The sequence below is a fragment of the Dermacentor silvarum genome, chromosome 6 (genome assembly GCF_013339745.2).
Source record: "Dermacentor silvarum isolate Dsil-2018 chromosome 6, BIME_Dsil_1.4, whole genome shotgun sequence".
Lineage (NCBI taxonomy): Eukaryota > Metazoa > Arthropoda > Arachnida > Ixodida > Ixodidae > Dermacentor > Dermacentor silvarum.
This window is the reverse complement of record NC_051159.1, coordinates 52,134,091-52,206,179: the sequence shown is the minus strand read 5'-3', so window position 1 is coordinate 52,206,179 and position 72,089 is coordinate 52,134,091.

Genomic DNA, 72,089 nt, shown 5'->3' with positions numbered 1-72,089 from the left:
GTTGCAGCACTACCGAAAGTATGAGGCGTACACAGGCAATATCCTTGCGCATCGGTATATGGTTCCGGGCGTAACTGGTCGATTATTGGGTTCACGAGGGAGTTTTATTTTTTCTCGCTACATGATACGTTACAGCGGTACGTGAGATGTTAGGACCTTCACGAATGCACGTCGTGTACCGAGAGTTACTGTAGCAGGTACCGCCGGCAACCGTATTAGCCACCCTAAGCGTGGCAACATGGCAGCTCCTATACAGGGCCTATCACCGCTGTTCGCATGAGCTTTGTGAGCACGCACACTATTAGGCACGCCAGCGTTCCTCCTGGGCTGTTTTGTGTATGACTTGGTCTCGTCGGTAAACCTCAAGCTAGCGTTATCTAATAACTATCTGGGCGCTGCAGGCTAACGCCGATAGTTTCCCGTTGGTCTCACTTTGTGCAAAATAAATCTCTGGCCTAATAGCTGCATTCAAATAAAATTTATTCTATCTCTCTGTTTCTCTCTGTCTCTCTTTCACTATTGAGGTGCAAAGCCTACAACGCCGCAGGCTGCGTTGTAAGCCTGGTAGCTGTGAGGGCGTCGTTCGTTTCGTCCAGCAGCAATTGCTCTATACTTACTGCATCGCGCCGACATGTTCCACGAAGAAAGTCCTATCAGTTCAAGCGCTATGCAAATCCTTGCTATCGCTCTCAGTGCTTCACCTTTCGGGAAAAACTGCCATTTCTTTCTCGTTCCGAAGGACAATCGTACATTGCTAATGACCAAAATGATAATTCTAAAAGCGGAGAAAATATGCTACACGGTGATTTGCATTTTCATTGTAATTGTAATGATTATTGATTTATTATTATTATGTACTGTTCGATGCAACGTATAGGATCCATAATACTATTTTTGTCGGGTCTTTAGTGTGTTTAAACATTTGGAACGAAGGTAGCACCGCGTGCTAACTTGTGATCAGAAAGACATTAAGAAAGAAGTCGGAGATATTCCTGTTATGTTTTCCCTGCGGCTGCAGCAATGCGTAAACTCGGGGACAATTCGGTTCTTGCAGAGGATCTGAGTTATGAGCGATCGAATTTCGCACTCGCATCAGTGAATACAGCTCCCTTCGCCAGGGTGTTATTCTTTTGTTTTCGTTGTGTTGTTCACACAGCACTGAACGTTCGCGTGAGAACGAAGCCACGAGGAACGACAACGCGTAGCAGTCTCCGTTTGCAGCCACACACTGCCCCGGGCATTCCAGGCTGTCAGCCTCAACACGATTACTGGCGGTCTGTATTAATTAACGGGTCGTGCAGCGAAGCGAGCAGCCGGACTCGAGAACTTCGTTCGTCTAGTGTAATTGGCCTCGTTGCGTACTTCGAATACCGGATTAAATTTTCATCAGTGGTGGCACTGACGCATGTTCGCGCGGCCAACGCGATAAAATATTTAAATGTCGTTACCGAAGAGCTTACCTCCAGTCGGATCACGAAGCTATATTAGGCGCTGGCGCGTCGACAGCACTGCAGTGCACCTCTCCCTGAACAAGGCTTCATTTTGAGATCCGCTGTTAGCGACGTCAAATTAAAAGCTCCTTGTGATGGTAATAGGCTAGCGTGTTTTAGTAATATTGGTCGGCGAAGTTGACGCTTAGTGTCTATCATGTTTTCTCTACGGTCCTCCTTCTCCGCTTCAATACTGAACGCTTGAAAGCAGACTGATGGTTCAGGCAGCCATGAAGGCCCAAAATCACTGAAAACTACGACTGGATATCAAATCGGTCGCAGTAAAGTGGATATTACTTATCAGTACGCAACCACGAAACAGGCAACAGGAAGAACATTCCACCAGAAAGGTGCCATGGCTATACACATTATATAAAATCAGCTATTCGCCTCAACTAGTGCAGGAAAAGCAAATCGTAGAACTCCTTTGTGTGAGCGACAACATACACCAAGCCGTGTAAACACCACGTGTGCGCAAGTTCGAGGTGACGGTTTTAGTGGTTTTGTAACTCGGAGCTGTGGATCAGTCGCCACGTGCCTCCAATTTTCCCACATGGTGGAGCCTCTGGAGCGACTAGTCAGTGTTCCTGTGCTGTCAGGCTGGCCAAGGCTTTAAGTAAGCACCCAGCACAGTGTCTTTAATGCGTGGCAAGGGCAGTCAAGTCAACCGGCATCTTGCCAGCTGGAAGGAGACGAGAGGCAGAAGTAGAGGCAGGAACGTTATTAAAAGTTCGAAACAGTCCTGGGCAAATATTGACGCATGATTTACAAATGAAGAAGGCGAACCGAGAGGTCAGTATTATTCGAGAAGTTTACATTTGCGGGATCGCCGATATTCTAGTTGACATTAAGAGAAATAAATGCAGCTGGGCAGGCCATGTAATGTGTAGATTAGACAGCCCGTGGTCCAATAGAGTTACAGACTAGGTGCCAAGGGAAGAGACGCGCAGTCGAGGACGGCAGAAAATTAGGTGTCGTGATGAAACAAGGAAAGTTGCAGGCGTAAGTTGGTATAAGTGAGCGCAAGATACGAGCAACAGCTGGGAGAGGCCTTCATCCTAGAGTGGGCCTAAGGATAGGTTGATGATGATGACATGTGCGCTAACGTAAACAGTGATGACGGAGAATTTCCTTCACAGAAATCCACCGGTAGGTGGCCGTATCGAAGCAGAACTAAAGAAATTAGTGGGTGCAGAAAGCTTGGGAGCTTTAATGAACGGCATTAAACGGGAAATATGGGCCCATATTCGCAAGAAACTCTTACGGTAAAATTATTCGTAAATGTAAATTCTGGCTATTCCTGACATTGGGGATATTATAACAAAGATGGCCAGCCAAGATCAGATGGCACTTTCGAACGAAAAGGTTGGTGAATTCGGCTCCTGGCACCTATTCAAAAGAAGCTATTGCGCTAGAATTGTTCGTAAAAGCAAATCCCAGCGAATCCTAATATTGTACATATTATTACCAAACGTGGCCAGCCAATTCCAAAAAGCCCTAAAGAGCAACTTTTTTTTTCTGCATTCAGCCCCTAATATTTAACTATTGAGTTCATCTCGCATCTTTCATACTTCCTGCATCTAATGTTCTTGATGATCACACGTGTACTTGTATGAAAACCCGTAGATTCCTATATGAAGCCCATACGGCTATATAAACTTATGGTACAGTGAACATAGACCTTTATTCGTTACCTTCAGTTTGTGAAGACTAGCTTGAGGGGCTAGTTGGTTCATGATAATTGTTGCGAATTAGTGCTTTAATGCAAAGACAAAACACGTCATGCAAGACTAAACAGGGCAAACAAGAACTCGATACGCTTTGGTGCTGGACGTCGTGCTGGTCACAGTTTCAATTCAGCCAGCCATTCCAAGTAATTGCTGTAGCAAATCACGCGTATGCAGTTATAGAGCTAGTGGATTTGCCTCCATATTTCTGGGCCCACATCTACAAAAAAAGTTATTACGCTAGGAATGATTGTAAGGCACATTCAAGGCAATCGTGGTGCTACGTATATTGTTAGCGAAGTAATGTTGCAGGCTATTGGCCAATGAAATGACAAAATGCCCTTCCCAACGAAAAGCTTTGTCACTTCTGTTTCTGATATCTACCATTCCAACACACGCCTCTTGGGCCAAGTCGAACGTCGAGAGCCTACCAAACGATGTCCACACCATTATCGGGATAAGGCCTTTTGTGACGCAGGAAGCCACATATCTTCCCTTGCAAAATGCCACGACGATATTGGTTTTGCAAAGTGTTGCAGCGCCTACTGTCTATGAAGTATACATGAAAATAACCACTGCAGGGGATAATTGATTCGGGCTAATCGAACGTAATTACTGTTTGTATGTGTCTTCTTGCGTGGGGTTACTTTCCATGCGTTCGTACAGCGATACCAATGACTTAATTTATACGTACCTCGACAGAAACTTTCACTGGTATATAAAATATAAAGCACTGATATACTTTTGACGCCAGGTACAGATTCCTGCCTTTCAGCAGGCTAAAGCGTTAGAAGTACTGCAACACACTGTTGCTCTATTAAACACCGCATAGTCTGATGTCACTATAAAGTCATTGAGAGGCGAGTCTGCAACTTGCACATCATGTTTACTGGGCATAGCAGGCTTGGTTACTACAAATGTAGAATGTATACACATGTTCTGGAAATGTCGACATGGCTGCTTCTACTTTATCATGTTCTGGAAAACAATTTGTATTCTCTAACCTAGCAAGACCTAACTATCACACATGTTCTACGATGGGTCCCACATTTCGTTTTCCTTTGTTCTTTTATAATGCTTCGCTCTGCACGCAGCCATATGCAGCTTAATATTTTTTTGTCACGCTTAGCGGACAACTCTAATATTCGGCACTTGACCAAGAGATAGTAACTGGCTGTTCAATGCGGAAAGTGCTTCCGGGGTAAGCAGTTGTAGCAAAGAGTTTGCACCAGTCTGGAAGGCAGACAACCGCCTTGGGAACGTAGCGGCAATAAACTCTCTGGCGGCCATCGGATGGAAGAACGAGCGCCAGGACAAAAGTACACAAATAACAGTCGAGTAAGTAAACAAGCAATTTTTTTTCGGCTATGTACGACCTTATTAAGTCTGAGGCCTCTTACTATGGCCTCAGACTCAGTCTTACTGAGGCCTAAAGCGCGCAAAGTAGTTCCGCAGGCATGACATCATTGTGTGTGCGTGTTTTTGGGCAGTGAGCTTCAGCGACACTGTTTATGATCGTGAGTTAAACAGCTAAAAAGAAAACAGCGACACAAGCTCAAATATAGACCACGGTTCTAGCGCCAATATTATGAATGCCTGCTATCAGGACTGCCTTCTATAGAGCGGGAATATCGTTAAAAACGCAATGCAGTCAAAATTAGGCAACCGGTTTTTCACATTCAAGGTTTCAGAAGTCTCGGTACGTAAATACATCTCGGAGTCAGATGTTGAATGCCGGTGACTGGTGACTGAGGCGGCATCAGCAATTCTGCAAACTTGAACGTGTGGCGGCATTCTGTTATTTATTCGAAATTACATCATGAGCCTACGTAGTTTTCTTGTGCAAATGGAGGGACATTGCGCATACGAAAACAAAAAATGGCGGTAATGCATTTACAATTGATGCGTTCAGTATGGCCAAGAATCTTGAACCGAATTTGCAGAGCTGTTTGTTCCGAAGTACCCTTTGTGACTGGCTGTCTGCCTACGTTGTAACTGCTCGTTGCCAACGCAACGCCTTTTTCTGCATTAGAGCTCGAAAATAACTGGAACACAAATGCATTTTGTCGCTAACTTTGGGAATTTATATCTCGAAACTACTGCCATCCACGGAATTCGTTCAAGTTCTTATGTTTTTAGAAGTCACCGGCTACAATTCGGAAACTACAATATTTGTCGCAATATAAGTGGCCTTCGAAAGCTTTCTTTGCGCTACATTATCACCATACATGACGTTTATCTTGTCGGCGGTGATTTCCAGTCCACAATCGCTCTCCTCAAGATGGTCCTGTACTTGACTCTGTAAATCCATTATGCCCTCATGCTTAAGACTGTCACGGCTTTTTACAATTCGCTGATGCGCTCACTTGTACTTAAATATCGATATTTCTCATGTTCATGCATAATTCAGCATGCGCAGTGGCAAACATCAAGGCAAAACGAATCAATTTTCTCAAGCATTAGTATTATCTTCAGTAAAAGATATCAATAATTACGCAAAAATTCTGATTCTAAAGTCTAATTGAAACTGCCGAACACAGAGCATGGCTGGCACAGAGCTCTGTCTGGCAAAATGCAGAAATAATAGTGGCATCACAAAGCTGCATCGGCCCAGATGCGCACAGGTTGGAAAAAAAGAATTTTTTTAACAGAATCAGCAATACATTATGCCTTCTCCTGCGCAGGGAAGCACCGCAGGCACGCGCCTCTACGAGCGCAGAGGCACGCACCGCAAAGAAACACAAACTGCAGTTCATTCGGCAACAGCATCGTTGCTAAGACTACCTATTCTGCACTCCGTTCGCAAACAAAGCAGACGCGTACATTACAGGTTGCGGCATTGGGAGACAGCGCGCCTCCTGTTTGCAGGCTCTTAACATCGTTTTTCTTTTTTTTATCTCTCTTTCGGACTGCGAGCAGAGAACGATCTTAGACCAGGCGCAGTGAGAACCATTAAGAACACAGACCGCCCTTCTAGTGCTCAGTCCAGCTACTTTTCGAAAACGAAAGAAACAAGAATATAGAGCAGTGGGAATTATCGAGGAGCGCAGAGGTGATCTGGTTCGGGGCTTCCTGTGCGGTTCTGCGTAAATGAATGGGAGCAAAAAAAAAGGAAACAAGAAATGATAAATCATTGAAATAGTACTTTTTTGATTGTATAGTCGCTCACAGAGAGATATAGTGTGATGTTTCCAAGCGCAGCAAGATAAAAAAAAATCGGCTTCTTAGGACATCAAGGCTGGGTTCTGGTTGTTCGCCTGGCAAAAACTGCGTGTAACAGTCATTCCTAAATGCGAAGTGATAGTTGAAGTTAGCAAAACAACGACATTTTTGTGTTGACTCTTTTGATGCTAAAGCATGATCCAGAATTCGTTCAAGTGCATATCGTTTTGTAAGTCAGCGACTACAATTTGGAAATTGCAACATATGTCGCAACATATTAGTTTGAAAGTTCATTAACGAAGCTATGATAACTTTTCATATAATTATAATTTCTCTTACAAATAATGTCTGCCTTTTAGAGTAATCAATTTCAAGAAGAATTAGGCTGCATGCCGCGGGTAATTTTTTTTAATTTCTGTTAACGATAAAAAGAGGCACCCCGTATGTCTCTTCCAATCTCAATACGATACCCAATATTCTGGTTATCACGTTATGACTCTAGCGAAGTCAGCCAAATATCACACCAACTTTACGCGTTGCCGCTTTGACAGAAATGACTACGAGGAAGGAGGCTTCGCCGCATAAAGACACTATGAACGACAGAGTATCCTTTACAGGCCTTGAATATGCCAAATGCGGAAAAGCTTTATGCTTCCAGGCAAGGTAAACTGGTATTAACGCGATAGCGTTGAGGGCCCCGTGTCACAGAAAATCCGGCGTCGGCGTCGGCGTGGAAGTCGGCGTCCGTAGCGGTGAAATTCATCCCCAACCACCCCCACCACGCAGGCCCTCTGCGTGGCGCAAAGTGTTAGTGCAGGAGCAAATCATCCCGAACCATCCCGACCGCGCAGGCCCTCCACGTGGCACAAGGTGTTAGTGAACAAAAATTGAACTTCTCACATGTGAAATCCGTCAGAAAAATGGTAAAGTAGGACTTAACCACAACCTACAGACACGGTGACGTCGGACTGTAATTTGAATGTACGATGAAACCAAACACAAACCCCTTTTCCAGCATTTCTACCATAACAACCGCGATGCGCTTGGGTAGGCTACTTGCGAAAATCTTATCCAGATGGCGCTAGCATCCTCGCCAGGTCAAGTTGGGACTTGGGCTGCCTAATGTGTTTGGACACACGCGTGCTTCGGGGCAATAGCAAACAATTAATGAGATATTAAAAGGGGCCCTGGGGCCTTCAAATTTTAATATAAGACTACTTATATTGCCCCTGGAGAAACGTCTTCTCAGCAATGCAGCTCTGTTCAAAAGTGAAGCCGACATTAAGGGGATCTGCGTAAGCTGGGTCTTTGTAAGCTGGCTTTCCCACGTTCTCTATTACAGTGAAGCCGACTCAAAGGAAAATGCGATGCGAACGAGGCCCGACAACGCTATCGCGTTCCTTAAAGGCGAAGCTTAAAGCTCTTCAAGGCGAAGCTTAAGCGTCCTCCAATTTTTTAGTGGGTTCGACACACCGAGTCTAAACAAAATGACAACTAAGAAAACAAGCAGTTCCAGTGCAAACTTGAAAGCGTGTAGTAGTTACCAATAAGAAAAAAAGCGAACATTACTTTTCTGTGCCAAGTGACGAGCATAATGTTCAGCCTGCCATGTGCAACGATGCCGCAACTGTTGTTCCAAATGAACTTGATCGCCAAGTTGGTATTTGGTTTCCCTGCACATTATTCCGCTTGGAGCAGCGTAAGCAATGTTCAATATAGAAAGAGTAGAGACAGTCAGGAGATTGTAAGAAGTGATTACTTGTCCCTACTTTTTGCATATGGTTTTTTTTTGCTTACATTCCTTAAAGCGGATTCATGTATAGCAAGTGGCTCCTGTCCTTGTCTTTTTTTGTCGCCACTGAGCTCTTCAAAAGTCTGCGCTTATCTTTCTACAACAACTTGATATTAGCGGCTTATACAGACTTAACGACGCCAATGCTAGAATCCTCAAGCAAAATAGACTGCTAAAAGGCATTATGGGTAAAAAGTACTTCCACAGAAACGTTTTACATAATCAACAACGAAGTCGCACAATATCTAGTAATCTGATCGCTTGCCTATTGCAGCAAGAATGCCTCAGGAAAAAAAATTCGGACAACTCTAGGAAGGCATTATAATTTACTTTCTTCGCTACAGACGAAGACAGATAAGTTTGGTTCATGTATGCGTTCGCATTATTCTGTCAGACTCCTATCAACCTTCACAAACATAATGTAGCACCAGTAGGAGAGAGACAAGAATTGCATGGAGTACGAGGACAAGTGTAGCTGCCAGCCACAGAAACTTCCCGAACATACTGTTCGGTGTAATTCAGGCGTGTCTCTCGGAAGTGTTTGTGCAAGGAAGAAAAAGAAAGCAGCATCAAATAAATTTGAAGAAAAAAGCGACACCAAGAGAACCAGTGAACACAAGAACGGCGGCCGACTGTGAAATACAGAAACAAATGGACGCCTATACTCCACGTGACAAACTTCGGCAAGAACCTGTGCTGCTGAGCAGTCGCACTTGGCCACCACTTTGGCAACGTGGGCAGGCGTGCAAACAATGTGGAACCCACAAGAGCGCCAACAGATTTTGAAGCAGTGGGAGAATTGCATGGTTGCCCTCGAGGTAAACTTTTCTTCTCTGTTGTTTTCTTTTCTTTTTTGATTGCTTTTCCCTTTAACCTTCTCGTGACACGTACTCCTGTGTTTTGGCAGCTTCCCTTGGGCGAAAAGTATAGTAATAGGAGCTGAAAATAGGCTCTCCCGTGGCGAACACGGTGATTGAGCTCAGCGCTGCTTTTGTCACCAAACAACTTAAACAGACAGGCCTTAGAGGTTAGGAAGCGTACGCATGGCACGTCTTTCAAAAAGAAAGATATTAGAACATTCTACCCCAAGCGAATCTCCACGTGGTTCAACTGAGATAAATCAATGGGCGCTTGCTTACTTGAGCCAAAACACGAGCGTTTTCGCGAACCATAGCTCCTTCAGTCACTGAATAATAATGGACTGCTAGTAAATGTGTCAAAGTTACATGGGTTTTTCCCAAGGTAAGCTTGAGTTCGTTCAAACAAAGTCGAGGTGGAAGGACGACGATCGTTTGTGCATTTAAAACGCACGCTCGCAATTGTGGAGTCAACAAATTTTGATTCACTGTACGGATTCTCATGTAGACTTCGCTCACAAAAAGAATTCGATCACCTGGCTCGAAGCACATGCACAAGTTATTTTTTAGCTCCAGGCATTGCGACGAAAGAAAGCTTATTCCGTCATTGTTAGTGACGGAATTCTGCAGGTCTTGCATCCCGTCCAGCATGCTAGTAGTCTTTCCAGCAAACTGGTTGTGTTTAGCAGCACACGGGCAAGCTAAAATGAAATGCACCCACGTTTCTAACCAGAGTGCTTACTTTACCCACAGTGTTTTCTGTAGGCCATTTTTATATGGTTTTTAGGAGATGTTGGCGCCTTTAATTGGCGCCGGCTACTCCTTTTCACATAGAGGTGTGAAAAAAAAGAAAGAAACAATGAACCTACGCGCATTAAAATTAAATGTCAACTCCAAATCACAACAACACAAAGTCCAGTCACATAAGAGCACTAATACCATACTAATACTGAAAGTCAACTCAGAAACACAGCAACACAAAGTTCAGTCACGAAGGCGCATAAACTTAAACACAAAATCCAGTCACATAAGTACACTAATGTCACACTAAAACTGAAAGTCCACTCAGAAAAAGGGCGCACAAAGTTCAGTCACATAGCTGCACTAAAGTAAACACAAGGTCCAGTCACGTAATTATACTAAAATCACGGCACATAAGATAGCATAGATTCGATATAAAGGAAACTACATGAACCCAGGTGTCGAATTGACCATAGAGTGAGTTTATCACAGATAAACACTCTTTTCAATAGTTTCCGAGAATATTGCTCGCTTCTAGAAATCTTTGGAGGGCCATTAACGCTCGTCTTTGCAACGAATATGTTGGCCAAGGACCTAATATCTTCCTGAGGCTGAAGGGCCTGCGGTCTAATGTCTCTAAATAACGTGCTAAACGTTGTCTGTGTGTATCGTGTCGCGGACATTCTAACAGAAGATGCTGCACATCCTCATCCGCGTGGCCACAAGTACATTCCGGACTATCAGCTCTCGAAATTTTTTGGAGAAAATGTTTTGTGTACGCGGTACCGAACCGCAGACGGTGAATGAGTTTTTCAAAGTCTCTGGTTGTATTTAATGTGGATGGGATTTTGAATTGAAGTGCAGGGTCAATGTGAAATAAATCTGAAGATTTCGAGTTCTGATCAAACCATGTCGCTTTGCAACCACGGACTGAGATCTGTCTTAGTATGTGCCGCAAGTCTCCTTGCGTTAGAGGGAGACTGTGTGTGTCGGTATTAATATGCGCTTGTCTAGCAGCCATGTCTGCTGCAACATTCCCAGGGATATTGCAGTGCCCAGGTATCTATTGGAACAGTACTGTGCGAGATTTTTCACTTGCCTTTGTGAGCTCCTTTAGTGTCTCATAAACTAACGCCATGTTTTGGGAATTGCTGATGCCACCACGAAGTGACGACAAAGCTGCTTGTGAGTCACAAAGGATGACCCATTGGTTCCCTCTTTGCGTTGAGTTTATGTATTGTAACACAGACAATATAGCAAAAAGCTCTGCTGTAGTTGATGATGTCGTGTGATAAAGTTTAAACGTCTGTATTTGGTTCCATTCTGGAATGACAAAGGCAGCTGTAGAAGAATTTGGTTGACAATAACCGTCTGTATACGCTTGAATATATCCAGGGTAGCGAAAGTATATCTGGTACAGCGCCAGTTGTTGGGCTGCTAGCATAAACATGTCTCGTTTGCGAATAATTCCGTCAACCAAAAGTTCAATTTTTGGGGCGACAAATCGCCATGGAGGGTAGGAAATATGTGAGATCCAAAATTCGTTGTGTGGTAGTAGATTTTTTTGAACCTGAATCACAGTATTGATGTTCGCCCTGTCTCTCTCAATAAGTGTAATTGCTAGTGGGTGCCTTTTGTGCTGCACTGAAACGCGAAAGTAGTGTCCTCATAATTGGGAATGGAGGATGACGTGCCTCTGCAATTACTAAGGAACTTGAGGTTGCTCAGGGAACACCTAAGCATACTCTAAGGCTCCTAGCTATAACCGTTGAAGTCGCTCTTCAGATGAACGGGAGATTCCATGCAGAACAGGTGAAGAATAAGCTATTTTTTGCTTTATAAGTGCATTATGCACTTTCAGTAGAGAAGAAACCGACCCTCCCCATGTCGTGCCTGCTACGCGGCGAAGAATATTTATTGTTGAGTTTATTTGTTCTTCGAGTGCTTTAATGTGAGCATTCCAAGAAAGTTGTCTGTCTAGTATAACCCCCAGAAATTTGTGTTGTTTTACTATGTCTAAACGTTGCCCCTTAATGCACAGCTGAAAGTCCTTTAGGCATCCTCTGGTAAATGGTAGCACAGCCGTCTTACTGTAAGACAGCTCCATTCCTCTTTTAAGAAATTGTCCACAATGTTTAGGCCTTCCTGCAAAGTTGATTGAAGAAGGCTAGCGCATGAACCAGAGGCCCAAATACAAACATCATCGGCATATATAGAATAGTGTAATGCAGGTGGAAGTCTCCGTGGTAAATCCGCCATTACACAATTAAAGAGAAACGGGCTTAAGACACTGCCTTGTGGGACTCTTTGAATAAGATTATGAGAGGAACTTTTTCCTTCGCTTTTGAATAAATATTGATCTGCCATTCAAGAAGTTGGATATCCACCGTAGCGTCCTTCCAGAGACTCCCAGTTCAAGCAGACCACACAGTATATGAGCATGACTGACTGTGTCGAATGCTCGCTTAATGTCTAAAAAAACCGCTATTGTGATATTTCCCTTAGCTCGTTCATGTTCAGGTGACGATATCCAAAATTGCATCCATGGTGCATCGCCGCCTTCGAAATTCTGTCATGTGATCTGGAAGTACTTCTGTTTGCTCACACCACCATTGCAGCCTAGTGTCAATCATTTTCTCCATGACCTTGCACAGACAGCTCGTCTGGCTCACAGGACGAAAAGACTCAAGAGATAGAGGAGTTTTACCAGGCTTCAATATAGGTATCACACGTGCTGTTTTCCAAGAGTCAGGGACATACTCCTTTTTCCACAAGTCATTCAATAACTCCAAAAGTGCCAATCGACCATTAGGTCCCATGTTTTGCAACATACTGTATGTAATGGAATCTGGACCTGCAGCAGTCTTTGTCTTACAAGACGCAAGTGCACATTTTAGCTCAATCATAAAGAATTCATAGTCTAATTGCACATGCTGTGACTGAAAACACGCAAACATTTTTTGTTTTGCCATTTTAACTGAATTTTGAAACTCAGGAAAAGTAACAGAAATGCTTGTTCTAGTTATAATCTTGCAGAATTCTTCAGCAATCTCTAATTCTGAAGTATCCCTGGCTATTGAGAGAGCACGAAATGGTTGTGTTTGAACAACAGGGCCGCTTAATACACGAATGGTCATCCACATTCGAGGAACTGGCGTCAGGGGAGACAACGTATTGCATATTCACGCCATCTTTTTTTCCCCTAATTTTTGTAGTCGTCTTCGCATGACTGAGTGGACTTGCTGCGAATTTCTATACGCTTCTATATTTCCACTGCGGCGGTAAGCTCTTTCTGCTCTTCTTATAGCTCTCAAGTGTTCGTATTCTCCATCAACTGATGTGTGTTCATCAGGAATGGGCACTTGTTTCGTACACAATTTCATTGTTTCTTGTATAACTGATGTGAGTGTCTCTACGTCAATTTCACGATCTACTCGACTGGATAAGTGTTGACGAAAAAGCTGCCAATTTGTTATATCCACGTATCTTCGTTTCGCAGTGCTTTTTAACCGTGAATGTGATATAAGAATTGGGAAGTGATCACTTCCACGTGTTTCTGCGTCTGTTGTCCACCCAGTATCGGTAACAAGATCATTAGAGCATAGTGTTACGTCTATACAATTGGCATAGCGATATCCACGCATAAATGTCACAGATCCATCATTCAATACTGACAGATTGCATATTTCCGCGGCGCATTGAACGATATTCCCACGTGCATCACAGTGGTTACTCCCCCATGTTACGTTGTGTGCGTTAAAGTCACCACATATGAAAATATTTGATCTTGTGATGCTAAAAATGTTAATCAAATCATCAGTCGTAATACGTCTCGATGCTTGCAAGTATATGCTTACGATTGTTATACATTTTTTGCGAGATATACATTGCAGGCAACGTATTCAGGAAAATCCGAACTGCTTGATTGAATAAGGTGAGAGGGCAAATCTTTTCGAATGCAGAGCATTGTTCTACTGTTTCCCGATGGACGAGATGATTTATATGTTATGTAATTAGAAATACGAAAATCATCACGTACACCAGCCTCTTGTATAGGCCATTGTGTCCGTGTGATATCTTGCGTCCATGTGTGCGCGTGCATGTGTATGTGCGCGTGTATGTGCCAGTCTTTGACAAAGGCTGTGACAGACGAATCATCACAAATATATCGTGCAAGAACAATGTACGTCATCCTCGTTTCTTTGACATGATATATATATATATATATATAATGCTTGGTTCCTTGAAAAATCCAGTTACTACTACATATATATATATATATATATATATATATATATATATTCCACAGCTACCTTGGTTCTCCACAAGAAAGGTAGAAAGTTACCTATCAAGAACGGGGTCAGGCAAGGAAACACAATCTCTCCAATGCTATTCACTGCATGCTTAGAAGAAGTATTCAAGCTCTTAGACTGGGAAGGCTTAGGAATGAGGATCAACGGCGAATATCTCAGCAACCTTCGGTTTGCAGATGCCATTGTCCTATTCAGCAACAATGAAGACGAATTACAACAAATGATTGAGGACCTTAATCGAGAAAGTGTAAGAATTTGGTTGAAGATGAATATGCAGAAGACAAAGATAATGTTCAATAGCCTGGCAAGGGAACAAGAATTCATTATCGCCAGTCAGCCTCTAGAGTCTGTAAAGGAGTACGTTTATCTAGGTCAATTACTCACAGGGGACCCTGATCACGAGAAAGAAATTTACAGAGGAATAAAATTGGGTTGGAATGCATACGGCAGGCATTACCAAATCCTGACTGGGAGCTTACCACTGTCGTTGAAAAGAAAAGTGTAAAATCATTGCGTTCTACCGGTGCTAACATATGGGGCAGAAACTTGGAGGTTAACAAAGAATCTCGAGAACAAGTTAAGGACCGCACAAAGAGCGATGGAACGAAAAATGTTAGGACTAACGTTAAGAGACAGGAAGAGAGCGGTGTGGATCAGAGAACAAACGGGGATTGCCAATATTCTAGTTGACATTAAGCGGAAGAAATGGAGCTGGGCAGGCCATGTAATGCGTAGTATGGATAACCGGTGGACCATTAGGGTTACAGAATGAATACCAAGGGAAGGGAAGCGCAGTCGAGGTCGGCAGAAAACTAGATGGGAAGAAGAAGTTAGGAAATTTGCAGGCGCAAGTTGGAATACGCTAGCGCAAGACAGGGGTAATTGGAGATCGCAGGGAGAGGCCTTCGTCCTGCAGTGGACATAAAATATAGGCTGATGATGATGATGATATATATATATATATATATATATATATATATATATATATATATATATATATATATATTCATGTCACAACATCAATGCAGGGTGCCATATTCTAGCAGCGCTACGTTCACTGCATGCATAATCATCAAGCTTTTCACATTTTTTTGTGTGAATAGTTCTTAGTCTGCTCTAGCGGGACTTTTACGTTAAACCAAAAAGGCAGTGGTCGTGAGCCACTAAGTGGTCAGTCTCCCTGCTGCTGAACAGGAAACAAGCAACAAACATGAAAAGACTAAAAAGGTCCGAAAGAGACGCAGAAATAACAATGATGGATCGAATCCCGGCCACGGCGGTCGCATTTCGATGGGGGTGAAATGCTAAAACACCCGTGTACTTAGATTTAGGTGCACGTTAAAGAACCCCAGGTGGTCCAAATTTCCGGAGTCCCCCACTACGGCGTGCCTCATGATCAGATCATGGTTTTGGAACGTAAATCCCATAATTTATTTGTGTAACAATTATTTTACGTAACAATTATTGTCACATAATTAAGTAAACTGTAGAAAGATTACGGTAGAAATAAGAAACGAGTGTAAGTATGATCTCGTTCTCTACAAGCAATATCATTTCTTTGGGTAAAAAAGGAAATTAGATTCGCAGTGACGTGTCTTAAACGAATATGAAGGTCCCAAGCTTATACGTTTTTTTTTATGAATTTCGTTTATTACATCGAAGCTGTCTCTGGCTAGGATGTAGCCCTTCCCCTCTCGAGGAAATGGGGTAAGCAAAGCTCGCCGTGTGTTTCTTGGGTGTTCCTCCGAATGAATCGCACTGACGAGTACCATGTTGTGCTCGAACCACAACCGGTCACACGCACTGCAGCTTCCTCCGAAGTTCTGGTTGGGAATCTCGCATTGAAACCTGACCGTCATACCGGACAATTTGGCGTTAGCGTCGCCGAGGCGGGCACCACTGTTGTCGGGTTCCTGGAGGTGTAGAGCCGCCGTGGTTGCTCAGTGGCTATGGTGTTGGGCTGCTGAGCACGAGGTCGCGGGATCGAATCCCGGCCACGGCGGAGGCATTTCGATGGGCGCGAAGTGCAGAAAACACCCGTGTACTTAGATTTAGGTGCACGTTAAAGAACCCCAGGTGGTCCAAATTTCCGGAGTCCCCCACTACGGCGTGCCTCATGATCAGATCGTGGTTTTGGAACGTAAAACCCCATATTTAAATAACAATGACGATTGTGATGATGATGATGATGGTGGCCACTAATAGCATTTTCCTTTGAATTGACCCTGCTGTTTCCTTGGTATCAATTATGATCCGCATTAAAATGGGACAGGTCTGTGATTTCAATATGCTGCCCAATAACATAGTTCACATATTTTAAAGGACTTATGGTGCTTGCGCATAAACATGCATTCTCGGGCTCGTTGTCGGCTCGTCAAGCAATGCAGTCACAGAATTTTCACAGCCTGAGTTCGCAAAACATTGTAAACACGCTCTAGAATTATTCCATAAGATACAATAATTTCGCGCGCAAAATATTGGCATCACGCAATTGACTCAACATGGAAGATGGTGAGCTTATTCCGAGCTGCTGGCCTGTGCGAACGACTGCAGCACTACAGCATGATTTTGTTTGTTTTATTCTTGTGCTGTACGTATCCCGATAGTGCACTTTTATGCAACAGCAGCTCAGTGTGCGAAATCGGGTTTGCCTCTCCTGCCCCCTTTGCCCGTCCATTCTGTTACGCTCACGACCATTGTCGTCATCGACGACACACAACGACGATTTTTTTGTCGTCATCAGACCACCTAGTCATTCCTAGTTTCGGCATTGCCGTAGTGTGACGCAAAAGGAAACTCTGAAAACACCCCCACCGAGATATGAGGCCAAGTCGGTGAAGCAAAATGCATTCGGGAGTAGGGCGCGCTAGCCAACTGTGTTATCGTGCAGCAACAGTGCAGGGCTTCACGCTCCACGTACACTCTTAGAGCAGTGGCCTCTGTCCAAGTATTTAGGGGGCCAAAGCGAGCAATGCAGCAGCGCACGAGGATGACATTACGTGAAATACACAGAATTTTTTTTTGAGAAGATGGCCCTGTTGACATGAAATTTCCTCGTTTTCGTGGTCGTGAAAACAGCGTCGGCAGCGTACATAACGATGATTATCAGCCTCAAACATGGCGCATGCGCACAGTGCGCCCGATGAGTCAGGTGGTTGGTGGAGTACAACAAAAAATGACTCGACCATGTCACTGCCCAAAACAACATCGCAGCCATAATGCCGCGTAGTTTCCAGAGTACCTCACAGGATTCAGATGCGCCAAGCGCGCAGCATGGCAAATTCACACGCGAAAAAACTGCTCTCATATCTCGTAGGTGGCAATGTCCCTCATTTTGCTCATGGCATTCGTTGTAGTAGAAATTTTACCCTTAGAGTGGAATCGTCTCCAGGCGGGGCCATCAAAACAACTCTTGGAGCCTCGAAAGCAAGAAGTAAGAGCAGCAACGTCTTTATTCCCGAAGGCTAAAACACAGACGTACGCTAGAACTTTAATAAATGGTGTAGGATAACTTAATATTTCAAGTTAACCTCGAATGCCACGCTGCCGAAATCTCAGCCAGATAGCTGCGCTGGCATTGTACTATTGATTAATGAAAACACAAATGATTTGTTTTGCACAACTTCTCAGAACTTACTACACTGGTCACCAACGCAACCTTGCAGAACAACCCACGAAACAACAATAAACATGTTGAAACAAGATTGCCTGAATAAAGTATATTCAAATCTTAAAACGGTGAACCGCGTTGAACAGAAAAAAAATAACATATGCCTTTTTCCAAAGAGCTACGAACAAAAGGTTTCCTAGCGCTTTAAAGTTCGACTTAATAAATCTAACCTACGTAGACATGCGGAGTCTGAGAGTGCCTAAGTCTGTCCATGTACGTATTTGGAACTTCACAGCATGCACTACAATGTCACAGAGAGAAAGTTCTGTACACCGCAAGGAGGATAAACTCACAACCTAATTATATAATTGACGCTTTTCTTACTGTAACATCATAAAACGTATAGTCATAGGGCAAATAATAAATATCCCTGACATTTTTTTTCTAATCCATAATTTAAATTATCACAATTTTATACGCATGCAACCCTCCTGAGATCCAATTGATGGTGGTCTTTACAGTGGGATATTTGCTACTGCGAATGACATCAGAGCCGAAGAAATCAATGAAATCCGCTGCGTTCTTTTTTTTACTCCTTCACATTTTTCCTTCCCCTTTTCCGGCCCGAGAGCAGGGTAGAAAACCAGGGGCCGTATTCTGAAACGTTTGCCTAGGCGAAATTTCTTTTTTCGCTTTCAGGCGTGCGCTGATTGGCTGTTTTATCAAAATTGGATGAGCTGATTGGGTGGTTGAGCCCGACGTCATTCAATTTTGCTCAACCAGCCAATCAACGCGCACCCTGAAAGCGAAAAAAGAAATTTCGCCTAGGCGAACGTATCAGAATACGGCCCCAGATCTTCTCATCCGGTTAGCTTCCATGCATACACCTTTATTTCTCTATCGCTCTCTCTCTCTCTCTCTCTATCTCTCTCTGTCAATGATTAATAGCTACCACCACTTTCAACAATGCGACCACGCTGAGACCTGTGAAAAGCCAATCCCCCTCTCTCTACCAACCACTTATAAGCGCGCTTGTCTCCAGGAAGTTATTATTTCGCCATATTTTACGCACACCTACACCTCTGAAATTAAGAGGTGTGTTTTCATTCTTTATTTTTTAATGGAGCTGCATTCATTACCAGCTGCTCCATTCCACGCTGAAACGAGAATGCTGACTCAGAAGTAATAGCTGTAGAAACGCGGGAAAACTTGGCCGCAATTTTTTGTACTTCAAGAAAACACGCCATTCGGAAGTGTATGAAAAACTGAGGAAGCGCATTTCGCGCTCATGCGTAAATGCCTTCTGTACCATGCTTTGACATCTATATAGCCGGCGGTACGATAAATGAGAAGCGAGTATACGCTCTGTGGGATCCAACCATCGAAGCTCATGGTGTACGATACAGTGATTACGCCCGTTGCGGCTCGGAAATTTTCGAACGACGCGCTGTCATCGTTTGTCTGGCTCCGTGAAACGCATGCGCAGGCCAGCTGTGGTTTGCTTCCTGGTCTACGCGCGATAATCAACCCCTGACACGTTCCGAAAAAATTGAAATGAACCTTCGTTTCTTCATAACGTTCAGTGTTGTGCCTACTCTCTTTACACTGCCGCAGTTACCACGCTTAAATGTACGAGCCTAGGCTTATTTCCAAAATTTGGGTAGATCCACCATGATTGTTCAATGTTGTCCACTCCTTCAACTCTCCGTCCCAAATAAACAAATAAAAACACCAGATCAGTTTGTACTAATAAACTTTTCGCAATAACTCTATTTTCGTTAGTTTTCCAGTAGAGAGTTGGTTACAACAGGTCGCTGACGTAAACTTCAAAAGTTTTTTTTTTTTTTGCACCAGAACTGCAGCGCGATGACGGTAGTGCGACTGCACTTATTTCAGAGTTTAATCTTATATTTGGGCTTCCGTAGCCCAATATGTGCACTTGCTAGATTCAGTCTTTGGTTCCTTTAGAATAAAATGCAGTTCAACTTTACGAATAAAGAATCCACTAGACCCGAGCTGACAGGATCAAAATTCCTGACGTGACGGCGAGCAGGTGCGGAAACTCCTAAGCGGGGCCGCCACCTGCCTTTCCTTTTTGCTTTTCTGTATTATTAAGCCTCATCTGACGGTAGCAATGACTTTACGCTCAAGAGTCAATCAAAACCACTTGAACAAGTCTGAGATCAACATATACACATTGCTTCGCTGAAAACAACAAGCTAATGTTTCAACTACTCAGGCAGTTTGTGTAAGAAATCAGGATCATTCTTTCAAATTTTGTGGCCGTGAAACACGTTGTGTTGACTTCTTTTAACTGCTGCACAATCATCATATGTGCGACCTTCATAATTTTCTTTCCTGCATTACCGCTAGGCTTCATTTGAAGCGCTTTAGCCATCCCAATGACCGGCCTTCGGTCGCCTCTCTATCATCATAGCAATTGTCCTCGGAAATAAAGAAAAACGAATGCTTTGGCAATGGAGAATCACACGTGACAATTGCGGAATACTTTTTGGAACAAATGTACAAATGCTTTAGCACGCGCAAATGGTCTGTAATGACGCAGCCGGGGAATAGCCAACAAATTTATGCAGTTAAACCGTGAGGCAAACAATTGCATCGTTGAGGCCGCCGATCCTTTACAGGTACCTGTTAGCACTTTGGGCTGTGGGCATTCCAAATGCCGTACTCAAAGTAATGAATTCAAGGAAAAGCTCAGAGGAAAGGAGAACTTGACATTTGGTGAATTACGGCGTAGATATCACGTTCAACAAGACACACTGTTCACTGCACGCTCCACGACCGCGTGCCAACAATGGATGACAGCTACTGCAGTATTACCTACGCAATGTACTAAACAAATTCAAGGTAACAGATGATAGTTTGCGTGCAAGGTCTATAAATTCAATTTTGAATATGGTGCCTTTAAATGTTTTTTTTTCTGATGTAAATAACATCTTGAGTGTGTTTATGTTATGGTTTTTGAATTGTGACTTCAAGTTTTCCATACCACTCAAACTCTTTATCTACCACATGTTGCATGTTGCGGCCTTAGTTCCAAGGGGGTGGCGGGGCTAGTCAAGCTGCAGATATGCCCCGCTATCCTGACCATATATGGTACATTCTGTTGTGCTACAAATGTACTGATGCGGAGAGATAAACGAAATCTCAAATTTATATAGATATATACAAGGACAGAAGAAACTTGACGACATGCGAGCGCTGTACATTTGTCAATCACGCTCCTTCCCCTTTTCATAAAGCGTCACGCTTTTCTTTCTTGGATCACTCCTATGTTGTGGCGACATGAGCCATTGATTGGTCTCAAGCTTTAGATTAAAAAATACTTCAGCACTCAAGATAATAAGTGAGACAGATATGTACCATATAGAAGCTGTCGATTATATGTTACTAAAGATCGACAAATTCCAGTACTATGCCCCGAATAGCAGCACAGCGTCTCTAAACTGTGGTAACTATCACTACGAGAAACAAACGATCCGCAAAGCTAGTGACATGGGGCCATATTCGCAATGTTTCTCGTTCCTAAGTGCTCTTTTCCATTAGCTGGGCGCCTTCAATAATAATATATCCTGCATCAGCATTGGCAGGATTTGCTCTTACGAACAGTTGTAACGTAAGAACGTTTTGTGAATGTACGTGGGCCCTTAACTTTTGCATAGAGCTCAGACACTTTATAAAAGATGCTCGAGATGGTTTCAAAATGCAGCCGGTGTCATTAAAAATACTCAAAGGGGCACTAACAATCAAGACTAAGCTCGTTTAGGCCGGTAAAATATTTTCTTTTTCAATACACGATTTGCATTTTATTCCACGGGAAATGGTCATAGCAGTGAAAATGAATCCAAAATCCTGTCTTCCTGCTTTTCGGGCCCAAACAGCAGCACTGTTAAGTTGTCATCTTGTATGACGTTAGTATGATCCAAGGTTCGGGTTGTTTCGTGCGTAGTTCTTGCACTTAAAAAAAAGTTAAGATACGCTGCTGTCCAGCTCCTGCCTCGCGGACCAGATTATGTTCGTTGAGAATGCGGTTGCAGCCAAGACGGCAGATGCATTCCCGTAAAGAGGGGACCACTCTTGCAAATCAAGCCATCCTTGTGCTCATTAAAGATGTTTTTTTTTTCTCTATCCAGGATCAGACCTTTCAAATCCTAGCAGTCCAGAGGGCCCGCGAGAGGGCCGTCAGGTTTGACCTGATGGTCCCCGAGTGGGCCTAGCCAGTTTCGTCGAGCTTGCTCAGGTCAATTGTGGACCGAATAAAGTTCACTCCCTCACTCACTCTCAAAGATACGGGTTGCCACAATGATGCCGCATTGCTGCGAAGCGTCGTGCCTAGCTAATGCGGTTTTGTGATTGTCCAAGCAGCGCGTACCATTTATTAAATCATATGACAAGGTGAGTTTGATTTCTTCGTGGATTCCGATGAGTGAACGAAATGCGTTAACAAAAATATAGTTATTAGATTCAGTAAGCTTTTCTTTAAAAATGGCACACTAAGCACAACTCTATGGGCTAAAAATATGCTCATACCTTAATTTCGTTCAGACGAAAAATCAGTACCCATGTTTAACAACACAAAAAGTACTGGGACGTGAAATTTGCAACGGGGTTCAGCACCACTTCCGCGATTTTTATTGACATCTTTTTGTGTGCAGATTTTATGCTGAGGGGCGGGAGGGGGTTTGAGTGGAAGGGAAGGGCGTATTCATATTGCGCTTTCACCGCGAGGAATGTTTGTGTGTACAAGATAAAAGTCCTGACAGCTTGAAATTTTAAATTCTCCACTGACGTCGAAAGTGAACAATTTCAAACGATTCCGTCGAGCATTCACACTGCAGGAAAGACACATTCCAGCACTTCACTCAGAAAGTAAGAAAGCGTCCCGTATATCAAAGCTAAGACAAGATAGCGTGCAATTTTAGGTTACGCATCTATCTGCGAAAAATAAAATAGGGCTTCTAGAATGTTCGGGCTCGTAAAACGGCTCATTTAACAGGGCCCCTTCCCTTCCCTGAAGGGCTTTAGAAAACGGCACTGAGAGACGAGAAACTACTTGGTAGATAGCAAGGCAAGAGGGTCTCCAATCAAATGAAGAAAATAGGCAGACGCAGCATACGAAGTGTTTGCGTAGATAGAAGGAAGGTAGGGGCAGCAGTTGACGAAAAGAGGGCGCTTGGATTTAGCGTTCTCGCCGGAGAGCTTTGAAGTGTGCGAATTCGATATTTGTCCTGGCGCGTGAGCTGAACCGTTGAAGTGAGATATCACGCAGGTTGTGTGATTGGCCATGCGTTGAAAAAGAGATGCGCAATCGCACGCACTATTTGACATGAGAAGTGAGAACTGCGCTAACTCTCGACAGTTTTCAGCAATACTGTAAGTTTCGAAATGTCTGTTCCACGCAGTTCGGGAAACCGAGACAAGGTCTGCTTCACACCTTGATCACCACGGAACTCAAGAAATTCGATATATGGGGAATAACTGCGCGAGTAGGTTTATCTTGACAGGGCCGCATAACATATTCAAGATGGCTCCAGGGCAAGAATACTAGAATATTATGCCCGAACGGTGAACAAAATGGAAGAGAACACTTTTATTTTTCGCGAAAAGCTTGCAACCTGCTACAGTCAAGGAAGGCTTTCTGACAAAACTATGACGGGCATGGGACAATGTTACTATATTACAATGGGTTAAAGGGTAAACAGGTGAAATTATTCAATAGTTATAGGTGCATCCGCATACTGCCTGTATTCTACAAAGTTTTAGTATAGGTTGATTTGGAGCAAATGTTCACTCATATCGCGAAGTGCAACTAACTCCTATGCGGTCCTTATAAATTCCGGAAGAGTTTTCGATTCAATGCAAACGTGAGCATCAATTTGCGCAGGGATTCCGCAAGTGAGGTATAGAGAATGCTCATGGGAACATGATAGAAAATATGTACACGTACTGCAGAGCTACCGCAGTTCTTCACAAAAATAGTGAAGCATGAATTGAATTGAATTCTGGGGCTTGAAGTACAAAAAATACGATTTGATTATGAGGCACGCTATGGTGGGGGACTCCGGATTAATTTCAACCAGCAGGACATCTTCAACGTACCCGCAATGCATGGGACAGGGGCGTTGTTGCATCACGCCCCTATCGAAATTTGATCCCGCGACCTCGTGCTTAACAGCGCAACACCAGAGCCGACACCAGAGACCACCACGGCGGGCAAAAATTGTGAGGCAGTACTATTCTAAATCTACTGGGAGGTGAAGGCAATCCTTTTCTTGTTATCCAGTGTATGCCTCGGACGATGTACAAGATAAATATGTTGATGTTTGCAGGTATGGGTTAACGGACAAGCGGAGAATGTCTGAGTGGCCAGGTGACTGAAGACACTATTCCTTCGTTTTGTCGATGGTGCCTTACATGAAAATCAAACATGCACGTTGCATCGCGCCCTTTTCTTTTGCCGACAGTTCACGTAACACCGCCGAATCCTGCGTAGAATAGGTGTAATCGTTGTTAATCGTGGATATAAACCATGGATTCAGCGCTGAATCTCATGTAATGGTCATCATTTCTTCTAGCGAAGTCTTGCGAATAACCAATTCAGCTGCAATTCTCGCTTCACTCGGCTCCTGTTTCTCCTCAATAGCAGTGCGCAAGAATCATACGAGTAAAATTTGTCTGTAGCATTCCTTAGGAAGCTATGCCTGCTTCTAACCAAGCCCGCACGCGATATGCTGCTGCGTAACTACCATCCGGAATACAGCCAGGGCAACGCACATTTTTGCAAGAACCAAGGTTTTTCTCCTCTGTTCCAGGGCCTTTATATCGATTCGAGGACGGCGCGAGAGAATATGGCTGAGTCATTTGATTGTCTTTCTTTACAGCGCAGACGTACTTTACCACTACTCTGCAACTCAGGGGAATGAAAATACGCCCGATATGCCGATTGCGCACATAGTCGGCAATATCAGTTTTGCGATGCAACACGGCAATGTTGTCTCGACAGCGCATACTTGTGCCGTGGAATTCGCAAGGAAGCCCCGATAAGCCTCACGCAGCAAAACACATTTTGCTCTTACAATGGCTGCAACAAATGTGCTTGTTCGCCTCCATTGTAGCTCGTTAACATTGCTTCCACTTTTGTTCTCTCCAACCTGCGCTTGCTGGCGGTGTCGGGACAACATGCTGCCTTAACGTGTCTTCCAAGTGTAACGCACTCACTCGCAAACTCAGGAGAGAAATTTTACAGCAGTAACGCTTACTTTTGTTCTGTTTTAGTCACCCTTATGTAAGACGTGCTTACTCGCCTGGTGCTTTTATTTCTCTGTGGTGGCCGGATGCTCTTGCCCTACTAGCCTGGCAGCCGTGTGAGTTCCGTCGCGACGGTCGACACGTCGTCGCATCAGCCCTACAGATGCTTTTCCCGGCAGCAGTTACGACGTCGTAAATGTTTTACGACAGCATGTCGTTCTACACGCAACTTTGATAAGTTTTATCAGCAAGCATGAAGAAATGCATCAAGATGAACAAAGTTTCAGCGCTGAATGTGTTAACTTCTGTAACTGTTAGAACACCGTAAAAAAATTTTCATTATAGTGGATGTTTCAGGTGGATTACAAGAGTATGCAATGAAAGAAAAAAAAGTAACCAATATCAGTATGTTGCTTTGCTGTACGTACACTGATGTCTATCGGGGAATTGTTTTATTTCGCATTGTTAGAGGCCTTCTTTATTTTTTCCTTCACTGATCGCACGTTGAGAAGCTTTAGATTCATGACAGCCATATACAGACCCGCTCTGAATAACGGAAGAGATTACTGTCCGACCTGGCTGAAAAGCCTTCAATATTTTAAATCGAACATGTATGCCCTAAATATACCAACAGGGACAAAGGCGCTCTGCGCCCATGGTAATGCGGATTATATATATATACAAGAAACCAAAGGTACTTCATTCCGTGAAGGGCTGCAGTTGGTGCCAGCAAAAACAAACGATACTAATGGGATAAGCATAGTGTTCTCTCTCTGTGTGTGTGTGAAAACTTTTGATTTACAGAAGTCCTGAGGCTCGACTCTTTCAAACCGAGGCGGGCCGCAACCACGATGGCACCGTTAGGCCCAGCCCTTCAGCGACATCGTGGGCCCTCTGGGCAGCCCGTAGCTGATCTTGAAGCGATGAACTCTGTAGCATTTGCTTCCAATGGAGCCATTCTTCTTCAGGGTTGGTGAGAATCGCAGGGCATCGCGCGAGCATGCGTCTGATCGCAATGATGCCACTTCACGCATGACAATCTTTCTTGATCTCCCTTTATGTATAAATTTTATCAACGTGGTACGGCGTGGGATAAGCTTCTGTTGGACAATAGTCACAGTGAAACTGCCTGAGGTCTGTTCAGCTTTGAATGTGGCAATGGAAATTGTCTGCGTCCTAGATGGTAAGCCTTAGTAATCTCGTTATAGGTTAATAGATGATCTCTAGTTCCCCGGCCTGCAGGCCGGGGATTTAGAGATCAGCAGACCAAGCCGTCCACCAGCCCTGGTGGTGGACGGCTCGGTTGTGACTGTCACGGCTAGCAAGTCCTCGTGCCAAGTCATGAGTAACCTCGTTGAGGTTCACCCGAGTCTCGTCCACTTCTCCCATATGCTCAGGTTATATGCCTGTCGGTAAAAGACCAGCGCTGGACACATAAACGGTTATGTCCTATTTGGGATCGGAGTGGCAGGTCACAAAGATGAGTTTTTGGCTTCTGTTTCGGCTGACAGCCACGCCAATTTCCAAGGTTTTCTCCCCAACTGATTTTTCTATTCATTCAATAAAACGGTGCCATCTAATCATTTCCTGCGTTCACAATGAGCGACCCAAGTATATAAAGGTTAAACGATGTCGCAACGGGTAGCCAGAAGGTAACTGGGCCCATTAGAAATCTGAACCGATTCATCAACCCGCTGCTTTTGTCGAAAATACTTCCAGGACACAGCCTACGAGACGTTAAGCATGACAGATCTACATGTTACACCCAATTTACTGAAAACTGCACGCAAGTCCCCAGTTTGTCTAACTTCAAATGGATGCTTTCTTGCTTCTTCCATCCACTTTTCGGACGTTCGCTGCTGTCTACTGCTTTGCGTAGTTGTCCCGCACCAGGTACAGTGTAAACTATAGAACCAGGTATAGTGATAAGCAAGGCACCCTAGTGCGGCTGGTGGTCTGCGTAAGCGCAGACGTCAACTCCTAACTCACACACGGCTTCGCCGTTATGCCGTGGTCATCATTTCACGGTCCTCTATTCCCATCATCGTACTTCATTGTCAGTGCCATCGTATCGTACCGTTATCGCCACTCTGTCGTCATCACTGCGCCACCGTAATGCGTTCGGCATTACACCGCCGTAGTCATCCCGTCGTCAGTGATGACGTCATTTCATCGTCATCCTGTCGTCGTTGCTACTCTGACGTCATCAATCCATGGTTTTCCTTCCATTGTCTTTATACCTACGTCATTGTGCTGACACCGTCATCATGCAGTCGTCGTCAATCTGTCATCAAAACTCCATGGTCGTCCTAACGTCATTGTCAGTTTCATCTTTTTCTAAAACTTATGTTCTCGTAGCTGTAGGCATTGTACTTGTCAAAAAAGGCCGGTATAACAACTGCGTACTGATCAATACGGTGTCCCTACGGGACAGCTCGCCGCAATTTATCCTTTAATGTTCATGGACACGTTATTGTATTGTAAGATTCCTCATAGTTTAGGGCTTCGAATAATTTGCGCAGCAGTTATTCAATATTTTACATTATCTCTACTATTTGCAGGACTTTCTTTCCAAGTTATTTTACGCTTACACAGTGATGGTTGTTTTAGAGCCCTATTTTTTTTTCGCATTTGCGTTCACCTCGCTTATTGCTACTTTTTGTGTCTTTTTGATGAAAAGTTACATTTTGCATATATGGCTTTCAAGGCGGCAGCCCGAAATGTACCTTGGTAGCAGTGAACCGGGCACCCGCCTAGTGAACTGGGCAGCCGCAGATGTCAGCCTGGGGAAATGGAAGACAGACGGTCATAATTTTACCAAACATTTTCAACAGCTTGCAATGTTTGCGGGGTAGTAAGTGCGCTATAGCTTTGTATATGATAGCGTATCTAAAATATTTGCTCATGCAGTGAAAGAAACTTTGTAAGCACCACATACTTATTGCACATGCACTACAGACGTCGAGATCTATGCTACGCAAGAGCTAACATATTCTAAACTAACGAGCAAAAGCAGCGTATAACTAAACTTGTATTCACCGCAAGAACTTCACGCAACAGTCGTTCGTAAATCCGACCCAGTCCAGCGTCCCACGCTAATGGCAGCTCCGTGTCAGCACGTTGCACCTCACATTCAACGCCAGTCGCCCATGCCCCCAGCGCGATTCGGTACTAAGCCGAGCTGGTATGCGCGGCTAAATTAGCGGCTGCGAAGCAATTATCATCCTGACATCCTCTCATCCGCACCACCTCTTTTTCAAACGCCCTCCGTGCGTTCTTCCAGGAAACCATGAACTGTTCCAGGAGCAAATTAACAACCAAAATTACACCTAGAAAGTTCCCCGTTGTTCTATAGCAAAGAGCGTGGATGAAGTTCGGCGTACACGCGTGAGCCTGTTCTAATTAGGAATAAAAAGGCGTTCCCAAAAAACGCCTACTCGCCCCGAGACGGAACACAGCAGATTTTTATTAAGGCCTTGCCCGACTGCAAACAACCTCAACGACCCACCGCCAAACACCTTGATGTGCGAATGTCCGGTACACAAGGTGGTGAGGAGAAATAACTTTCGCCAGGAAGATTTTGTGAGCTACGAGGAGTGAATCCGACTGGTGAGTAGTCTAGAGGACTGTCGCGCAGCCCTGGACTCCTCTTGGCTTTTGTCAGGGAATCCTGGCTCTCCCCATCCTCCCAATTACGGCATGTGCACCAGACACACTTGTTCCACCTTCACCATTACTCGTATTAGGCCGAGTACCCATTATATAAATAAAACATTTATTCAGTCAGTCAGTTAAGACCTTGAAAGAAGGCAGCAGGCTTCTTACTGGTGCGTAGAGTCCCGGCACGTCTCCACGGTGAGTGATTTATTTACGTAAAATTGCAAATCTACGCAACTATTGTGTCGCCGATTCTCTACAAATGGTTGATTGATCGGTGATTGCAGGATGATAATACGATGTCAAAAAAAGGCATCGTGTCATTAAAGCCCACTTCGTAATCGTGGTTACGCAGTTAAAGGAGAAAAAGAACGGCAGAAAAAATGGCACATTTGCTCTCCCACGACTCCGATTATATGGTGATGGCTGCCGTGCATTCGCCGCTCAGTTTCCGTTGAAGCGATAGACCGCACATGCCTTCGCCCGCGCGGCGTATGCGCTCGCTGCCAGCGTTTTGACAGTCGTTGTCTGCAGTCATTCAGTGTGATCTATTCATGTTTGTGCGCGCTCACACCACGCTTGTTCATTCAGTTAGTAATAGTCGGGCCACATTTTCCAACGCACGCTACACATGCAATGCTGCCCGGGTCGGCAGTGCAGCGCTACATGTGTGTCCCTTCGCACGCGCTGCCCACGGGAAGCGCTTCTCATCAACACCACCGTTTCACACGCGCCTTCTCGTGGTCATCGAGTCTCTCTTCATGTCGGTCTACTTACGCCGCAGCACACCTGCTTACTTAATCAGCTCATGTTTACTACAATTCATATTGCTACCAAAGCCGCTCACCTTACTTCGTATGACATTGCTGTGTTGCTATCGCATTCATTGCTTCGCCCTTAGGGCGAAACTGTGACATTTTTTGGTGAAATGTAGCACCATTGCCAAAACTTCCTCCATTGCGCATGCATTATAATTTATGAACTTACTGTGTGCCTTGTGAACAAAACTACTAGAATATCGCACTATTGCCGTGCAGTGCCATCCTGAAATTCATCATCAGCCTATATTTATGTGCACTGCAGGACAAAGGCCTCTCCCTGTGATCTCCAATTACCGCTGTCTTGCGACAGCCGATTCCAACTTGCGCCTGCAAATTTCCTAACTTCATCACCCCACCTAGTTTTCTGCCTTCCTCGACTGCGCTTCCCTTCACTTGGTATCCATTCTGTAACTCTAATGGTTCAGATGAATATGCAGAAGACAAAGATAATGTTCAATAGCCTCAGAAGTGAACAAGAATTCAAGATCGCCAGTCAGCCTCTAGAGTCTGTAAAGGAGTACATTTATCTAGGTCAATTACTTACAGGGGAACCTGATCACGAGGACGAAATTTGCAGAAGAATAAAATTAGGTTGGAGTGCATACGGTAGGCATTATCAAATCCTGACTGGGAGCTTACCACTGTCGTTGAAAAGAAAAGTGTACAATCATTGCATTCTGCCGGTGCTAACATATGGGGCAGAAACTTGGAGGTTAGCAAAGAAGCTCGAGAACAAGTTAAGGACCGCACAAAGAGCGATAGAACGAAGAATCTAAGGACTAACGTTAAGAGACAGGAAGGGAGTGGTGTGGATCAGAGAACAAACGGGGATAGCTGATATTCTAGTTGACATTAAGCGGAAGAAATGGAGCTGGGTAGGCATGCAATGCGTAGGATGGGTAACCCTGAAATTATCTGTGCGTTTATCCCGTTTTCGCAATAAATTCTTGGCATGAACAGTCACAAAGGTCTAACCAAGCGACGATTCTTGGTGTGCTGCCCTCCAGTCATGAGGCTTTAAAAAGCTGCACGTTGTTTACGACTTTATTATTTGCTGCCGGTGTGAGCACTGCTCGCGCGCATGTTGATTTTTCTCCATCTCAGCCTCGTGCAGTTGACCATGCACACACGCAGCATGCCGCACTGTATACAATAAAATTCTCGTGCGGACGTCTCACTTCCACAAAATCTATTGCAAAAACAAGATCAAGACCATGAATTCCCGTACCAGTGACCGTCGGAGCTTTGTACAGTAGTTCCGGAGTCGCTTCTAAATCCACCCAGGAGCTCTGGAAGTACAATATTTTATCGTGGCTCCCACGGTTCGCATCTCTTAAACACAGTCCGCATTTCAAGGGCTACAACGTTATGAACGCGATCTTCAGCAACCGGTCTTAGACGACCTTGCCAACGCATGAATGCACAGGAACGTTGTCGTTAGTAATAATTCATTTCTTCACTGTAATTCTGCATCATTTTTATTTTATTGCGATAGCAATTATATGGACACTCAAAGAGCAAACGCGCCTTCTTCCGACACCCGAGAGGCCGTGGGGGAGGGGGAGGGAAGGGAGGCGACGTTTAGCTGCAGCACCAAGTGCCTATTTATATCAGAGGCTCCGGCAACAGTCACCAACGCCGCACAGCATTTTGAGCGAACGCGGGCAAAACGCCGACGGCGTCGACAACAGTTCTGCGTGTTGCCGGTGCTGCTGCATGTCCAAGTTTATACAGCTGATAAAGCTAATATCATTACTCCGTATAGCTCTCTACAAATTTGCTATCGCAATCGATGCTTCGCCTTTCAGGTGAAACTGCGACAACTTTTTATCTAGTGCGTGTAGGTACGCACTGATGATTCAGATCACTGACTTGATGAGGCATCCTCAAAAAATTTGCGGCCGATTACTCAGCAAGAGATTTTCGAGCAAAGCCTCTGCGATAGAAATGCGGAAATACAAAAAGAAACATGAGCGCTTATTGGAAGCGTGGACTTTATTTATCGCTGATGTTTTGTTGTTGTTTATTGCGATTTCTTTCCTTCCTAATAAAACCAGCTACTTGGAATCAAGAAGCTATTCCTTCTTATCTTGCGCCCGTAGCACAAAAAAAATAGTATTGGCCTGCATGCGCTAAATTCTACAGCCGCCGCTTGTTCTCAGCAGCCAGCAAGAACAACTGTTTCATCTTAAAAGGAACAACGGAAAGAACAATTTATTGCATAACAAAAGCGCTCAACAGAATGGGCGTTGCAGAATAACAGAAAATAAGCACAAGAAACACCAGCCTCAAGCCCACTGATATTGGCCCGATGTGCGTCGATCCATAAATCTTGCAGGCACGGCTGTCGGGAAGCGCCATTTTAAGAGGTATTTATAGACCTGCACAAAGCTACAAAAGCGGTTCGTCCCTCACCCTCAGAGCCAGCAGTTATTACGCTCCGATGACACGTTCGAAAGCTCTTCGCCGAGCGAACGGGGAAATCTTGCGCAAGGCATTGCTCCTCGCTTAGAAAACAGAGCAGTACATCTGTAGGGGCTGCTGCTAAAGAAAAAAAATTACAATAATTTTAGAGAGATTGCTCCTCGTGGAACCATTCTCGCTGTCTTATACCGATATCAACGCCGCACCCGCTGAAGCGGCAAACGTAAGGTCGTGATCCGGGAATGCAGTGGCTATAGGCTATTTACTCTTAAATTACTCCGCCGCCTCCGCTACTACAACTTCGAGACTCGCTCACGTAGGTGGAAGCGTCTTTGCCTCATTCGGTGTTGCCGAGGTAATAGGAGACTCTGCGAACCGATGCGAAAAATGCAAGAAAAAAATCTTGCTGAATCATCCGAGTTCATTTGATGCAGCTCCCGGACTCGTGAATTGCTTCCCTTCTCGGCTATCACGAGGCAGTTTCTGTTTTTTCTCGTTTGGATCGGAACATCTAGTGCGAACGCCGCAAAAAGAGCCCACCACAAGCCGACGCGGGAGGCAGCTCATCGCTTTTCGAGATGTGCTTGGCGCCATCTCTTCTCAAATATCGAAAAATATGCAATAATAAACTGGTCTTCCTCTGAGCAGACGTTCGCATGACCGCTCGCACGAGGCTGATGCAGCATCGGGATTGCTTTGCTACGCAAAATTCCCTCGCCCTATATATGTCCCAAGTTCTACGCCACATAATATCTAGATTTCACGTTGAAGCTCCTTTTTTTCTACTTCCCTTTTTTTTCGCATGAGGATGTCTTTAACGAACGAGGCGCCAGCCTACGCTCTACCATTGGAGCTTTCCGAAATATTTGATTGCTCATCGTGTGTTTTAAACAAGTGCTGACTATAATTTCACACAGATCTCAGTCCAGTTATACAGGGTGTCCCACCTATCGTGTCCCAGCTATCGCCTCTTTAATAAAGCTGGGCCATTCGACGCAACCATAAGCACGAGCATGTCGTTCTCAGTCCAGCAGAGTCGATGCCAGTTATTCTTTGCTGATGTCATTCAATTTAATAATTAATTGCAAATCGCATTCCTTTTACTACTGCTCCGAATGATGTGTTGTCAATGAAGAAATTGAAAGGAACTTAAAGCTGACATGTTTTCAGCCAGGTACTTTTCGAGTGTTCACTTTTTTCGGCTGATAAAGAAAGACCACGAAAATTGAAGAATTTCTCGTGACTAACCGTCTGCCCACATCAAAAAGCTGTGCCCTCAAACAAGCGCCATAGCACCAAAGCTCCCAACAAGCTCCAAAGCTCCATAGGTCTTCGTGTTTGGTAACACAAGTATCATAGGCCACGGTAATACGAGGAATGAAAGAGAGATTCTGGAGGCATTCCACATAATTAGGGAAAAAGCCACTTTCGTTAGTGACACGTCTGGGTGCCTCACTGATAAAGAGATGTATTTCCGTAGTGCCACTGCTGAAGATAGATACAGAAATTGGCCTAATGATATGGCAGTTTGCGCATGAGCAATGTGGCCTGCAAGCAGGTATGTATTTCGTCATTGAAGTGTCAGTCTTTTAGTCGTGAGTTCCAGCTAGTCCCATCGTCTTCTTCGTCTGGTCTCCCGTATGTTCCCGCTGTTTTTTATGCATTTTACACTGTACCAACTAACCCAGTTCCCCGCTTCTGTAATGAACCGAAGACAATTGATCATTTCTTGTCCTGTCGTCGGTTCTCCATGCAACAAAAAAGACTACTCGAGACTCCGTTCCACAAACTCCGACTTCCATTCACTTTCCAAATTATCCTTTCTTTTGGGGCTTCGGCTCTGGGCTTCAGCTGCAGGCGTGTTTGCCTTGCCATATGCAATTACATTGGCAATACAAAAATATTGGTGCGTTAATTCAGTCATCATTTATTGCAAATTTCTCATACAAAATTCCCAATTTATATCAACCGCCTTTGATCATTCCTGCATGATTGCACTTCGATTTCTATTCTTAAAACCTATATTGCCTTTTATTGCGTCCTATAATTTTATTTGCAAATCGCAAACGAATATGCAGCACTAGAACAGGAAGATGAAGATAACATAGAGGTAATTAATGAAACCGTAACCAGGGTCATTTCCGAAGCAGCAATAGAAATGGGGGGTACAGCACAAAGGTAACCGGTAGGTAAGCTCTCCCAAGTAACAAAGGACTTAATAAAGAAACGACAAAGCATGAAAGCATCCAGCCTGAAGATATAAACAAGAGGAAATGTAAGGGGTATTCCAAATTATCTTGGGGAAAGATTGAGGAAGCAGTAAAAAAATGGCCACAGCATGAAATCAGTGAGAAGAAAACTTGGCATAGGACAAGGTAAGATTTATACACTGAAGCATAAGCAGGTTAATGTCATCAGCAATTTCGATGATATAGTAAAAGAAGCACAAGAATTCTATACTGACCTGTAAAGTGCCCAGGAGCAGCCAAGCTACTTCCATTCGAAGTAGTGATGAACAGGATACAGAGGCTCCTTCTGTAACTAAAAGTTAAAAGGGCCCTGCAAGACGTGACCCGGAGAAAAGGGTCAGGATACGATGAAATAACAGTCAATTTCGTCAAAGATGGAGAAGATATCATACTTGAAAAGCTTGCGGCCCTTTATACGCAATGCCTCACGATTTCGAGTGTACCAATGGGCTAGAAGAATGCCACCATTATACTAATCCATAAGAAGGGAGACGTCGTAGAATTGAACAATTATATGCCTATTAGATTGCTTTCAGTATTGTGTAAAATTAAATTCTGGGGTTTTACGCTGCCAGAACCACGATTTGATTGTGAGGCACGCCGTAGTGAGGGACTCCGAACTAATTTTGACCCCCAGGGGATCTTGAACGTGACGCCAATGCATGAGACATGGGCATTTTTGCGTTTCGTCCCCACAGAAATGCGGCCGTCACGGCCGTGATTTGATCCCACGACCTCGTGCTTAGCAGCGCACCACCATAGCCGCTAAGCCACCGCGGCGGGTAGTTTTGTATAAAATATTCACCGAGGTAATTTCAAATAGAATCAGGGCAACACTTGACTCCTGCCAACCAAGCGAACAGGCTGGCTTTAGGAAGGGCTATTCTACGATGGATCATATCCATGTCATCAATCAGGTAATAGAGAAATCTGCGGAGTACAATCAACCTCTCTATATGGCTTTCATAGATTATGAAAAGGCATTTGATTCAGTAGAGATACCAACAGTCATAGAGGCATTGCGTAATCAAGGAGTACAGGAGGCATACGTGAATATCTTAGCAAATATCTACAAGGATTCCACAGCTACCTTGGTTCTCCAGACGAGAAGTAGAAAGTTACCAATCAAGAAATTGGTCAGGCAAGTAATCTCTCCAATGCTATTCACCGCAGGCTTAAAAAAAGTATTCAAGCTATTAGACTGCGATGACTTAGGAGTGAGAATCAACGGCGAATATCTTAAGAACCTCCGGTTTGCTGATGACATTGTCCTGTTCAGCAACACTGGAGACAAATTACCACAAATGATTGAGGACCTTAACCGAGCAAGTGTAAGAGCGGGGTTGAAGATTAATATGCAGAAGACAAAGGTAATGTTCAATAGCCTGGCAAGGGAACAAGAATTCAGGATCGCCTTTCACGCTTCTAGAGTCTGTAAAGAAGTACGTTTATCTAGGTCAATTACTCACAGGGGACTCCGATCATGAGAAAGAAATTTACTGAAGAGTAAAAATGGGTTGGAGTGCACACGGAAGGAATTATCAAATCCTGACTGGGAGCTTACCATTCTAGTTGAAAAGAAAAGTGTGCAATCATTGCATTATACCGGTGCTTTACATAAAGAGAAAAAATGGAGATAGGCAGGCCACGTAATGCGTAGGTTACATAACCGGTGAATCAATAGATTTACAGAATCGGTGCCAAGGGAAGAGAAGCGCAGTCGAGGACGGCACAAAACTAGGCGGGGTGAAGAAATGGGGAAATTTGCAGGCGTAAGTTTGAATAAGCTAGAGCAAGACAGGGGTAACTGGAGATCGCTGGGAGAAGCCTTCGTCCTGTAGTGGACATAAAAATATATTCATCATCATTATGATGATGATGATAATATTATTTTACTTTAATGGTACCACCCACTCCTTTGCCAATTCGACGAGGTGGGTATGTGCAATGTGAAGGAAATAATCATTATGATCAGTTTACCGCTTCGCAGCTGGGTTTGTTGAACAGCGCCGTTAAGTATAGGGAGACTGCAAGCATGAAACGGTGGTGGCCAACATAGTGAACTCGCGCTACATCTGCGAAGGCCGGGTGGCGGCCGCACAGACGCTAAGTGGCGAGCGCCCACACCGCCTCCTGCCCCGCGAAGGGAGTACACAACGAATGCATGGTTATCAACGGCAAGCGGAATGGTGATTTGAGGGGGTGTAGGCGCCTTTTTAAGCGAATCCTTATAGGCTGAGGCTCACAAGTGTCGGCGGTGGCGGTGGTGGCGGTGTCATACTGAAAAGTGGGCCGATCCTGGCGATTGTGCAGGAAAGGGTCCAAGCTTAATGGCACATACGAGGGACAAAAAAGAAAGAGAGAAGGAGAGAGAGAGAGAATTGAAGAAAGGAAGAAAGAAAAAAAGAAAGAAAGAAAGAAAGAGAGCAAGGGAGAGAGGGGGAGAAAAGAAGAGAGGGAAAGAATGAAAATCACCACGAAGGTCAGATAAACACACGACAAGCTTCGCTTATCCCCATTTTCTCGACAGGGGAATAGCGGGTGAATTTTTTCTATTCTAGCTTCTTAATTGCCTTTTCTTTGTATATTGTGGGCAATATATATATATATATATATATATATATATATATATATATATATATTCTAACGTCACGGCGACGGCGAACGTTGACCTTGGGTGTCGATATTGTTACGCGAAGGACAAGTCCATTGCATGAGAAACTATTTACAGATTATATTTACAACAGCGGTTGTAGCGCTGACCGGTTGGATTCACAGCGCGAGCCCAGTCCGTTCTTCCTCTTCTTTTCTCGAGTGATGGCGCCCGCGCACCTCGTTCAAACAACCAAATACAACACGCGTGTAGCATAATCCCCCGCGGTGGCAGAAGCGACGTCTCGGAGCGTCTAAATGTCATCACTGGGAGGGTGATACTGCTTCAGCCGTGTAAGGTGCACGATATCACTGGACTGGGAAGCAGATCGGGCGTCAGGGGCGATCTCGTAGGTGAAGGGAGTCACGGCACGAAGCACTCGGTAGGGGCCTGTGTAACGAGACAGCAGTTTTTCTGACAGGCCGACCTGACGCGACGGAGACCATAGAAGCACCAAAGATCCACGCAGGAAGCGCACGTCTCGGTTTCGCCGGTCGTACAAACACCTTTGACTCTATTGGGAGTTCAGAAGGCGGTCACGGGCAATTTCCCTTGCGTGAGCAGCGCGGGCGACTGGCATCAAGTGCATATTTACTGGTCGGTGCCGCTGTGAACAGGGAGAGTTGTGTCGAGCGGCAGTGCTGGTTCTCGGCCGAACAGGATCAAAAATGGGGAATAACAGGCTGTGTCGTGGTGCGAGTAAATATAAGCAAACGTGGACAAACGGTAGAGCGGGGTCCCAGTCAGTGTGGTCTGAAGAGACGTACTTCGCGAGCATGTCTGTGAGAGTGCGATTTGTGTTGGGCTGATAAGCACGAGGTCGCGGGATGGAATCCCGGACACGGCGGCCGCATTTCGATGGGGGTAAAATTCGAAAAGACCCGTGTACTTAGATTTACGTTAAAGAACCCCAGGTGGTCGATCCGGAGTCCCCCACTACGTCGTGCCTCATAATCAAATCATGGTTTTGGCACGTAAAATCCCATAATTTTTTATATAATTGCTCTCGCAATGAGAACAAAAAGTTGAATACACGTTACTTTATTTACGTATTTTGCGCAAGCTTATGTGGTCGAAATGCAGCCTACTTACCAGGACTGAAAAAAACTGGGCCCGAATTCCCAAAAGCTTCTTACGCTAAAATTGTTCGTAAGAAAGAATTTCAGCCAATCCGGATGCAAGACATTATTATCTAAGACGGCCGGCCAATGGCAAAGAACATTTACGAAAGAAAAGCTTTCTGAATCTGGCCCCTGAATCCTGCAAACAATTCTAAATAAAGAGAGCACTAAACTGGAGAGGGAACTACATAAACACTATTTCCGTTCGGTTGCCGCGGAAGCAATCTGTCCTAGTGCACAAAATAATAAGGAAAAGAAACTAGGCACTGCCCCCTTTTCTTACGCTGCCATAAATAAAGCACAAGCACGACAATAGCTTCACAGGGAAGAGGCGACGGAAGACGAAGCAGCCCCGATCAATATTAATCAAAACGCCAGGGCACCCGTAGGACGTGACTGAGAGAACAACACTTGAGCCAATTTCACACCGTGACCGCCATAGGCGTCCAGCGGCCGTGCTCCCAACGCTGGATCTAGCATGGTCCCCATCCCGTGCTCACCGGCACGCCTCTGCGACGAGAGCGTACCCGCGGTGTCGTCGTCTTCTCTAGCGTGAGTACTATATTTTTACGCATGGGGGTTTCTTTCGCACGCGGTCGTCTTCTACTCTCTTGCCGCCACTTGAGCCGTTTTGTCGTCCTCTCCGAAGTGATCGACTTCATTCAGCGCCCCCCTTTTCTATCGATCAGGTCGAAGTGCAGGATCTCTGGAAAGGGAATTGTGGAATAACAGGAATTCGCTTCATCGGCTTTTGGATAACTTGCGGTGGCGGCCGCCCCATGGCACGAGGGAGGCATTTTCACGTGTTAGGTGGTTCTCGCTTCCTCACTACACTAGCTCCGCGGCGTTTCAACATGCTCACCGAGACCTTCCCGCCATTATGGTGAATCCGCAACTATTCCCGCTGCTTATGAGCGTTCCGTGCCCTTTTCATCAGAGAAAGTTTGTCTCTTGTTCCAACTTTCTCGAAACTCGACAATGCTTTTCTGCACGTTACGTTTCTACAATTCACTAGTATATTTTCTCGAGCATTGAAACTTTCATTCATTCGCTGTAAGAAACTTATCGCAGGCAAAGGAGCAGGCTTCGAGGGTACCCCGAAAAATGCGCGCTACCACACGAATCAAGGTTTAAGCAACACCTTTTTCATCCATCACACGGGCAAGCTCACAGTACCCAACCTTTTAGCAAAGGAACCGAGAGTTTGATTTGTAATAGAGTAGGCCCGGTTCTATAGCTTTAGTACCTCATTTCGAAAATATTCGATATATCTGCATGTCGTTGGCGCGCCTTTCCTCTCAACAAAGCTGAGGCAATTGATTACGTGCTTGCGTCTTCGCCTTTAATACACGTGCTACTATGATTTCAAAATTACGGTCCCGCCACATCTTGAGGCGCCGGATCAAACAAGCAACTGGAACGGCACACTTTCTGCGCGGAGCTCGGCGATCAGCAACAATTACAGCTACGGCGCCAAACAGGTCCAGCATACAGGAGCGCATAATCTTGAGCTTTCAATTTTGTAGGAACCCTGTCCGCAGCAGCTTTCGTATTCGCGAGTGGTGCAGGGTTCAAGCAACACGAGTTGAGCTTGTTGACCGCATCACTGACTGCTCGCCTTCAATACTGCTGTCTAATGCCGACGCAAAAACACTCGATCAAGTAGTAAGGTAGCTGGTATTCCATACTGATACGACCAGCGGAAAAGCAGACACGAAACACAAAAAGAGGATGTGGAGCAGTCTTGATAACTTGTACAAGTATGCGCGGTTGCGATTACGTGCGCGATGTTATATGTTCATGTTTCTTTGTAATAAACTCCCGTTGGAAGTCAACGCTCGTCCTCCTCGCCTCTGTTTTGTGTTTCGTGTCTGCTTTTGCGCTGCTCGTATCAATATCGATCAAGTAGGCCAGATCTCTCAAATATAGGACGCAAATTTAGCACCAAGATGGTCGGTCTTCATTAATTTCTGGACAATGCAGGCAAGTGTTCAATTTTAGAGCCCTGAATAGCTACAGGGCAACGATCGCGGCTGAGCACAACACACAGGCGCTTCGCAATTACGCCCGAGAGAAGATGGCGGACGCGGTCAGTGTTCCGAAACCCCTACTCGTTTTAAATATCTCGTATTTCCTTTCCTACTGGTACACAGAACTATATCCGTTCTTATGCTCTCTCATTCTTTTTCTTCATTTCGAACATAATGTTGGAACATCGACTGAGGCATAAGCGCCGTTCACTCGCTTCAGGTAGATAACTCTATAAAACGGGCATTGCTAACTACGTATGCAAACAATTCATCCGAGCAAACTTCAACTTAATCCCATCTTAGTCACCTTAAAGGATCTGCTGCATGTTGAAAGTGTATAGTGAAAGTGCATATCGCATCAGCAAACATTTGACTGGACTCTGTCGTCATATCTGTCGTCATATCTGTCGTCATATCTGTCGTCATATCTGCCTCCTGAATGTGTATACATGTACAATAAGGTTTCGCTTTAGGTGTTACCAAACCCCGCCTCAAAGCATTTCGAACAGCACGATGGGGGGTAAGACCTGTTCGTCGATGTTCATCCCGAAATGTTTTCGAAAAGACACAGCTGGCGCACAAAAAACGGTAACGGAACAGTTGTTGCGCGTCACGATCATTCAGTTGGTGCATTTAGTGACTAAACTACCTCGTCTACAATAACCTTCAAAACATTAGTAATGACAGTTATTTTTAGCAGACACACCAATCAAATAAACATCTCGAAACTGATGCCAATCTTGAGACTCGGGCTAATTCGACATGACTTTACCGCCCAGCTTCAGATCTATAATTGCAACGTGTGCTTTAATAGAACTGTAAGCGAAGATAAATGCTCACATACTGGCAGAGTGCGGTTTTTATTTATTGTATTTAATGTCTTTTACATTAATTCAGCTTGCTATGTAGAAATGCGCTGTCTGCCTCTGACCTGTTCTAAATGTATTTTCGAAGTAAGCAATATAGTATATGGACGTACATGTGTGGTCATGTAGTACTTGTACGCGTGTATATACTTTGGCACAGAATTCTTGCTCGTCCGCATAAATAATACGCCCGAACAATTCGCGCTGAAAGGTCACTGCATTCCACTAGAAGATACCAAATTGTCTTTCTCCTTCCACTGCAGCATAGTATTCTACGAAAGCACTCTGGGTTCTGCGTTAGGCATATTTTATTATTAAAAAAGCATCTGCGTGGTGCTGCAGCAGTGAACAGGGGAGTCATGCTTAGTCATCGGGAATTGTAATTTTGCCGTCTTGTAACTACTTCAAAGAGAACAAGAGGGAGTAGCCTATATTCCAGTTGATATTAAGAGGAAGGCATGACGACGGGCACGCCATGTAATGCAGATAACCGTTTGTCTACTAGAGTTATAGAATAGAGGCACCAAGGGAAGGGAAGCGCAGTCAAGGACGGCAGATAATTAAGTGGTGCGATGAATTAGGAAAACTTGTTGCCATAACTTAGAATCAGATACCACAGACAGGGGTAATTGTAGATTGATGGGAGAGGCCTTCATCCTGCAGTGATCATGAAAGTACGATGATCATGATAATTATGATCATGAATTACTTCATAGAGAGCACGGGCTTCGCATTCGGTGATGCAAACAATTATGCAGGAACTACAGAAACTACCGCAGTGGAACGTGAACGCAATGGTACAGGCGGCATATTGTATTTTATGTTTTCGCATATTTCAACGCGGCGGACCGTTATACCTCCAGCAGTTTTCTGAGGCGTGCAATTTCAATGCTCGAAAACGTTTCCAACACTCCCGGGCGGCAGTTTTAGTAATAATTCTCACGTCTCAACCGCGGCTGACGTCGCAGAACTGCCATCAAAACAAAGCCCCAGATTGCATGTTTCGTATATGCGTCCTAAGCCATTCTCGGCAGCCGTCAAACCTCGAAGGGCCTTTTAGTGCCTGTGTTTATTTTTGCTGCATTTTCTTATCAACTTTCTCATCGGCGCGTTGGATTTCACACGTCGCGATGATTCCGCATGCTTCGCTGCATGGCCGCTAAGAAGCACACAGAGATGAAAAATAAACGCAGGACGTGCGGGAAAGACGTTGAGGCAGAACGTTCTACGTGCATAGAAGTGTAAAGTCAGCCACGTGATGAATGGATGCATTTGGCGAGCCGACTATCACATATTTTAGGATAAAGTATGTCCTGTTTGGTGAAAAAACATTTATTAATGTGTTTTTTTTTATTACTGTTCTCTCGCTCCGTGTGCATGAATGCATGAGTGGTTTCCGATAGTGCATAAGCGCGAATATTCTGCTAACACCAATCTTGCACTTCAGACATTGTAACGCGGGCAATTGCATCCATAAAAAGATGTCACTTTTTCATACCATTGGACGAATAAAAAATCCATTTAAAATTCATTTTCTCTACATCAGTCTTCCTCAACCACAGTGAAAGGTCGTATTTACCAGTAACAGTGGGTACATATTTCTTCGGACAGGACAAAGACATGAACAAAAGTTGGTAACAGCGCGAAATGTCCTTGTACAATACACAAGGGGCAGTGACCTGCTCTTTAAGGCCCGAGCCGGCTGCCTGAGGACAAAGCATACGGGAGAAAATATTCGCAACAAGATGGGCCACGTGTGTGCTGTTGTAAATGTCAGGAGACGTCTCAGCACATTGTGATGGAATGCCAAGATAATTCACCCAGCCAGGCAAGCAGGGAGCGTCCATCTCTCAGAGTCACTGGGACTCAGGCCTAACGGGAGCGTTAACTATATAGTCAGCGATGGAGATACGCAAGAAACACTAGGAGTATTTGTGGATAAAAAGCAAAAAAAAGTACAGCCGGTGTCGCTACTGAACAGCTAATTGCTGTAGAATGTAGAGATAGGAGTTTTAATCGAGTGATAAAAAATAAAGCAGAGATCGGCTGAGCGCTAGACTGCAATATATGCAGGGAAACCTAATGAGCTCAAGCAGGCTAGGTCACCGTTTGTCGCCGCTCCATTTCGAAATGGAGGCCAATAGAAATAATCATCATCATGTCACTAGGGCACCGCTTGCTGACAAGAAAACTTCGTCCACTAGTTGGCGCAACCGCATGCTGAAGTTCACGCCTCCTGCAATTTCGACAAGTGCGCTGGAGGCTGCACATAATAGAAAAATAGAGCAACAAGAATGCACACTAAAATTGCTCGCTCGTTCTCGCCCCTTGCTGGTCCACTATGCTATATCTAAATTCCGACAGCAAGCAGTCCGAGAACCTGTGTTATTGCGTGCATCTTTCTTTTATATCTTGTTGAACTTCCTTAATGAACACGAAGATGTCAAGAAACTTCAAAGAGCTCGCACGTGCGAAGCGTTTGGTCAGAAACTTTTGGAACCCCTAGGTAAAGCTCTCTCATATTCAATCAATAAATGCGCCAAAGGGCTCTTGCACAACGTAATCCACTTCGGCGGCAACGATGTTCCGAGGTATTCAAGCCAGCTTTTCGACTTCGGAGGAAAGTCGCCCTTTCAGCAGGTGCCTGTTCAAATTTTGCCTCAAAAGACCTCTCTGGGGGTCTTAATAGTATTAGCCTGGCCTCTAAAGAGAGCAGCTCCAAACAAAGCTTCCATAAATGTCTCTCTTTTTGCGATTTTCGCCAGATCTTGAATTTTTTCTATCATCGGAATATTGTAGTCCCTATATTACTTCTTGCTTACTTAGAATCAGCTCTTTTATTTTCACAGTGCTGACTGCAAGAGAACGACAATGAGACTAGAACAACCATTCCAAGAATTTCAAAAACAACACGGCAAACATTCCTACATTTTTTTTTCAATTCCACAGGATCAATGGCCTTTGCATATGGCAAGGGCAATGCAGTACAGCTTGCTTGACATATCAAAACTATGCAGTTCGAAAGCACATGTTGGAATCTATGTGAAGCGAAACTTTCGTGATGCGGTTAATCGAAGGTTATACACATTCTCTCCCGCGTTTTGCAGCATAGCAATTACGTGCCTTCCATGGAGTGCGCCGAGACTCTCACCATGCGTCAGCAGATTACACTACTTCTGAGATCGGTTAACTTACCTATGAAAAGATCTCTAAGCGTCGAACCTCTTTATTATTGCGCTATCGGCCCACTTTAAAATAGGCACCAATATTTCCGAACAAACATTATATTGGCACGTGTACTTGTTTATCCTACACCGGTGGCCGTTTTTCCTCGGCTAAGAAATGTTAAACGTTCTCGCTCGGCGCAGGACGCGCCAGCATGTATCGGAACTTTCTCGAACGTTATCGATGCCTTTATCCGTTGTCCGTTGTCACCGACGCTTGTGTAATCTGATTGTATGAGCGACGCGAATTTTTTTTTTTTAGTTATGGGGTTTTACGTGCCAAAACCACGATCTGATTATGAGGCACGCCGTAGTGGGGGAGTCCGGAAATTTTGACCACCTGGGGTTCTTTAACGTGCACCTAAATCTAAGTACACTGGTGTTTTCGCATTTCTCCTCCATCGAAATGCGGCCGCCGTGGCCGGGATTCGATCCCGCGACCTCGTGCTCAGCCGCACAACACCATCGCCACTGAGCAACCACGACGGGTAGCGACGCGAATTGTCGAGTACTTTCTGGAATGACACGCGGGCACCAGGGATTACTCTGGAACCTTCGATGACTCATGTATAAAAGCCGACGCGTTTCGCCGCTGATCAGATTTTGACGATCGCCGACTGTGTTCGCCGCCATCGTTGTGCTTCGAGTGCAACTTGCTTTTGTGGTGCATAGGTTCGCCCAATAAAAAAAATCCGTTTCGTCATTCACAGTTTAGCCACTTATTTCTTCGCTGTCACTACTACGTGACAGCACTGCTATAGCAATTATATGGACACTGCAGGCGAATTTTCGCCGTCGTCATCGCCATCGGCGTCGCCGGGAGGTTCCGTTAAAAATTTCAGTGCGATAACATCCTATCCCGCCCCACGCGCCATATGCTGCGGGTGCGACGGGAAACTTGCGAGGCTGAGCCGACAAGGAGAATAGCTTAATGCGCGCCGTATTCTCGCGCATGCCAAGAGGGGTGGGCGCAATGAGAGAGGCAAGCGAGCGCGCGTCTGCTTCTCTAGACCAGCCGCGTGTCGCCACGCCCTCTCTTGAAGGTAATCGCCGGTGGGGGCCAAAAGCTGGGCCAACCGAGAAGGCTGGTGGCTGCATGTAGACTGTATTCGCGCGCTCCTAGTGACTGGTGGTTCGCGTTACCTCAAGGGAGAGGCTGCGTAAGCGCTCGCTCCCCTCTATTTTCGTTCTTCGTCACGCCGGAGTTGTGACAGCGTGCGTTTGCGTTCATCGAGTGAGATGGGTTCATGTTTACGAGTACGCGCGTAACACCGTGCTTGCTCATTTATTTAGTGAGTGATTGTTCACTGCAATTACACGGACGCCAGAACTACGACCCATTTGCGAAATCATTTACGTAAAGTCGCTTCCTATCGCAATAAACGCGTTGCTTTGCGGGTGAAAGTGCTACTTCTAACGTGGGGTTTATGCAATTATGTAATTGTAAGAAGTGTACAGTGGCAAATATGCGGTCTACGTTGCCTTCCGAAGACAAATCGCTCGGCATATCTTAATTTGGATTGCGGTCTCTAGATCAGGCCTATTCCCTTGTGTAACGTGGGGTCGTGGGCCGGGCCGGGCCGGGTAGAGGAGTTTTTTCACGGGCTCGGCCCGGAGTATCTTACGGCTTGAAAGCAACTAAAATGTTATACGTTCCGTTCTTCCTGCGACTAAATATCAGTGGCAGCTGTTCCCGAAACGAGTTTTGCCACAACATTTTCGTGCAACGCATTTCACTTCGGTGAGCGATAAAAATAAAATTTAAAAAAATGCGCGACTAATAAATTGGTGACGAGGGCATCAAATTTTCTTTTGATCTTTCTGAACTGCAACTGCATGGAAGAGCCGCCTGTGAACCGCCTATTTAGTTTCATGCAACTCGTGATAAACACGGTCAAGTGCCCGCACCACATTTTGCTAGCAAATTTTTTTGTTTGATATGGTGACAGCGCGGTAGAAGATTCGACAGCTACTACATTCGTATCAGCTCCACAGCTCCGCATATTTTTATGTCCACTGCAGGACGAACGCCTCTCCCTGCGATCTCCAATTACCCGTGTCTCGCGCTTGCTGATTTCTACTTGCGCTTACAAATTTTCCAATTTCATCGCCCCAACGGATTTTCTGCCGTCCTCGACAGCACTTGTCATCCCGTTGGCGCCTGTTCTGTAACCCTAATGGTCCACCGGTTACTTGCCCGACGCAGAACATGGCCCTCCCAGCTTAATTTTTTCTCTTATTGTCAACTACAATTTCGGCTATCCACGTTTGCTCTCTGATACACACCACTCGCTATCTGTCTCTTAAATTGTTTTCTAACTTCTTGGTTAATCTTTAATTTTCTGCCCTATATGACAGCTCTGGTAGAATGCAGTGATTGTACACTTTGCTTTTCAACGACAGTGGTAAGCTCCCAGTCACGATTTGGCAATGCCTGCCATATGAACTCCACTCCATTTTTATTATTCTATAAATTTTCTTCTAGTGATCAGGGTGTCCCGTGAGTATTGGCCTAGATATAACGCACTCCTGCTCAGACTCTAGAGGTTTACTGCGATCATGGATTCTTTTTTCCTTATCAGGCTATTGAACATTACTTTTGTTTTCTGCATAATAATTTTCAACACTACTCTTACACACTTGCTCGGTTAACGTCCTTAATCGTTTGTTGCAATTCATCCCCACTATTGTTGAGCAGGACAACGTCATCAGCAAGCCGAAGGTTGTGGAGTTATTCGCCATTGATCCTCACTCTTAAGCATTCCCAGTGAAAGAGCTTGAATACTTCTAAGCATGCAGTGGAAAGCATTGGAGAGTTTTTGTCTCCTTGCCTGACCCCTTTCTTGATAGGTAATTTTCTACTATTCTTGTGGAGAACCAAGGTAGCTGCGGAGCCTTTGTACATATAGATATTTGTGAATGTATTCACGGGCGCCTCCTGTACTCCTTATTGCGCAATAACTTTACGACTTCTGCTATTTCTATTGAATCAAATACCTTTTTTATAATCTATGAAATCTATATAGAGACTGATTTTACCCTGCAGATTTGACAATTACCTGGTAGGTGTGCGTCATTGAAGAATATCCCTCCCTGAAGCCAGCCTGTTTTGGTTGACTGAAGTCTATAGTGTTGCCCTGATTCTATGGGAAAATATAATGGTGAATATTTTATACTATATCGAAAGCAACCTAATTTCCCTATAATTCTTCAATTCTGTGACGTTTCCCGTCTTATGAATTAGTATAATATTGGCATTCTTCCAACTCACTAGCACATTTGAAGTTATGAGGCATTGCATATGAAGAGCCGCAAGCTTCTCAAGCATAATAAGCCTACCATCTTTGATTAAATCGACTGTTATTCCATCTTCTCCTGCTGTTTTTTCTCCGGTAAATGTCTTGCAAGGCCCTTCTAACTTCATCGCTAGTTATAGAATGAGCCTCTGTATCCTGTTCATCACTACTTCCAATGAAGGTTGCGTGACTGCTCTTGGTACTGTACCGGTTAGCAGGAGATTATTCTGGCGATTTTACTATATTACAAAAATTCCTGATGGCATTGCCCTACTTATTTTTCACTGAATCTACCTTGTCCTGTCTTATGCCAAGTTTTATTCTGTACGTTTTCATGGCGCCGCCATTTCTTACTGCTTCCTCATTCCTTCCGACGTTATAATTTCGAGTATCCTTTACTGTCTTATTGTTTATCAGTTTTAAAAGTTCAGTGTATTCTATCTGAGCTCTTGAGCTAGACACATTTATGATTTGTCGTTTCTTCATTAGGTCCTTTGTTATTTAGAGGAGCTTACCTACTGATTGCATTGGTGCCTTACCTCCCATTTTAATTGCTGCTTCTGAAATCAGCCTTGTTACGGTTTCATTCATTACCGTTGTGTTATCGCCATCTTCCTGTTCTAAGACTGCATATTTGATTGCGAGTACCAGGCTAAATTCGTCTGCTTTTACCCTTACTGTGTCTAGGTTGGCCTGGTTTTTTTTATTTTTTTACTAATTTTATTCTTTCTCTCTTCAAACTGAGAGAAACCCTAGACCTCACTTACCTACTGTCACTGCCCTTTACTTCTACATCCTGCACTATCCTGGGATCAGCAGTGAGTATGAAATCTATTTCATTCCTTGTTTCTCCATTAGGGCTTCTCCAGGTCCACTTCCTGTTGCTGCGCTTCCTGAAGAATGTATTCATTTTTCGGAGCTATTCCTCTCCGCGAATTCTACCAACATCTCTCCTCTAGTGTTCCTAGAATCGATGCCGTAGTTGCCTATTACTTGCTCACCAGGCTGCTGTTTCCCCACTTTTGCATTGAAGTCGCCCATGATTACAGTATACTGAGTTTGCACCTTTCTCATTGCTAATTCAACATCTTCACAAAACTGTTATATTTCTTCATCATCGGGACTGGAGGTTGGGGCATAGGCTTGTACTACCTTCATTTTGTACCTCCTATTCAGCTTTATTACGACGATTGCTACCCTCTCATTAATGCTGTAGAATTCATCAATGTTGCCCGCTATGTCCTTGTGGACTAGGAATCCTACTCCTAATTCTCTCTTATCTGGAAGATCTCTGCAGCAGAGGACGTGGCCGTTAGTCAGCACTGTATAAGCCTCACCAGTTCTAACCTCACTTAGGCCAATATCATCCCAGGCAATGCCTCATAATTCCTCCAAGAGCCCTAGTAAACTAGCCTCACTCGAGAGGGTTCGCGTGTTCAACGTTGCCAGGTTCAGTTTCCAGTGGCGGCCTGTCCGGGTCTAGATATTCATAGCACCCTTTGCGCGTCGCAGGTCTGACCGCCACCTTGGTTGGGTGCTCCGCAGCCGCTGGGGACTGAGGGCCGCGGGTTAATGGAGCGTACGTAGTGCAGCGTGATGCCTTGCATTAATTGCCCAGAACCGTTGTGTCGTGGTAGCTCAGTGGTTAGCGCGCTCGACTCCCAAATGCACGCGGCTTCACTGGCCTGGGGTCAAATCACACTGTAGGCGGTTGTGGAAAAAAAAATCGTGTTTTTCCCCACAGTGACAATGGCGATGCTGGGGATGACGAGGTGGCATGATGACGACAGAAATCATCATTGCATGTCGTTCATTTCGACATAGGCTGTCGTCATGGTAACAGACTGAACGCACGGGACGGACCGACAAGGCCAACCCAATTTCGTGCACTTTTGTTGCAGCACAATTGTAGCAAGAAAGACTTTCGGGCGATTTGACATTAATTTTGACTGCAGCTCGAAAAGAACGTAGGTAACATATTCTTGATATAAGCGCGAAGAAGACACGGACGGAGGCGGAAGAAGACAGGATGAGCGCTAACTCACAACTAAATCTTTACTGGGAACAACAAACATATATATAAGGGATTGCAAAAACCGTAGCAAAGAAAACATCACATGGATTCTCCGTGTCTTCTTCGTCCGTGTCTTCTTCGCGCTTATATCAAGAATATGTTACCGTACCAACTCGCCCAACTATCCATTCTTATGAAGAACGTAGGTTCACGAAAAGAAAGCACAGAATAAGTATTGACAAATAATATGGAGAGTGCGCGTGTTAGCTTCAAGTTCTTTCTTCTGGTGGCTCGATTGCTGTGCATGGGCTCAGCGAAATCATGTGACCACGTCTTGTGTGTTAACGGTTGTGTTTTCTTTAATTAAACTTTCTCAGTGGGGAGTCCGCATTTGTGCGTCCGGTGTTTTTCATTGTCCGGTGTTTCTTATGTCATCCACTAACGAGTCACATTATTATTACGGATTAAATACACTAACGGCCAGTATGCGCGTGCACACACTCCAGCGAAGGCATCACTTTAGAAAATCTAGTACGCACACAAGGGTCAACAGGGGACTGATATGCAGTTATGAGAGCTTTTATTCATGTGCAACGCCCCCACGAGCTCACGTGCCGTATGATTTTTGCGTCCTGACAACCATCATCTGCGCTCAAGTAAACGTTTGCAGCCACATAGACTTAAACGAAAGATAACACAGAGAGACAACACGTGCCCTGTGCTTCTTTCTGATGTGCCTATACGTTCCTCTTGCACCACACAAAAATTAAAAAAGAGATATTGAAAAGTCTGTTATACAACGCTTCAAAACAATATCTAGATCTGTTCATCTGCATTTTTATGGTATATTTCTGCAAAGAAGTGACAACCACGGCAGCATTAGACGACTTATCACAAAATGCGCTTGTAGAACTTTATATCTTTTGTGTAGTGTGAGGTCACAAATGGGCTATGTCGCCCCGGAGGGGCACTTGAAAATCTAATATTATCGAGTACCGATGCTAAATGACAAAAGTTAGTGTTATGAAGTAAATAAAACCCGCTTCATTTGCTTCAATTAAAAGTCCCTCGCTGGTGCAGAAGCCTTCGTCGTTGTTCTTCTGACTCACGCAAATTCATTATCAACACTCCCTTTCCTCAGTAAACGTAGTTTCAAGCGCGAAAGCACTTTTCGTTGGAACAATAACACCATAAGAAATGACCCACAATGAGTCACTAGGTTTTCGAGCTTGCAGTGCAAGAACCATTTTAAGTGGGCACTCAAACGTGCATACAGAAAAGCTTGCTCAGGAAGATCGCCATGCATTTAAAGCAAGGACAAACATTCAGTATTGAAAGAAATGTCCCGCTAACCTGGCACTGCATCACTAAACTTAACTAAGCCCTCACTAGAACGAACCACGCCAAATCAAGCCATGACATAAAATAAAGATATTTAAGCCTTTAAGCTTAAGCTTATTCGAAAGTGCTTGTGACGTTGAGCAGCACATTCAACATCTCGTGCAAGCTCGAATGAAAGGGCATGCACAGCAGCAGGCAAGCATGGCTGCTTCAGTTACGAAACGGCGACGCTGCAACCACATTTCGCCATTGCGGCAAAGCTGCTTGTCCTAATTGTCCAAACTGCGCTTCGCCTCGACATAACAATCGATCGCCTTACCGAATCTACTCCCCCTTTGCCGCACCCCTGAATGTAACCGGTGCGTTGTGCAGCCAGCCTTCTATATTAAAGCTTTATATCACCTCTTCCCTTTCGCATATGCGTTCAACAAGTAAAGGCTGATTGGACCAGCACTAATTGCGTCTTGACAACAGCTGGCGTGGCGTGCCCTTTGCGATGTGGCCGCGGCGAATAATTGTGTCTCGGCCTTCTCGAAGCTGCGTATGTGCGCCAGGTCAGAGCGAAGGCGGGTGTGGCAATTCATGTTTGGCGCGAGTAAAGTGCAGCCATTCAGATCTAAAGGGAACTGGAGCGTGGAACTTTGCATCACCTTGCTGCCAATTAAGCATTTCTGCAGTTTACCGAGCCCCTACGCCTCCGTTTCTTTGACCAACGTTCGCTTCCTGTGCGGCGATAAAAAGTATTCATTTATTTGGTAATCATACTAACTAGTATAATACATTCTATTCCATTGTGTAAACCACCGGGTTTCTTTAACAGAACACAAACAGATAACCCGCTTGCTTCTTTTCAGAATGATTTTTGGAAGACGCGCAAAATATTCTGCCAATGTAACCGCTATGCTGAACTAACTATATTTTTAGTTCACTAGTTAGGGAATATTTTGGGACGGGAGGCACACCACCAAAGTAGCGATGGACTTATTTTTCATACTACTCGGCGTTAAGTTCGTATTGCAATATGGCAACTAAAAAGACTAATTTAAAAAAGACAGCAGATTTCAGCGATTTATTAGGCTCTGAACTCATTTATGCGACACCAGCATTCTCCCACATTCAAGACCACCACCTTGTAGATGTAGATGTAGAGCCTTGGAGTTACTGGCACATACCCACTCTGGGGGATTGGCCAAGAACCGGGTAGTTTGAAATAACAATCAGAAGGGAGATGTATAAAACAAAACAAACATAAATGTGGGAATGTATACGCATCTGAGAATGAATAATTAGAATATATCAAATGACTTGAATAGAATAAGGAGTAAATGATGAATTAAAAAAAAGACGTAGATAGCAAGTCATCAAATTTGTAAAAATATTTCGGTACCCTAAGCCGTGATTCTGTCATCTAAATCTTTCTGACCCTGTAATGTAATTCTGGATGGCATCTACAACCTTCCCGTCGCTGTGCCCAAGGGTAGAGGCCCCCAATGATAGTAAATTTTGAACAATTAATTCTAATCTAAGAAGGCGGAACGGTGTTTCTAAGGTTCGTTTTCGCAATTCAGAATATCTTTGACAGGCAATGAGAAAGTGATCTAATGTTTCATGTTGTCCACAATAGGAACAGTTAGGTGAGGGAACTAGACCAGCTCTGTGTAGGTAAAAATTTAAAAATGGAATTCTGCAGCGTATATAGTCTAGTGATTGCGACTTCAAGTGATCGCGTTTGACAGAGTTTGCTATTCCAATAATGCGACAAGTGCTGAAAATCTGACGAGTTTGTTAAAGAAGGGGCGTGAAATTCACGCAGCATCATTTTTCTCCGAAATCTAGCCCCTTATGATGAAAGCTGAAATCGGTAGGATATGAATTACCGGGCCATTCAAGGACGCTTTCGCCAACGAATCTGCCATTTCGTTTAGAAATAGGCCCTTATGCCCTGGTACTCACACCAATCTAATCAAAGCTAAGTGAGGGGGCACTAACGATTTGAAAGCTCGCAAAACTGGGGAATTATCGGACGCTGTGAGGGAGGAGCACAGAGATAAAGAATCAGTCACGATTACTGTGGAACATGTTGATGTATTCAGTTTACGGAGGGCTAGAACGACAGCTAAAAATTCCGCTAGAAAGATCGGTACGAAGTCTGGGAGGCGAAGAGAGAACGACCAATCAAGAATAGGAGAAAATATTCCAATTCCACACTTTTCTTCATTTTGAGAAGCATCAGTGGCAATAACTGTCTCGATCGGAACGTGCAAAAAGTAATCATTTAATATTGAGCTTAGCATGCGGTAAGATAATGCCTTTGCATTTTTAGGGAAAATATCATCATACTGAGTTTTAATGGAATTGGTGTTGTAAACAACAGGACTCACCTCACGAATTTGTATGTTTATTTGATTTAGGAGAGTTTGAATAAAAATAATTTGTGGTGTGTGGAATCGCGGCCAGTACAATCCGAAAAACAAGTCCGGCTGGGAGATGAAAACTGTTTGTGAACGCCTTATAGGGGATTCATATAGTCTTAAATATGACTGCACAGCTAATAATCGAAACCTCGTAACAAGAGATGGCATCCTAGCTTACAGATGCAAAACTTCATTTGCTACAAATTTAGGTAGCCCTAAACATTTTCGCAAGGCCTGCCTCTCCAGAAGAACAAGGGGGCGAAGTTTATATGCAGGAGCTCCAGAGTACAGTACGCATCCAAATTCCAATACCGGTCGAACATACATGCGGTATATTGTTAAAAGCGTTGCTCTTCGCATTCCTGATCGACTATTGCTCATCCTACGCAGCAAGCCAACCGCACGAATACCTTTTGTTGCAATATAGTCAATGTGTGCCTTCCATGATAGTGAACCGTCATATATCACCCCAAGATACTTGACTGTCTCTACTTGTGGGATAATATTTAGATGATAAGAGAGTGAAATATATATGGGGTCCGTTAATGGAAACGTTAGCACTGAGCATTTGTTAACGCTGAGACAGAGATGCATCGCATCAAGCCATCTTTCTATAGCAGACAAGTATGTCTGTAATACTTGATAAAGTTTTTGGATGTCATTTGCCGATGAAAAAAACGCTATGTCATCAGCGTACACATAAGTATGTACATCATCATTACATGGGATGGAACTCATTAGAATATTAAATAAGACTGGAGAAAGTACTGCCACCACCACCTTATTTTCTGTTGCCTGCTTCTTCCTCAAAGATTTCGGTTCACCCACTACGGGGAATTGGGCAATTAAGAACAAACACATCGGTTATAACTCGCTTTGTAAGAAGCAAAATTTTATGTAGGAATTTAAAAAAGTATTAAAACAGGTAAGTAGGTAAAACACTAATATAACTATTTGATATTAGAGGAAGAATGGTGTTTCAGATAAAAAGTTTAGGCTTGATCTTTGTGATGTACGCAACTTCTTTTTTGCATGGCATGGTAATGCATGTCTTGTAATTCGAATTAGACACGTGGACGGATCTTACCACTCTCAGCCTCCCTCTGTCTTAGAAAACTTATATTATTCAGGTAAAATGCCTAGCTTTACGTAACCTTTTGTTTACAGATGTTTGGCAAAAGACATGCTTTATTTTGTAGTGGAGGCGGTTCTCCCTTTCATTATTCAAATATATTCTTTCAGATAATCTTGGTGCATTATGCTTCTGGTTGTTTGTTTTCTGCAAAACAGTGACATTTCTTTTTTTTTTTTTCTTGTAGAATAAGACAACGGCCAAGCAAGTACCGGCCCGACGGGACTGCAACATGTCATTGGTTGGAGTTGGAGAGAGTGGCGCAGGATTTGGTCAGCAATGGCTACCCCGGCCAGTGTATAAAGACTGAAGAAAAGCGTGCCGCTGAACCCAGGCCGATGAGAACGAGGAAACGGGCGTCTCTCCCCTATGCACGAGGCGTGAGCGAGTCAATGTCAAGGATTTTCAAAGATTAGGATGCACAAATCTGCCACGTCCCTTCAAGCAAGCTAAAACAACAACTCGTCCGAGTCAAAGACTGCCTCGAAAAAGAAAAATATCCCGGCATCATCTACAAAATTCCATGCCAGGACTGCCAGGCGTGCTACGTAGGCGAGACGGGGGAACGTTAAAAGAAGGCTACAACAGCACCGCAATGATGTAGCCAAAGGACACACAGTTTCCAGCGCCCTTACAGAGTATCAACAAAAGAATGGACACAGTATTAACTGGCATTTGGCTTCCATCATCGAAATAGAGAAGAAATTATCATCCCGTTTGCTCCTTGAAACATTCTACATACAATCTACTGCTTACTCGATAAACCGGACACGAGGACCCCTCCCTGAGTTGTACGTAAGCGCATTACGTCTTCCGACGCATATATAATAAAGACCATCACGCATTCGTTCGTTGTGAACAAGGTACCCGTATTGGGCGCCGAAACGTCAATCTGTTGTTTTGTGTTTTTCAGTTGGCGAGTGTACGTTCATTCAGCCATAGGTCATTTGGCAGCTGTGAATCCTGTGACATACTGTGCAAACAATGAGGTGTTGTAGCTGCGTAGTCGCTGTTGAAAGTGACGTTGTCGATGCTCTCGACGTTGATTTTCACTAACCACGTTATCCTAGGAGCTTTCATTAGTTTGAGTATGTGAAATGTTTGAGGGTTACCATCATCATTGTCATATACACCTTCTTCGTGACGCCGACGCTCTTTTCATGAGCATGACAACGGAGAATTGTACGCAAACAGGCCGCATTCATGTCAAGAACGAAGAAGTTCAACGTTTCAGACGTCACTCAATTACCCTCGAGTATCAGGTTGCGGTATGCTACTTTTCGTTCAGCGTCTTCATTGTTATTTGACTTGTATATCGTTTTATTTATTCTTTTCCGCTTAGTGTGTCGTGTGTTTAAGAGTGTCACACTAACCTGATGCTTCTTTCTTCTCCTGGTCAAGAGCATTCCCTTTGGCTAGCTTCTATCCCTGCCCGAGAGCGGCCGATAGACTCATTTTCACGAAGGGGCATCAACAGTGTTACTTAGTCTTTCGTGCCTACCAATGGGGAATCAATACAGATGAAAAAATTTTCCGAGGTTAAACCAAGTTTGTCGAGCGATAGCACGGTTTTGCTTGCTTTGGGAAAGGACACAGACGCTGCTCGGCGCCATCAGCAAATACCGCATCTACAATTGCACCACAAGACAACACACACACGCTGCTTGGCGTGACAGCAGCAGCGAGCGAATTGGCCTTCATGCTGCGTCTCGCTTCAATACGAACTAAGCGTCGAAATCTACAGCGCACACGAACCTCCCAGCACTCGGTGCACTTTGCACTCATCGCAGATCACTTTGAAGACAAGGCCTGCACGACCGCGTACTTCATCAGCATCGCAGATCACTTTCAAGGTATGGGCGCCCACGCGGCGTACGCAGCAGACGCCGGTAGTGGCAGGGTAAGTGCCGGTTTGCCCTTGGCTGAGCTTGAAGGTCAGATTTACGGAACCATGCGTTTTCTGGGTTTGTACGTGGAGTAAGTAGAGCTATCGCTCTAAAACGCGAAAGCAATTCAAGTGGAGCTTCGAAAGGCCACTTCGCCAGTTCCAGAAGATCACTGAGGTCTGTTAATTTGGTCGCGGTGGTATTCTTTGCTGTTCATCAGACCAGGAGTGCGTTCAAGACCTCCTCAACTGTTCTAAGTTTGCATCGAATTCGATTAGTCCGTTCATTCAAGCACACTTTGCTTGCTCGAAAGGCTTAGTTTGTGAGGTAGACGCGAGCCTGGACCCCTCAGACGTACCAGACTAGTTTTCAGTTGCTGGTGATGTTTCTGTATACCGATGTAGGCGAATTATCGAGAACAAGAAGTCGCCTACGGAATCGGTGATTGTTACTTTTGCAGTAACAGTTCGTCTATCCTAAATCAAGGCACGGCTCCTTATTTACAAAGTAGAACCACTTTCTGCACGACCACAACAGTGCTTGAAAATTTGGCGTTACAGGCATAGCACAAAAGTGTACAGGGCGGTTGCTGAATACCGACTGTTTGGAAAGAAACGCGAACGCACAGACTAAGTCTCAGGAAGAAAAATGCTGTCTGTGGACTAAAGCTCACCTCGCAGACTATTCAAACTGTTCTGCGAAATAACGATAATTAAGAATACTTGGAGTGGTGGAACGCAGGTACTGCACACGTAGGGAAGACGTTGCTGAGGTTAGAGAAAGAGCCCAGGGCTACGCTTACGTAAGAGCTCTCTACACCACTGACATAGATGTTTATCTGTAAAGAAACATAGAAGCCATAACAATGCAGTAGAGAAAGCTGCTGAAAGGCCATGGAACGTCTTGCAACAACTCTTTTTCAGTCCTTGGTACAAATGCTGTCGAGTAAGCTGACACATTTCATTGGTGCAGCCTCTACTCAAGTTCGTGCCTCCCAGGTTTCGGATGTTCTAAAACTAACTCCAAAGCTAACATCATCACCCAATCCGTTAGCTGGCTCTTCTTAAGCAGGACCTTCTACTCGTGAAGAGGAGACGGAATCAGAACCCCTAACGGAAGATTCTGAAGACTTACAGGATGTGGACATTCAACTGAAGAGTCTGAAACGCACCACATCTCTTCCCCCAAAACATGCCTCCTAAGTAAAAAACTGAAAATGTGTAAAAGACAACCTCTTTAATAAGTACCTCTTGGAAGAGAGTACTTTGGATCAGTTGTTTTCCGCTACCATTCTATGTTCAACATAGGCTCTCTAAAAATCTTACAGTGGAATTGCCGTTCGGTTGTTTCGGCTACTACAGATTTATAATATATTTCTTCTCAATTTCCCCCATACATTTATTTTACAAGAAACGTGGTTTTCAAACGGTCAAAATGTTTTCTTTAAACATCGATTATATCGTTTGGACCGACATGCCAGTGGTGGTAGTGTTGCATTCTAGGTTTCAACTAAATTCAATCACAAGGTGACGATATCATACCAATATATGCCTACTGATTGCGCCATTTTAGCATCAGACGTAACAATCTAACAATGCTCCCCTTTTTCCTTAGTTACCTTTATTTCCCAACATTAGTGCAGAATACGGGATCTCTATACAGCGCATTAGCTTCCTGTAGAAAAGCCATACTACTCGCTGGTGACTGCAATTCTCACCATGTGTCTTGGTATTTCAAAACTGATTTAGGTGGAAAACTCATGTGGGAATGGACTCTTCATGATTTTTCTTGTCTAAAATCGAAAGTTGCTATGTTCGTTCGCGACCAATGTCAATCGGCGACAGCTGCTTTTTCCAGCTCGTCTTTAACTGTATCCTCGTGGAACAATTTAAACAAACACAAACAGCGACCACGTACAGACTGTTTTTGAGATTGCGTACCTTTGGTTTCTTTCAGAACCAAAATTGACACATCCGTAAACTATAACAAACTTCAAAAGGACTTGAACTCGACGATGCATTCACGCACGAATATGCAAGAGGATATAAGGGCTATGAACCTCTGTGGAGATTTAAAACGTTCCTTAAAGAATCCAGCGCGTAATTTAACTTACAATACAGGCGGATCTTTCAGTACGTGGTGGAATTCAGAATTCTCGGGGGGTCATCGAAAACGAAAAGTGATCTGGCAGCAACTTTTTTTATAATCAATGTCCAAAAATTGGAGTGATTACAAATTTGTTCTTGAACCTTTCACGAACACGGTATCTAAAGCCAAAGATTAGTATGATACAAACGAGTTCAATTCTCTAATTCTAAAAACCAAAAAGCTCTTTTTAGAGTTTACGCTCTCGAAAGATGATCTGGTTGCAGCAAATATTGATTCTTTGCAAACATAACTCACAAGCTCCAACTGGAGTATCGCGTGAGGGGTGTAAGAAAAACGACATGTAGAGAAAACAGGAGACAACAACAAAGACAACAAATCAAACAACTGAAGAAAGAGGGCCTTTAAGGTCAAGCAAACGATGAAACATTGGCAGCAAAAAAAAAAAAAGAAACACTTAAGAAAAATCACTGACTCTTCGAGGTTTCAAGGAAAATACCTCAAGCAACAGCAACAACTTTATGGGCGTTAAATTGCCTGCAAGTCGGACTATGTCTGATGACTATTTTAGAAACGCGCATTGCTCAATGAAATTTTTGGAAAATACCTTCAAGCGTATATATACATATAAACAGGAGGCATGGGAAAAGTGAAACAACATGTGCGCATGACTAAGGAATCATCTATTCTTTTATTGTTTCTCTAAAAGAGTCAAGGTTATTAATTTCAGCAATGTGGCTTGGAAGTTCGTTCCAAGCTGATATTGCCCAAAGTAATATAGATTTATCAAATGCGCTTGTGCGGCCAAACACACCTGTGACACTATGTATGTTATATATGTGACAAAATGTGCGAAATCGTCGGGACAGTGGTAATGCAGTTGCGTGTTGACTGTGAGTGATGTTGCGCAGTAAGCAAACCAGAGTTATCGCCGTTCTTTATTCAAGAGATGGGAGCGATAGTGATTTCTTTTAGCAGTAACGCTAGAATGCCTATACTGTAATCTTTGGCGATGAAACGTGCGTCCTGGTTTTGAACGCATACGATAGAATTGATTAAATATTCCTAATGTAGCGACCAGATGGCGGGTGCCAATTCGAGCTGTGGATGAAGAAGGTTCTGTACGCTATTGCATGGGTGGCTGAAGAGGTTTGACGTAGATTTCGTTTTAAGTAACCAAGTATGCTAGATATTTTTGCAGTAACATGTTTTATATAGGCCTTACGTGATAAGTTTGTTGTAATATGGATACCGAGATACTTGTACAAAGGGCTGTCAATAAGAGCACTGTTATAAAGCGAGTGCACGTAAACAGAGTTTCTTTGCTTTCGGCTGATGGTAATTAACATGCATTTTTCGGTATTTAGTGACATTTAAATAGCGTGCACCAGTCTGTAATTTCACCTATATCTGTTTGAAGAGCGAACTGGTCATCGGGGGTCTTAATTTTGCGATAAATTACGCAATCGTCGACAAATAATCGGTGATGTATTACTGGACGGCAAATCATTGATGTAGATAAGAAATAATAGCGGCCCCAGCACGCTACCTTGAAGTACACCAGATACCACATCGGTCAAGAAAGATGAATTATTCTCAGACGTAAACTGCTCCCGGGATGTGAGAAAGTTCCTTATCCATGATATTGAAAGGCTGTCAAATGCAATGATGATAGTTTGGCTATTAACATAGGCGGGGGGAGGGGGGCACGCGATCAAATTCTTTGTCAAAGTCAATGAAGATCCTGTCAATTTAGAAACCATTGTCTGTGTATGTGAATAGCTCATTCGTGAATTCGATAAGTAAAGTCTCTCAGGCAAGTCCTTTCCTAAAACCGTGTTGCTTTGAGTATAAAAAGTTGTTAGCTTCTAAGTGCTACATAATATTAGATGCTATGACATGATGTAGTAGTTTAAGTGGAACGCATGTTAATGATATGGGTCGTTAATTACTTAGCTTGCTTTTATCGCCAGACTTATCGATCGAAAAGATTTTCCGGACTTTCCAGTCACATGGTAGGTGCCCTGTTGATAAGGACTGCTCAAAAATGCGTGAAAGTATTGGGGCCGAATGTAGTACAGCCTGTTTTAAAATTTTATTATTAATACGGCCAACGTCGGCTCAGCTACACACACTTACGTTCCTAATCAGAGATGAGATGCCGGAGGCATCAATCTTTATTGGCGCCATATACCTGTTGTTTACAGAAATGACAGAGTAATCCTCGTGTCTGAACATCAAGGTAAAAAATTCATAAAAGCAACTGAAGATTCTCTCAAAATAGGCGCTAGGGTACTGTCTTGGAGTGAGATTCGGTCTGAGTCTTATCGAGGGGAAATCACTCTGCAGAATTTCTTTGGGTTATTTTTAATCACGGATTGGAGGTCAAGTCAAAAGAATTTGTGCTGAGCGCTGCGAATGTTACCGCACTATTCTTTTTCTGGCTCTTTATGTTTTAGCCATGCCACGTGGGTCCTTGTTGCTTAGCAGTTCTGAACGGGCGTTTCTTTGTATTTTTAATGAGCGTAGCATTCTGCGATACGATGATTTTGAACTATTTAAGGGAATTATATTAGCGGAATATGAGCGTGTGTACGCAGCGTTACTGTTTCCTTAAAGAGTTTTCAGTATTTCTCAACCAGTTGAGAATGAAAAAAATTACATATGAATGAGCTGTAGAAATTCTCTAAACCTATGTTCACTGCAGTGAAAGCAGCCTTCTTATAAATAAATATTCGCTTAGGTGTCGAAGTGCGTTTGTATAACGGCAGTTCTAATGCAAGGTTAACTGGTAGATGATCACTAAAGCCAGGCATCAAAGGAATTGATGCAATTGTTTCTGCAATGGTTTTGATAACAAGGTCTAAAATATTATTGCCACGGGTGGGTTTACGAACCATTTGAACTAGGGAAAAGTCTGGCGTAAGCTCAACGAGATCGTTGGAGTGTTGGCAAGGGGGAGGTTAGACTAGCCCAGTAAATTTCGGTGTAGTTATAATCGCCAAATAAGAATATGTTGGCTTTTGGAAATTTCTAAGTAATTTCGCAAAGATATTCATACACATAAGACGTGAACGTATCTCTGCTGTCCAGTGGACGAGAACATATTCCAAATGCGCTCTTAGATCGAGAAAATGGTACGCAGACGCAGATTATTTCAAGTTAGCTTGAAAGTTCGAGTGGAAAGGCAGTAATGTTCTTCTTTTCAGCTATCAGAGCCCTGCCGCCGCTTCCGTCCCTGTCTTTACAATAGATGCTGTAGTCAAATGATGGTCGTAAGACTTCGTCATCAGTGATCTGAGAATGAAGCCACGTTTCTGCGAGTAGTGGAATATGGCAATTGCTGTTTTCTAGATGCGAGCAAACTTCGACACGTTAGTGAGTATACTGCTCATATTTGCTAAAGATGTCGAAAGCTGCGCTACAGCATTAAGAGACACTTAGAACCTGAGGTGGATGACAAGCTGATGAGACTGCCGGCCTTTCAAACTGTTATCTAGATTACTGAACGACGCTGTCAGTGTCAGCGCCGTAAGTAAACACGGTATTGTCGATCCGCAGTCTATCGATGGCTAACTTACACTGCACAATTTTGGACTTCGCAAATTCGATTAACTGTTTTTCTGGCTACACGTGTTTGCAATGAAAAATCTTTACGAACAGCAAAATTTATATTTTTGAACTTACAACCTTTTTTAATGACTCTTTCTTTGTCCTTGTAGACTGTGAATTTTGTAATAACCGGTCTGCATCACCGCACTTTATATTAAAGCCAATATTTTTATGTCTCATTCTTCTGTCGTAAGCGCCGAAAACGCACTGCAGAAAAGCCAACACACACAATGGAACAATCTGCGCATCTGCGCACACAATAGAACAATCTGCGCATCTACGCACACAATCAGAGAACACTACAGTTTGCATTCGCAGTTGTACCGATAATAACAATGTGAACTGCAACGCCAGGCTACTCGGATGAACTATATATATCTGCATTGCTTCACGCGCGTCCCGCAATGCATTCCTAGAGAAACATACTTACGGAAAGAGTGCAAACTCGAACCATTTTGCGGCCGAGCAAGCAAGGGCATGACAACCCGCCAGACGGTGTAGCGATGTCCGCTTCAACATCACCTCAAAGTATATACAGCTTATCATACGTCTACGGAGTTACGTCCACCCATACCGTTTCCATAGCGACGTTGATGCTTTGCCGGTCATGTGCCGCTTGTTACGTCCACCCCACGCGTTGCCTCGCTTTTGCGGTAAGGTGTGTGCTTTTGTATGCGGAAGTAATTTTGCTGTTTCATAAGTTCACAACATTATCAGCAAGACGTTTGTTATGCTGAGTGAGCGTATCTTGCACGTGTAGCACAGAATATGAGCCGTGACGTCCGGTTACCATGCAGCTACCCGTTTGTTTTATTGCGATAGCAATTATATGGACACTCAAAAGCAGATTTCTGCCGTCGGCGTCGCCGTCGCCGTCGGCGTCGCCGTCGCCGTCGCCGTCGCCGTCGCCGTCGCCGTCGCCGTGAGGTTCCGTATGACGTCAATGGAGATGAAATCGTGACCGCGCGCTGCCGAACGCTGTATGTGCGAGTGAAAGGGCGCGAAGGACGCGCTCTTTCACGGGGAGTGAACGCACGGCGGAGAACAAACGCGCGTTCTGCGCCGTGCTTCCTTAAGGGCTGCAGAAGTAGGCGTCTCTTTCCTCCTTTACAATCACCATATATGTAGAGCAAACGCGCCTTCTTCCGATGCGCGAGACGCCGTGGGGGAGGGGGGGAAGGGGGAGGGAAGGGAGGCGACGTTTAGCTGCGGCACCAAGTGCCTATTTATATCACAGGCTCCGGCAACAGTCACCAACGCCGCACGCATTTTGAGCGAACGCGGGCAAAACGCCGACGGCGTCGACAACAGTTCTGCGCGTTGCCGGTGCTGCTGCATGTCCAAGTTTATACAGCTGATAAAGCTAATATCATTACTCCGTATAGCTCTCTACAAATTTGCTATCGCAATTGATGCTTCACCTTTCAGGTGAAACTGCGACAACTTTTTTTGCACCCATCTTTTGCGGAAGAGCATGTCCATTACTTCTGATGCGTAATTTTCCAAAGGTCACTCGCAACACGTTCCCTGTGGTCGGTGGCCGCACCGCGATCTGAGCCGTCCCCTAGCAACCACCGCAGCTGGCAGCGCCGCTCCCCGCGCCATCTGGCAAGACGTCAGAGGAGGAGCCGGTGAAGCCACGAGCTGAGCCGTTACCTAGCAACCGCCGGCGTTGCATCGGCGTGGCCGGCGTTGCATTGGCGTGGCCGGCGTTGCATCGCCGGAGGAGCCGGCGTTGCATAGTATATATAGAAGGGACGGCGCGGTGGGATTCATCGGCAGATAAGGAAATTGAGTCGGAGAGACTGAAAGAAGCCAGGCTTCGTCGCCGAAACGAATCCAAGAGGAGGCAGCGAGCCGAGGAGACGGAGGAAGAACGAGCCGCGCGCCTCGAGAAGCGTCGTAAGTACGAAGCGGCCAGGCCAGTGCATTCAGATGAGGATGGTTCGTCGTCTAGTTCGGCATCTCGTGTCAGGGCCGCGGATCAACGACGGAATGAAACCAGGAGGAGGCAACGAGCTGCGAGGACAGAAGAAGAACGTGCTCGGAGTATCGAACAGAGACGGCAGAGTGATATGCAGCTCGGAGAGCACCGCGCCTAGCCGCCGATACAACGCAGTTGGAGGACGTGAAGGCTCGCCACGTGCCGGACCATATGATTTGGCTGGCTGAAAGTTCAAGTGCGACGCGTATGTTCCAAATGGACTTTACAGACAATCCGTTTGGATTTGTGTGTGACGTTTGCGAATGACTTTGACATAGCCGTACCTCTCGCTACGCACACCCAGGCATAACTGAGTTAAGCCACAGTCAATTTATTTTCTGTGCAATTCCCAATGTCAACACGAAAAAAATTAACTTTTTTGTATAGTAACGCTGCTTCCTATTGTGTGCAACTGCAAAAAGCGGCTCAAGAACGGCAAAAAAATTGGAATAAGAACAGCTCAGATTGCATGATTTTTCGAATCAGCATAAGCTAATTCAGCCTTTCTTAGGTTCTTCGAGAAGCTTGGCGGTCGGTCCAGTAAAAAGATCGCGATCCGCAAATTTATTACGTCTGTATGTACGGCATGCTTAAAAATGTCACAGTTTCGCCCTAAGGGCGAAGCAATGAATGCGATAGCAACACAGCAATGTCATACGAAGTAAAGTGAGCGGTTTTGGTAGCAATATGAATTGTAGTAAACATGAGCTGATTAAGTAAGCAGGTGTCCTGCGGCGTAAGTAGACCGACATGAAGAGAGACTCGATGACCACGAGAAGGCGCGTGTGAAACGGTGGTGTTGATGAGAAGCGCTTCCCGTGGGCAGCGCGTGCGCAGGGACACACCTGTAGCGCTGCACTGCCGATCCGGGCAGCATTGCATGTGTAGCGTGCGTTGGCAAAAGTGGCCCGACTATTACTAACTGAATGAACACGCATGGTGTGAGCGCGCACAAACTAACATGAATAGATTACACTGAATGACTGCAGACAACGACTGTCAAAACGCTGGCAGCAAGCGCATACGCTGCAGTGGGCGAAGGTACGTGCGGTCTATCGCTTCAACGGAAACTGAGCAGCGAATGCACAGCGCATACAAAGGTCAGAGCCGTGTGGAGATAAGAGACGGTGCGGGCCAGCGACGAGCGCGGTTGTTGGCAGAGTAGAAGTGCGCCCCCCCCCCCCCCCCCGCTCCCTCCGGCGCTGGCTTCCCGCTTCCTTGCTTGCGCGTGGGAGATTGAGTGCGTTCGCTCTCCGTGATAGCGTGCGTCCCCGCACGCTTCCGCTCGGGCATATGGCGCGCGGCGAAGATTTTATCTATACGGAACCTCACGGCGACGGCGACGGCGACGCCGACGGCAGAAATCCGGTTGTGTGTCCATATAATTGCTATCGCAATAAAATGAAATATTAAAGCTCTTGCGCTCCAATATAGACGACGTAGTTGAACACGGGCGTAGCTCGGGGCAATGGCAGCAATGCAGTAGCTCGGCCGCAAGGCCCTACGGGAGTGTCCGCTCTTTACCTATATGTTTCTGTATGATGCATTCCCGGCCGTCAGCATGGGTAGGCCGCGGGTGCAGCGCACGGCAGAAGAAGAGGCTGCCGTACGGGAACATAAGCGCGAGCGTGATCGTGCCCGTAAGGCCGATCCCGTGTATCGGCAACGGCATGCAGTCCGTGAAAATGTGGGTGTCTGCTTGTAATCAACGGCTACATCATCTAAAATAAAGGCTATGCAACTTAACGAAATAGTCTTCATTTAATTTAAACGTTAAAAATGCAATCCTAAACAAGCAATCAAATCCCATATGCCTCGCATCGGGTCGCTCAGCATTTATTGGGTTCTTTGCGTGGTTGTTGGCTTTGGACTTTGCCTTTGATTCAGTCTGCATTTGCGAAAGCTTCGCGTTCAGCCATCTTCTTTAAGAAAGGTGCTTTAATTTTTTTGCCAAGACGATGTGCACGATCAACTTGCGAAGGTTCAATTGTAATGTCAAGCGCTTTAGAACATACGTCAATGGCATTGCCTTCTGACGTGACCACGTTTCATTGGAATCGTTGGGGATGCCAAAAAAGAGAAGATTAGATCACCTTAGTCGATTTTCACTATTATCGCATATAGATTCAATAGTGTTAAGCTGCCCAGATATTGAAATATTAGCTTCAGCCTGGCAAACTGATAATGATAATGTAATGCAAACTGGTAACCTCAAGAACACGTATTCTTGTAGATACCTGTTGCAGTTCCACACCGACAGACGCTTGCCAGTGTTTAAATGCGTGTAATTTGCTACGCATATCTGCCTGTCGGCTTTCAATTCTGGTTACAGTTTCTAAAACAGCAGTTAGCATTTCTTCGGTAGAAGGTCCTGAGTTTGCCTCGACATCGCCAGATAGAAGCAGAACCACTACCTTAGCACACATGGCTTAAAGCTACTACAATTAATGCTTACACAAATTAGAGAGCTCAGTGGGGCGCAACACCACGAATAAGCAACGGGTGCTCCTCTGAAAGGGAAAAAAACAATCAAGGTATCTAACCTGGAACGTTAACAAGGGTGTCATGTTGTGTCCCAGCAGCGATGTCGTGCCCCAGAGAAGTCCTTGCCGAGGGGTCTTTTTGTAGATGGAGGCTCAGATTGATAGCCATAGTGGTATATAAGGATCCAGGTGGCCAGCAAACATGGCCAGTGCAGCCAAAAAGCACTGGTGGCGTCAAATAGTCGAGTATATCCGATGGAGGCCAGTTTGGTGACACATCCGCAGTGCACGCAGCTACGGGAAGAGTCATGAGTACGATCACCTGGAACATTAACAAGGGTGAGTCCGTCATTCCTGCAGCAGTATCCTAAATAACTGTGTCCCACGTTAACCATCCAATTTATTAGAAAACATTGGAAAGGGACTTAAAGACAGCTTCGCTTCAATCGTTCCACCGTACCTACTGAATCCGCTACTGCTTGAGAAAATTAGGGAAGTGACAATACCAGAACTGGCAGATGTTCACTCTCTCCATTCTTCAGCCCCAGGTACAGATGGAGTTACCACTGCCGAGATAAAAATTCTGTAAAATTGTCCCCACAAGAAATGGTAAATTACTCTTTAAAAGATTTCTCGACACCTTAAGAATAGAAACTTGCTAAGGCAATTCCGATACTTAAAAAACAGGGAGGCGGATATGATTTAGATTATATTAGACCAATTTCTCTCACATCCAATCTAGTTAAACTAGTAGAAAGAATTTTGAATTGCAGAATGACGACCTATATTTCCGCAAATTCAATACTTAGCCCCAGTCAAATTGGTTTTAAATCTGGGTGCTCGACATGGTGTGCGCACGTTGACTTAGAGTTGCATACAACTTGCTCGGCGCCGAATAGAATATTCAACATTAGTGACCCAGATCTAGCTAAAGCTTATATGACTCCGTGGAGCAGGGCATACTGATAAAGCAACTATAGAAAACAGGTTTCCTAAATACATCATGTGTGTCAGAATTTCTAAGGGGATGAGAATTCTCGTGCTTTCAAAGCGGATGCTCATCGTCTAGGAATAAGCATAAACGTGGGGTACCACGAGTGTCAGTGGTTTATCTTGTTTTTTTAATACATTTTTAAGCTTCATTTATCTCCTGCAGGACATTCAAGCATACGTTCGTGCCGATGACGTCGCTTTTTTCGCTTCGAATAATTGTCTACATTCACTTTAACAATCCTTAAAAATTGATGTACTCTTGAAACTTCGATTGGGAATACACATATGTCGCTGAACGTCAGTAAAAGTGCACTTCTCTTTCCTTTAGATCTTCCAGTTCACATTTCAATGGTGTACCGCCAATAGTTAATTCCCTATGTGGATTCTCTTAGATAACCTTGGAATCACGTATGATGGGACGGTAAACTGTAGAATCCAAATTGAAAAGGTCGCGTCTAAGGCAACTCGTCCCGTGGAATGGTAACGTAAGATCAGTAACGGACAATATGGGCTGCGAAGACACACATTAATTAGGATACATAAAACATATATCTGCCCCATCGTGAATTTGGGTGTATCTTGTTTTCCGGTGGCCCACCTTATAAAATTCAATCTCTGATACCATTAGAAAGGGAAGCTCTGCGACAGTGCCTTGGACTCCTTTAGTTTGTTGCAAACACTGCTGTGTATATGGAAGCGTGAGTACTGTGCTTAAAAAGCATATTCAGGATTCTTACAGTCCACACGTGCCTAAAAATTTACGATGCTCCTCAAAGAAGGTAAATCTGTGTTTTCAATAATAAACCAAGTACATCTTTAATAATCACTAGTCGCGACAACAAACCCCTAAGATTGTATTCCTACAGGCACAGCTAACACCACTGAATGTGCAATTTCAACGTATTCATTCCACAAGTGAATCGAAAATAAGCCTTCCGATTGAATTTTACGATATTTCCTCCCCAAATAATAAACCAATGTCATTACAACATTTAAATGACCAATTAAAAGATTACCTTTCTCACCTGGCAACAGGCAATATAATAGTAGCCACCGATGCTTCACTGTCAGACGAGAATGCTAACGTAGGCATTTCCTCTCCTTCCTTTAGTTTGTCATTTTCTATTCGCCTTCCGGATTACACGCCTATTTTCATAGCATGAATATTGGTGATTGTTCTAGCCCTAAGCAAACTTCCCGCGAATCAATCGTCTGCTGTCGTAGTTACAGATTCTCCGTCAATATGTTCGTCGCTTTCTACAGCGGCAAATGCAGCTATTTGTGTGTTCCAAAATTTATTCGCTACAACTTTATAAAAAATTAATTTACTGTGGGTTCCCGGCCACCACGGTTTATACCTAAACGAAATAACTACACCGGATACAGCTTCTGTCACTGCATCGGGATAGAGAAAATTTTGCCTACAAAATGATTTAAACAAATTATCGCTGATAACGTCTCCATACTTTCATCATCTCGGTTCTTGCTGGAATAAACAGTGGTATCCTCCTCAGCAGTTGCAAGTTACATACATCATATTACGCTGTAGGATCTCGCAACTGAGTTTTCACTTACATAGACATCATTTGATGATGTCTCCTTAACACCACAATTGTAAGGAAATTGCATCGATAGAGCACTTGTTTTTATGCCAACGATATTCAAACCAGAGAAAGACATTACTCGAAGCTCCACTGTGCAAAATTGGGTTTGGATTAAGTATACTAGAAATAAAATCATTTGGGGCCTCGACACTGGGCTATAGTCACACAGACGTTTGTTGCACAGTATTTGATTCTTTAAATGAAACAAAACGATTACCCGGCTATATTATTATTTCTTTATGCTGCACATCAGATCTGTATTCATTACACCTAAATTGGTTTCTCCAAATTCTTTACTATTATTAACTTTCTCCTTGATTGTAACGTCTTTTAGCATTCAGCTCATACTAGTCTAGTTATTCTAGTATGTCCTTTCGTTTTTTTTTTTTTTAATTTGCCCGTTTCTCCTCTTCAAATAAGAATTCTCTTTAGCTAACGCCTGCCGCCCGATTCTTGGCATATCACACTTAGTGGGTACGAGCCATAAAAGAGGATCATCATCATAATTATCAATTCCTATGCGATCCACATGATTTAATCCTCGTCCACTACAGTACTGCGCGTTCTGGCCTCCGAAATGCATGCACAGCCGTCACGGCTCTCAGAGTCAAGGTGGAGCGTAATGTCTTGCACTAATCGCCTAGTACTGTTGTTGTCGGACCAAATGCGCACGTTGAACGCATGTGTGGGCGTCTACCCGAGTTTTGAAGGTTTAGTCATGTTAACTCTGTGTCATATTTTCAGTTTTGTTTTCATATCTCAAAGAAAAAATATAAAATAAAAGTTGCGCTGTAGCTCAGTGGTTAGCACGCATGACATCCAAATCTGCATTTTTTTCACTCGCGCAGGCTCAAATCCCACTTTGGTTTGGTTTAGTGCCTATACGTATGGCACAACCACTATGGGGGATCGGCCATGAATGAAGCTGCAGTGGGTATAAAATAGAAAAATACCTAAACAGGATTTTGTTGTTTAATAATGAGATATTAAATGAATACTAATCGTTAATATCAATATTCATACTATGTTGTCTTAAAACTTGAAGGTAATATTTTTGTTTTCTTGTTGAGGAAAAAAACAATAATATTAACATGGCAGTATCCTTGTTTCTCTTACAAAATTAAATATGGCATCACATACGTTCCTATTGCAGTGTCCTAGTGCCGATGTCCCCAGAGACAGTATAACAGGAAGCGTAATGACTAATCTAAGTTGGCGGAGGGGACCTTCTAGAAGTCGTTTTTTAGGTACGGTGAGCCTACGTCACTGTATAAACAAATAATCAATAGCTTCGGGTACTTGCAATAAAAACAATAAGGGGAAGGTGCCAAACCAGATCTTTGGGAATAAAAATTAAGCATTGGTATTCGGCACCCCATTCGTGTAAATGAAACTTCAAATTTTCTTATGTCATCTGCTGGGTCAAAGAAATCTACGGTGCTAAATATCGGTGTTATTTAATACATATGATTTGGCATGTTTTTGGACAGAATCTTTTTAAATCTTGGAGAAGTGATGTATGCCGAAGGTCTTAGGATCCTCAGTACCGGGCCGTTAAGAGATTCCGCTGCTAGTGCGTCTGCTGACTCGTTTAATGTGAGTCCCACGTGCCCTGGCATCCATACCAGATAGATGAGGCATAATTGTTGGGGGCTGGATGAATGAAATACTCTGAGAATGGTAAATTAATTGGGCACTGATAGAGGAGAACAAACAGAAAAGGAATCGGTCATGAATACGGCTGAAGAAATAGATGTGGGAAGTTTTCGTAGAGCTCAGTGGAGGTGGTTGTGGAGAACTTTTCTTCTTCATGCTGTGGAAATGGTGATGCTGGAGATGACGAGGTGGCATTATGACGACAGAAATCACCACTGTGTGTCGTCGACAACGACAAAGGTCATCTTCAGCGTGATAGAATGGACGGACGGACAGACAAGGCAAACTCAATTTCAAGCACTTAACTGCGGTCGCAGTAACATTGTTTTGTAAATATTTCTGTAATCTACGTGGACATTGAGATGTATCGTATAGCTTCCGCCTGTTCAGCTGAACCTATAGAATTCTTTCTACCAGTCCGCGGTAGTAAGCAGTAGCGCTACGCGGTCCATGCGATACTTAAAAAGTATGTTCAAACTGGAAAAAAACCGGGAGAAGCCTTGTCGCGATGATTGTCTAAGTGAGCGCGAGAGCCTTCAGACAGACACCCGCACTGTTCAACTCCACACATAGACACATTCATTCGGCTTCCATTGTATCATTTGTAGTGTCCATGAGGGAAATCAGGGGACGCTGAATGCTAAATTGTTCTTCACGCAGTCCCCAACGTAGCTGTTGTCTTCGAGCTTTTTCTTTGTCATGTCCTTGATGGAGGCAGAATTACGGAAGGCCATTGCAAGGCCACTGCTTATTCGGAAGCGAATTACTTTCATTGCCATGTACATTACGTGAGTGGGATTCACTTCTCTGCGGTCGGTACGCGTTATCTCACTTGTGGCCAAATCAAAAACTTCGGGACACTGAGATAGGTTTGCGGGAAGGCGAGTTCCTGTGCATACTAGTCGTGAAAACGCGCTGCGGAGTCTTGTTTTCCCCGGACACATCTCCAAGTAGTTCGTCTAATCCCATATCACTGTCTATTGGTGCACTCAGGGAAGACGAATCTCCTGTGTGGGGTGGGCGACATCCGTGTCCTCCACAATTTCGGCGGTAGAGCTGTAAAGGTGAAGGCCTTCCTATTCGAACCAGCGCTCGCTCCTCTCATGCTTTCTTTTCCATTTCTTCCTAATCAGAAGCACTACGGATTCGATTCTGTACGTAACCTCCTATAAGTAACCCGTCTGGCGCTCCCCTTCCACAACTCCAAGTAAACATACTCGCTCGCCAAGCTGCGTGTCCGGGTCTGATTCCTTTTATAGGGGACTCAACTCTTTCCTTCTAAATTCGTTTTCTTTTTTGACGACAGCTACCGAGTCAACTTATCGATGCCAGATATATTGCCAGGCAAAAGTGGGCAGGGATAGGCAAATAAATGTTTTTGCACTTTAAATACCCTACAATTATAATATAATAAGCAACAAGTATGAGTCCACGAGGAAAAGCAGCACGCATCTCATGGTCAAAAAGAACTTAACTTCAGACGAAGAAGTACTGCTTGGCATTAGCTGTTCATTCTGTGTTGTTATGGCATTCTATTACAGTACAATGAAACAATATTGTTA